Raw genomic sequence first — 72,089 nt, 5'->3', positions numbered from 1 at the left:
CTAAATTTATTATCAACTGCAGTAGTAATTACCTACCTACCTGTCTAATCCTAGCCCCAATTCTCATCCCTATACTAGCAATGTCTCCACATTTCAACCAGACATTTTCTATTCCTGATACCAATTGTTTATTAATGTCATTTTCAATGTGAAAGGCACAACCGTCAACATATACAGTTGGCAAGTCCTTGCATATCTTTTCATCAAAAGCTTTGTGTGGTGATTGTTCAAACTCCTGTAAACTAGATTCTACCTCTACTTCATTTGATACATGTTCAGCTGCACAGTCATGTCAATCTGCCAATCCTTGAGCAACTGGGCTCTTTTTATTTTGTCCATATCTCACTTTTACAGGAAAGCCTTGCAATGCCAATGTCCAAGAAGTAATTCTGGACTGTGCTAGGTTGCCTTACCTAATCCTTTTACTCTCTAAAAATTGCAATGGCTGATGATTTGTTTCAATGATTACCTTTTCTCTCTGAACAATGGGGCGGAAATGCTATAACACCCACACAGTGGTCAAAAGTGCCTTTTCACATTCACTGAATTTAATTTCACCTTGAGAAAATGCGTTACTTGCATAAGCAATGGTTTTATGATTCAAATCATGTTTATGAGATAACACTGCTGACATACAATGTTCAGAGAAACCTATTTCTATAAATAAATCCCTGTTCTTTATGTAGTATGGTAAACATGGTGCCTTTATTAGACATTCTTTTTATTTAGCCACTGCCTCAGATTGCTCTTTTTCCCATTTCCAGGGTGTATTCAGCTTCAGTAGTTTATTCAATGGTTGAGTAATTTCAGCATAATTTTCAACACATTTCCTGTTACATCCCGTCATTCCTAATACACTTTTTAAACCTTTCACACTTCTAGGGTCTTTTAATTTCTATATGGCCTCCACCTTTTTCTTTTGTGGGTTTAGTCCATGTTCAGTCACCTCATGGCCTAGAAAATTCACCTTTTTCTTGCACCATTGTGCTTTCTGTAAAGATACTTTGGCACCCGCCTTTTGCAATTGGCCAAGAACATGTCTAATTTCATCAAAGTGGCTTTTTAAGCTTTCATTTTCTATCAGCGCATCGTCCACATAAACTATAGTTCCTCTTTCCGCTGCATCAGGCATAGCCTTTCTCAAAAATATGCCAAATTCACTCCCACTATTGACGTACCCGAATGGTGTTCTAACCCATGCGTATTGCATTTTATCAAATGAAAAAGAAAAACATTCTGAATATCCTCTGCCAATGGCACACACCAATGTCCAGATGTCAGATCTAATTTAGTAAACACCTTTGAGCCATGCACCTGAGCAAGGCCTTGATCAATGAATGGCAGTGGCCATCTGGACACTGGCACTCTTTTATTTAATTCTCTCAAATCTGCACACAGACGCCATTAACCATTTGGCTTTAACACACCCAAAATAGGAGAGTTGGATGTGCTACGAATGGGCCTGATAATTCCCCGAGATTCCAAGTTTTTAATTATTTCTGCCAGTGACTCTAAACATGCCAGTGGTAATCTATATTGGCACACAAATACTGGATTTCTACTACACCCTTCCGGTAATGTGGCAACATGTAAATTAGTAAGGCCGCTATCATATGCATCTTAAGCAAAGACATCTTTAAATTCCATAAATATTTTTCTGAATTCAGTTTTATCTTCATCGCTATCACATGCATCTGCCAACACAATCTGCTCCTCTACCATTTTTGAGAATTCTGGGAAATCCTCCAGTGGAGGAATATCTGTGTTTTCTTCCAACTGTGTGGCTGTGTCTCTCTGTAAATCTGCCACTCTTAAATATTTTGGCAAATCAGCCTCCATTTGAATGTGCTGATTTTCTATTTCATTTTCATTTAAGTCAAATACTATATAATTCTCTTGGTGACAACACACTGTCTCATTTGAATTATAAGGGTATACAGATTGAATTTTAAAAATCCCTTTGGGCTGAGAATCCAGATATTCTGGCAACACACCCTGTGCATCTACATATCTCTATGGAATATTTCCAATTACAATGTTAATGAAATCTGCAGTATAATGTGATTTTTGTATGGCCATACCTAATGAAGAATTTTCCTCTAAATGAATATCCTGATGTGCTTTATTATTCACCATCATTTTGACAGATCCTTCTCCAATATCTATCAATGGGGTGTATTCATAATCCAGGCCTTATTGCTTCATGGACTCATTTAAACAAACAAATACATCTCAATCTTTCATTTGCTGTCCCTTCTTGCACTTTAGCGTTACTGCAACCTGCTTGGTGAATGCAGGAATAGTAGTATCCTTCCTCACCTGTAATTCAATTGCATATGGGACCAGTTGTGCGCAATGATAAGCCTTTCTTTTGTCTTCAATTTCAGGTGCAGGTCCACCTAGCCGTGACCATATTGTTTGATTAAGGAAATCTAACACCATACACATTCTGTGCATGATATCATTGCCCATGTAAAAATCATTTTGTGTTCCACTCACTATCCACACATTATGGTAAATTGTTTTCTGCCCAATATTAATCTTCAGCATGCATCTCCCTGCAATTTGGTTTTCAAAGTCTGGATTGTCCAAACCAGAGACATATTGGTTTTTAATCCTAAATTTTGGGATCTCCTCCCTCTCCATTATTTTCTGCAGTAATTTCTCATTAATAAAGCTCCTTTCCTGTTCAAGCGCTAAGGTGGCTTTTATCACTTTAGAATGGTCATTTATACCAATGTGAACCCACGGTTGCTCATCTTCCATGTTTATTTCAGCAAGAGTGTAATTGTGTTTTTCTGTGTCTGTTTCAGGAGTAGTATTCTGTTTGCATTTCTCTTTTAAATAGAAGCACAATATGTGCTCATCTATTTCAGTTTGCCATTTTTTCCTAGGATCTAAAAAAATCTTCACAGATTGTTTTTCTTTTATGCTTTGCATTTTATCCTGACACATCAACATGACAGTAACTCTAGGCACACAGCTACTCTGTAGGTTTACCTCCACTGCATCATTCTTTTTGGCAATGGTGTGGAATTATACTGCTGTTTTGTGATTTTATTTTCTTAGGTCTCAATGTTTTTTTTGGTTAAGGACTAGAGTACTCCATTCACCCCATCTATGAGAGGAGACAATCTTTTCAGGCAATCTGTCCCCATCAAAAATGGATTTTCACAAACAGATGTGATCAATACTTCTTGTTTCATTCTGTGTTTTCCAATCTTTAGGTCAACTTCGGTAACACCTATAATAGGCACCTCCTCACCGTTAAACATATGCACTGGACCTTCACTTTGGCTCACTGTGATCTGATTTTGTGGTGATCTCCCTTCATTGATACTTTTTACCAATTCTTTGGACATAATTGTGGCCTGTGCGCTGGTGTCAATCATCGCAAATGTATTGTATTTCTCTTCCACAGTGATGGGAGCATAATAATAATAATAATTTGGCATTTATATAGCGCTACGAACCCTCAGGTATCTGAGCGCTGCTTATTATTACCCACGGTGTGTGGTGCTCATTTATCGACCTCGGAAGGATGAAAGGCTGAGTTTGGCCCCGCCGGGATTCAAACCTGCGTTAGCAGGCTCTGCACAGATGTCAAAGTGAGCACTCTACTCGCTGTGCCACTTGACCAGCATAATACCTGTCTTCAACTTTCTCTAATACACATAAAAGGTGTGAATTCTTACTGATTTGAGGACTCACCTTTCTCAGGCCTTTTTCACTTTTGGCTAAGCACATTGGTAAATGGAATGACATTTTTCCCTCCTTTCTGTCCATTTCTGTGTGAGAGACTTTATTCATTTCGCCATATTCAGAGGTCTTTTGGAGTGTGACCACTGCTCGCCCATCCATCCGGGGATCATCAGAGGTCACACTACAATCCTCCAACTGAACATGTGTAAAAACATAACATGGTAACTTGCCATTTTCTGATTCTGTGCATTTGTGGTTATTTGGTATGGTACCAGTCTTTTTAACTTCTTCAAAAACCTGTGGCTCAAAGAACTCTTCAGGTGTTTGATCTGTACCCTCCTTTTGAGTATCTATTCTTTCTGCCTGTGTTTGGTTAGTGTTTTGATTGTCCAGGGAAAGCGTTCTAGCATCCCCACTTACTCCCTGTTCACTTGTATTCCCCATGCATAAGTTGTCTTTCTTAAATCTGTCCCTTTGTTCTTTTGGAATCTAATGTTTTCCTTTTTCATTTGTGCAAATCTCCAATGTTTGATTTAACTCTAGGTTAAATCAAACTTCTTTTTTATATGTATTTGCAATTTCTATCACATGTTAATTTGTCAGTATTTTCCTTTTTAAATCATTAAGCATCTCAGAATCATTATGCAAAACCAAATCAGGACAATCTGTTTTCTTAGCATTGCAGGTATCATTAACATTTAGTCACTTATTGTCGGAAACCACCCGGTCATTGCCATGGCCTTCTGCCCCCTCCTTTGATGACTGTTTTTGTGCTGTGCAGAGCTTTCCTATTTGCTCAGCCAACATTTTCACTTGGGCCTCGAGACACTGGAATCTTTCCATCTCTCTAGAATCTTTTCTTTGTGGCCTAGTTCGATATTGGTAGTTTTCCACCTGATTGAATCTGTTCTAATGTCTCTCGGGAGAATGATTTCTATAGGGGTTGTTTCTGAACTCTTGATTCATATGTGGAGGAGAGTGAAGTGCAACCTTCTTTTGGTTGTAGTCCCCTGGTGGTGGTGATTCATTGTATTGACATGGAGCATAATTCATATTCTGCCTCATGTCCTGTCTCTCATTTTGTGAGTATTGTCCCCTATGCTGATTCCCATTTTCAGTAAATCAATCCACATATCGGGGTCTATCTTGATTACCATATATCATGGTGTTAGGGTCAAATCTGCTTTGTGTCCCCAATGTCTGGTAGGGACCATTGTTTCTTTGATCCTGACTTTGTCTCTGATTATTATTCATACCTGACATATCAGTCCGATATCCTGCCCGGGGCCTGTCTCCTAAGTACCTAGGGCTGATGTAGCTCTCCCTATTACTAGGATCATGTGATTGAAACATTGGTGCAGGGAATGACGACCTCTGCTGATAACCAGTTTGTTCATGTGCCACATTATTTTTACCTGGACTTTGAACAGAATCAAGGGACATTTTGGCTGACCTGATCTCCATCACTGTTGCTGAGGGTTCTTTAGATGTTGGTCTAGTGTCTTTCATTTTATCATTTTCTCTACCCGGACAATAGAGTACGTCATATAGTTTTGTACTTTGGTGTACAATCCATTCAAGGGACTTGTCACGGTCAAATTCACGGACAAACTGTGATATGATGTCTTTCTGTAGCCCATAGAAGTATGCAGTTTTAAACTCATTGGAATTGGGGTCAAAACATACATCAAAGCGAGAAAAAAATCTTTTTAAGTCTTGCAAAAACTGGCGAGGTGACGTGTTAGGCCCAGCCGTAATCGTGTATGCAACCTTTTTTGCCTCTTGCAATGATTGGAAAGGAGAAAATGACATCTAATCTCTTTTTCAAACTCTGCCCATGTCATGTTCTGCTGTTCATTTAACCCTCTAATGATACTGGCTGTGGGAGCATCTAGAGTTAAGTGAAAGTATTGCCTGTATTGTTCCTCAGGTATATGGAGGGCTTTAAATATATCATGCAACGCTTCTAAGTGGTCCTCTATACAGCACTCCCCTCCTTTTTTAAATGGTTTGATCAGAGCTTTGATTGATTTCATTATTTTTATGGGGCTACTCATTGCTATGCATGGAATTGCACTACTTTTTTGATTCAACCCTGGTTTCAGGTGTATGGGATTGGTGGTGGGCCCCAATGGGTGTATCAAATCCCCCAAGAGCGCTGCAACCAAGTTCAGTCACCTGCCCAGTCACCGGGGCACTAGTTCTCTGTGTAGAAATAGGATTCACCTCAACTCCATTGAATGTGGTGCTCTCTCGTCTATCCTGGGACCTGGAAATGCATATTTGCGGTTCCAAATCCTTGCACTTGTTAAGGAGCCTATCTGCCTCCTTACGCAAATAATTGTTCTCGTCACCCATCTCATTAATTGCCGCCTGCATATCGTCCATTTGCATTTGGCTTTCATTAAATTCTTTGTTTCTCTTGCCTCTTTCTTGAAACATTTTAACCATTTCCTGTTCAGCATTTTGAAGATCAGTTTCTTTCTCAAAATGTTCTTTTTGTAAAAACTGCATTTCCAAAACAACTTCATCTTTGTCTTGTCTAATATGGTCTACCAACGCTTTCAAGTGTTTCAACAATCTCCATAACAGGAGCACTGATCAATGCTAGATCAGTCGTGGCCCACGCCACTGAAATAGCTGACCTCCTTACCTTAGATGACCTTGACCTCCTAGCAGTCACAGAAACCTGGCTACATGACGCAGCAGGTCCAGCCCTCTCCCTAGCAATACCCAAAGAGTACCAACTACTAAGACTAGACCGCCCTAATGCCAGAGGTGGTGGCTTAGCCATCATTGCCAAATCCAACCTGAATGTAAGGTTAACAACACTGCCCACCTTAAAATCCTGTGAACTCCTGGCCGCTAAATTACCAATATCCCCATTCCAAACCCTAACTATTTATCTCATTTACAGGCCACCAGGGCCCTTATGCCCTTTCGAAGAGGAATTATCCAGCCTCTTAGCAGGCAACACAAAAAAAGTCATCCCAGACAATGTTCCTTGGTGACCTTAACCTAGGTCTTAACGACCCAAATGACAAACAAGTGCAAACAATCGCTACCATGCTTGAAGGGCATGGCCTCACCCAAAAAGTCCTCACCCCCACCCACGACAAAGGGAGAATACTAGACTGGGTAGCCACCTTCAACTGCCCTACTACTATCACTAAAATTACACCCCAGCCTTGGACTGACCACTTCCTCATCAATTTCTACTTAACACTTAACAAGATGTCCAGAATTGAAAAAACAATGGCACCATCTATTCCCACTAGATCCAGAAAAAACATCACACCAGACAATATCCTACCCCTCCCAACCATCAATGCCTTGCCATTTGATTCTGACCCAGACACCATGGTTAAAATATACAACGACACCATGGCCATAGCCATGGACACCATCGCCCCACTAAAAAACTGTAAAAAGTAAACAATCCCACCTTAATACTTGGTTCACCCCCATTCTAAAAGAACTGAGACTGGGAAAAAGGAAGCTTGAAACTGTATGGCAACACTCCCCTACAGCTGAAAATAAACTTAAACTGAAATTGTGCACTACACATTATAAGAAAGCAATCATCCAAGCTAAAAAAGAAGCCTAGAACGACCGAATTTCCAAAGCATGCTCCAATACAAAGGAACTATTCACAATCTTGCGAGAACTCGAATCCCCCATATCACCACCTGATAACGTACCCAAAGACAATCAATGGTGTACAAATATCCAAAATGCCCTCGCTAATACGGTAAAAACACTACAAACAAAAATTGCTATAAAAAATGCCTTGCTCCCTCTTAGTGAAATTCCCAGCACGCCCACGCCCATGCTCAAACCTAGCCTAACACCCTTCAAATTCTCTAAAGTTTCCACACATGAAACTGAAAAAATCATTGCCTCACTAAACCATCCAATTGCAAAGGTGATTACTGCCCAGCCCAGATAATCAAGGATGCCGCTAGAGACCTTGCCCCCTTCGTCACTAAACTCATCAATGCCTCCTTCTCATCTAGCACCATCCCAAGTAGCTTAAAAGAGTCCTGGGTACTCCCCCTGCTTAAAAAACAAACCTTAGACCCCTCCATCCCCACCAACTATAGGCCCATCACTACTGTCCCTTTCCTCCTGAAGATAATTGACAGAGTGGCCTATTTCCAAATCCAAAAATACCTAGAGACCAACCAACTCCTCGGCACTTGTCAATTGGGCTTCAGACCGCAACACGGCACTGAGACCGCCCTTATAGATCTCAAAGCCCAAATTGACGAGCTCAACGATAAAGGAAACACAGCTATGCTACTCCTCCTTGATCGGCTTTTGACCTCCTTTTGCACACAGAGACTACACTATAATGTTAAGGGGTTAGAATAAGTAATTAGTCATTGTTAATTAAGTCAGTCAGTTATATAAATAATGTAGTCTTCTATGTATGAGGTATTCAAGAGAAAAACAAATAAATTGCGCACTTACTCTCTGCAGCTTCACATTGGGCTTTTGTTGCATTATGAATGTTATACCTTGCATGCCACCAGCAACATATTCACATGTTATACTGGCAACATAAAATAACTATATGTGTGTGTCACATCATTGCTGGCAACAAAAATGTTTGCCATCACACAGTGAAGCGCTATATACACTAAAGCACCATAAATATTATAAAGCGCTATATATATACTACAGTCATGTCCTTCCTTTAGCACTTCCTTTTTAACTTCTTGCAAATGTGGTTGCCCTGTCTTAAGGATGTACTTTAACACTTAATTTCCTCTCTCCACCTACCCATGGGGTCTTGCTGCTCAAACCCCATATAATCTGAGATTTACAACACAACCGTAACCCGTGCCTCTTTGTCCAAGTATTTCTCTTTGGGGGTCCTCTTATCTGATATTTGTGTGCCATGCAGAATGAGGATGCAGACGAAGGAGAAGTATCTCATTTAGATATTTCCTTTATTTTCCCTTCTTCGCTTATGCCTTTTTAAAAATCTGAGTCACTCTTCTTTCAGAAATAGTTTCCCTCTCTCTTTTCTCCTTTCTGGAGAGTGGGCATGTGTTAGGAAAGATGTCCATTTCATGTGTAATTTTCCCTCCAGTTGTGTACCCCCCAACATTTTGCTACTGTTGAACACCATAGTCTGACTTTACCAGAGGAGCACAGCCTTCTGCTGCACTCCCCTGGGCTTTTTTCACTCACTTTGTTATGGGGAAACTGGCATGCCCTGGCAGAGAGTCAGTACTGGGAGACTTTGGGGGTCATCACGAGTTTGGAGGTAGCCATGGTGCAAATAGCACCATGGCTACCTCCAAACCCGTGTCCGGGTTCACTGAATGGGGACTTACCGGGTAATTCCAACCTTGGAGGACCTGGTAAGTCCCCATTCAGAAAACCACTCCCCATTCCCATTCGAGCCCCCATAGGGCTCAATGGGAATGGGGAAGGAGCTAATAACGGGCCAGCAAATTGCGGGCCCGTTATTAGCCCCATGGTCCCTTAATGGGTCCCGCTAAAACAGGCTGATAAAACCAGCCGGTCCTGGTGGGACCTGCTAAGGGACCTCGTAATAGGGCGGTAGGGGGTTAATGGCACCGGCATCCTTACTGATGCCGTTAACCCCCTACCGCCAGGGTCGTAATGACCCCCTTTGTTTCCCTTAGTCCTTGTCAATGTTACAACTTTTCTGACTAGATACTCTCAAAGGATTCTTCCTTCAAGGTAAATCGCATTTTATAGCAAATAGGTGGCTTGGTTGCAAAATGGCCATGCCAGAATGTTCTTTGTCCTGTCTTTTGGCCATCTTGCCCTTCAACTTCCCCAGGTCGAGCCGACCATGATCAGTCCTTATTTTGGCATGCATTCTCCCACGAAACGCCAAGCATTTGTGGGCTTCTGCATGCCTTGTGTGTGTGTGCTTCCAGGATGTGTGCTGGACTGCCTGGTTCCAATACAGATCCTGGGTGCCAGAGAGTCTGGTGTGCTGGAAATGCCTGGGACCACTGTGGTCCATGATTGGTCCACATATCGTATGCCTGTATGCGAGCAGGTCTCCCATTGGGTCCTCTTCGTTTTGGCGCGAAGGAGATTTTGGATAAGAGAAGGCTCCAAAACCATGTTGATCTCTGGAGTTCTCACTCAATGAAGGATAGGATCCAAGTATCCTGTAACTAAGAAGGCGAGTCGAGGAACTGCTGGTGACCCGCTGGAAGGTTTGGCACTGTCGGCCACTGTACGCTTCAGCATCTGATTGAACTAGAAGGTCTGCAAAGGCTCTTCAACCCATTGGAATATTGGGACCAACTACTCTCAGCACTTCATCAAACCCTGCAAGTAAGCCTTCTCGGAAGTGTCCCTGGGCCAACCAGTGGGCTGACCCACTTATGCAGGACCTTTGCCCTGTTACTGCCGCCGTTTCAAGGAGACCCTTGAAACTTGGAAGGTTGCTAGCTCTCTGTTCATGGCACTATCACGCTGAATTTCATAGACTTGGTGTTCCCAGGTCTGGAGTAAAGAGAGTGAGCCTGATCCAAAGTGAACGCGGTTACCGTGTCCCCCAGCCTTGGTGACAAACTTTGCAGGTGCACTGCAGTGGTGCCATTCTTGCCCCTGAAGCCTTCTACGGTGAAAATGGCCTTATCAATCCACCAGGAGTGGAGAAAACACCACTGTACCATTTGGGAATCAGTGCTGTAACTTTGTCGCTGAAAGCAGCAGATCCGCAGAATTGCCACATTTGAACCTGAAACCTAAATGGACTTGACTGCCAAAGGTTGGTCTGGAGTCCACCAAGGATTGGTGAGTAATTACAGCCCGTACCAGTGGCCCTTAGCACATCCATCCATTTTTACGCAAGAGTGGCCCTTGAGAGCCCCTCTCCTTTTCGCAGATAGCCCGAGCTATTAAACTATTCCCAATTCTTGGAACCTGCTCTGCCCTGTTGGGTAGACCCTCCTCGAATAGCGGGAACCTATTCTGCATCATCTCACCTGCCTTCCTGAGCTGCTATAGACCCTACAAAAGACCCTGTTTCGCCCATCTGCACTACCGCATGCGCCAGCATTGCAAGTTCATTTGAGCAGTAGGCTCCTCTCATCATAGGGATTGGACTGCCTTTCTGTTAGGACTGTGATTTCTGTAGAATTACCTAAACACTATTTGCACTACCTGCTTCCTTCCCTTTCCAGGTTGTAGACCCACTTCGTGCATTAACCCTTTAGGCTCCCTTGGTCTTGTATTTATGCATTCTAGTAGGATTGTGTTGGTTAGAAGAGTCACTGTGAATATTACTGTGTGTTGAACCTCAAAGGCCTTGAATAAATGTATGTTTTTTATATATATATATATCTGACTAGTACTGATTTGTAAGTGTCCTTTACTCGTTGTGCTCTTTGAGGTCTTTCAGTTGCCCTCACCCCTCCTCGGACCGAATCTTGACCGCTGCCAATGCTACCTTGATTGGTCTGGCTTGTCCAGAAGGTTACCCTGTTCCAAAAAACTAGGCTGGCCTTCTGAACCTCTGCCCACCCGGTCATAGTTCAGAAATCCATCTTAACAACATGGGAAAGTAATCATTTGTGTCTAAGTGTGTCCTCTTAACTTTCCATGTTGAGCTCATCACCACCAGAAATACTGCTATCTTGAAATCAGAGCGGAGCTTGTGTCCATAGCTCTCAGGAATTACTGGGGAAATTACGCTCTGGGGCTGCATCAATGGTTCTCCATTCCTGGCGTGTTTCTCATAGCATAATTCTGTCGATATAACATTTTGAAATGATGTTGTTTCCCAAACCAAGATGGCCACCCAATTGGCTCTGTCCCCATTCAGGGCATCCTCGCCCCACCTTACACACAGGCGCAGTGATTCCACGCCACCGCATTTCATGATGCGAGTCGCCACAATCCTTAAAGTTATTGGTGGCCTCTCTTGATGCCATTCAGGGCTCTGTGCTCTAGATGAGCCCTGCATCTTTCTCCAAGCACCGTTTGCAGCAGCGACTCATGGAGCTCTCAGACTGCACTGACACAACTGCAGGAGCCCTTGGAGTAGCTCCGGCCCATATTAAAACCACCAGCACTGCTGTCGCAAGTCGTTGGTGGAGACTGGAAAACTGCCTCACTAAGCCCAGCAGAGAGAGGGTCTTGTACAATAAGTAGCACAGCTACCCACTAGAGGCCCTTCTGCAAGGAATGAACAAAACACATATTGCATGCTGGGACATGGGGAGTTTTATATTCTTAGGTAGATGGGTCGGACATTAACAAGAAGAAATAGAATACGGGTTCCTCCCAGGGGAGAGTGATACACTCACAAGGAAGTACTGTTACGAGGAAGAGGGACATGGAGGTAATGTCCTTTAACTCTTCACAGGACCTTTTCATTGATGATATCACAAGAAGTGACTTAATTGCAGTAAATACGCACACGTAATTCAAAATGGATAAAACAACATAAATATTATAGACGGCAGCTATCTATTTTAGTTTCAGTCCATTTATCATTGAATATGCTAATGTGAAATATATGCGATAAAGACATTTTATGGCACGGAACACCGCACAGAGATATTAAGCCAGAGGTTTTGCTATTAAACTCAATTAGTTTTCAGCACGCCGCGTCCACGGGAAACACTGAACGTGGATTGGCTCGTATCCAAGCCATACCACAGTGTAATCCCATGTATGCACTTGCGTGCATCCCGCGCCGGGTACACTTTTTTTTCGTTTTTTTTCTGATGACCATGGAAAGGGAAAAGGGACCACACATAGTCCCTTCTCCCTTTTCCAAGGTGGCCAATGTCAAAGTACAGAGCAACTTGACCCAAAATGGTGCCCGTTGCTCCATGCTAATGAAACAGTACACGCGTTCTAGTGTTGCTAGAACCCACGTGTACTGTAACAAAACCTTTTCAAATGGCAAAAGAAATGCTGCTTGAAAAGGTTTGATCAGCCATTAGTGTTCTGGGGCTGCAATCTCGGGAAAACTAGTTTCCCAAGCCCGCAGACCCCAGAATACTAATGGCAATAAGCCCCTCGACGGTGGGGCAATACCGCCCGTGGTAATGCCCCCGGGGCCTTCATTACGACCCTCACTACGCTGTGACTAAGGGCCCCAGGGGCATTACCTGTGGTGGTATTGGCCCGCCGTCTTGAGGCTTATTGCCAGAGTGTAACCTCAAATGCCCAGGCACAGGCGTAGAGTCTGGAAGGGCTAGTAAAGAAAATGAGTGTCAGCAAAAGGGTCAAAAAGTGTAAAAGCAGTGTCCGAAATGTGTTGAAAAGAAGTAGTGGAACTATGTTCCCTGCGGCCCGCCCCCCAAAATCCCCAACCCCACAACCGCTCCCCCACACAATACAAACCCCACACTTGGGTCCCGCCTTTCCTCAATTCTACCCCCACCGCTGTGTAAGGGCAGAAAGAAACAGGGAAAGAAAATGCAAAATTAACTTGAAATGACCACACTAACTGTATTCGTTGCCCCGACAGCATGCAGCTTCATGGACCCTCCCCTTTCTGATCACCCACCATTCGCACCTATGAAGGGGCATGCAAAAGATTAAGGCCACCCCCCCAACTACCCCTGATGCAGTGCACTGAAGTAGAAGTTTTTACTTCTTCTTACACTTTTTGAAACCGTTCTGAAAGGTATAGGAACAGTGAAGCTTAATAAAAAAAAGTATAGGAGCACTGCTCCAAACCGCTTTCGCCCACTTCGACCACTGATCATTGTTAAGTATTGAATGCCTACAGAGTACCCAGAGGTTAACTTAAAGCAACACTGCGATCCAGTCGCTTTGACGTACGACTTTGAATACAAAATGTGGTTGTGTTATTATTTTTTAAATGTCCTGTCAAGTAGACATGTATAAATAGCACTGGAAATTAAAGGAAGAAGGAAAATAACATTCATGAATTGATATATGTATGTACTGTGAGTGTAATATTGTGTAGGTTTTGTATAAATGTCATGTCTTCATGGATGTGTTAGTTACTAATGTCTGTTTTAGAGTAAATGTCAGTCACGTGTGCACTTTATTTACTAAAAATCTCAGAACCACTGTAGGTTGTAGATACTCATTTGTTTGAAAGACTAAAACATGCTATTCTTGAAATGTTCCTCCCACTGCGAGTTGTGGTCGAATATTAAAAAGGTATGATATGATATGATATATTTTATTTATATTGCGCTCATAGACAAGTGTTTCAGAACGTGATCAGGCAAAAGGGAGGGGATCAGGGGAGAAGCAAAAACAACTATCTTACTAGGCCCAGTGACATTAATGGTGCGCAAGTGCATGGGAAAGGGAAAAGGGGGAAGTGCATGGAGGGGGAGAGAAGTGGAGAGTGCGGAACAGAGGAGAGAACAGAATAAATATTAATAAGTAAAATAAATAAATAAATAAAAACTATAAACAGTGGTAGTGCAGCCAGCCAGTGGCAAGTGCTAGGATAGTCGGATAGGGTATATATGATAAGTTCAGATGAAAAGTGGGTGGGGGATTGTATGGGTACAGATGCGGACCCTAGTGCAAGTACTGGCCCTGAGGCAGTGCAAGAGGGTGGAAAGGTGAGCAGGTACCTGGGCCCGAAGGTCAGATAGTGGCCAGGTGCACGGTGCCAAGAGAGAGAACAGATCCGCAGGGGATAAGATGGGAAAAGGCAGAGCCAAAGAGGAAGGTCTTGGGGTGCTTCCGGAACCAGAGATGGTTCTCCTAAAATTTCAAGGTGGCAATGAGGCTGTTGCAAAGGGACGACTGGCCCTGAGTGAGTTAGAGGTAGAGAAGCAAAGGGCTCAAGAGGGGAGAGATTTGCAGAGGGATAGTTGAAGGGATTTTGGACCAAGGCCCCAGAAAGCCTTGTGGACAATGCAGAGGGTTTTACATGTAATCCTTGCATCAACTGAGAGACAATGGAGGGATTTCAGAGCTGCAGAAATACAATCCCAGGGTTAGAGGCCAAGGAGAAGCCTCACAGTCCTTTTCTGGATTAGTTGTAAGTGCGGAGAGTGGCGGCAGGTAGATTTAGAAAGAGGATGTTATAGTACTCCAATCTGGAGGGAACCAGAGATTGGGAGACAGTGAGCTTTTGAGGGAAGGAGAGGAAAATCAGAGTACCTCTGTGGAGGTGCAGTAGGAAGTTTGATTTTTTTAGAGACTTCAGAGATGTGTGAGGAGAAGGAAAGTGTAGAGTCAAAGATGACCCTGAGGTTCTTAGCCTCGCAGGTGGGGTTTGGGGGAAGTCCAAGGGAGGCTGGCCAGAGAGTGAGGGGAAAGGATGGTGAAGGTGTACCAATGAGGAGGATCTCAGTCTTGTTGTCATTTAGACAAAGATTGTTGGCGGCACACCAATTTTGAATGGCGATTAGGCAATCAGAGATGATGGATGGAGAGGAGGTGGCTGAAGGAAGCCTGAAAATGAATTGGTTATCATCAGCATAGCACTGGAAGTTAGAGCAGAAAATGGAGATGCAGTAGGCAAGAGTTCCCATGTATTGGTTGAAAAGCCAGGGTGAGCGGTTAGATCGCTGGTGAACACCACAGGTAGAGAGGGAGATGGAAGATGGGAAGTACCCAAGTTGTACCTGGGAGGATCGATCAGAAAGTAAAAAAGTCAGCCAGGGCAGAGCCTTATCAGTGATACCCAGGTTGTCACAGAGACGATTGAGCAGGGTGGTATGGTTGACCGTGTCAAAAGCAGAGGAGAGATCAAGTAGGATGAGGAACGAGGGAATGTTAGAGTCAAGGTTGGAGAGCAGGTCTTCAAGGATGTTCAGGCGAGCAGTTTCCATGATCTTCATGACTATTTTATGAATGAATCCCTCAGGATCATTGCTTCTGTATTCATGTTTGAAAAATCATTTGGCCAGATAAAGCATAACACATCAAGGTCACGTTCTCGTATATCCAGTGGCAGTCTCATTTGCGCCAATGTAACATCCTCTGCACAGATATAGCCATTTAATGACAGGGGAAACCTCCTCTGTTAGGAACAGCTTCATATTTCGAGTTGCTACTTCAAAAGCTAAGCACCATATCTGTATGTTTATAAACAGTGCCACAATTCCAGGCACATATTCAAATGTTCCAAGAAACGGATCCAGGCATCTATAGTCAACCAAATATAGTTTTGTTTTCACAGGTAGAGCAGTGAGCCAAGTGCAGATTCCTTTTTCAAGACATAGGGTAACATAATGAAGTATGGTTTAATATGCATTTCTAAAACACCACAGTGCCAACTGATCTTTCCTCTGTGTATCTAAGGTCACATGACAAAAGGTGCAGCCTGTGAAACTATGGTACAACTTGCATATCTGATGAACAATATCAGAAATAAACAACATCCTTACACATACACAGACACACCCATGTGTCCTAAAAAAAGACTGCACCATATCATATCTGGGCAAAAACACAATTAGATGTCCACCTTCAGCTTTCTAGAACAACGTGCATGCTCACCTGTACGGTGCAGTCACAAAGGAACAGCTACAACCTTGTGTACCCCAGTATATCCTACTTGTATGGTAGTATTTGGCTACAGACATCCTCGAAAGTGCAGTGAGCCTTATTGGACAGTACAGAGTAGCCTGTATGTCTGTCTAGAGCTAGAGATACCATGACAAATACCCATTTTTAGAAGGAAGCTCAAATATGGCTCAGATACATCATGAATAGACAAGGTGATACTGTCACAGTCCTTGCTGTGTCTCTCATTGCTATGTATTGCCAATATGGCAGTATACTCTCATATGCCATGGTTCTGCAAGTTTTTACAATGCAGACTTCAAATGTGCATGGACTGCTATCACATGTTGGTTATGTGCTAGATATAACATATGCATTGCAAGTGCAGACTCATATGCTCAGATTTTGCCACCATGTTATATGCAACTCATATGCCCATGTATTTTCATGTTTAACATTATATGGTATAACACGGCAACGCAATATTAAACCCAAAAACCTACAAAAGAAATGTAGGAGTCTAATTTGTAACACTCGAATTGGAATGCATGCTACACATCTGATGGCCCCTGTGTAAATGTGTATTTTGCATGAATACCGCCTGAAAGTAAACATTGGCCTAAGCACATTCGCATTACAGTGTAAATTGCAATGGAATGAACCTGAAATAGGCTGACCATACCGCCATTTTAAGTTATTTGCCATTTTGATTAACTCCTGCTTTCTGTCCCATGTTAGAATTTGTGTTTTCGGCTCGAGCAGAGAAAAATGAACTTTGTACTGTTTCAACGTAGCTAAGCATGCTAAAGCTGTTAAGGAGGATTGTTTGTCCTGCACTAAGGAAACCTTGGAGCTAAACAAGAGCTGTGCTAGTCAGTAATGTAGATGCCATCTGTACCAACAGTGACTTCCCCGTTCAAATAGTGAAACAGAATGATGACTAGCTGAACATGTGCTTTTGCAGAAACCTTTGTTTTCGCTCCTTGAAACTAAGCTGACTTTAAACTTAAGAACAAATGGTAGACACAAATAAGTAAATGAAATAAGGACTGTTACCTTTGTGTTCAATGTTTGGAAAACATATGAAGTGTTGGATAGAAACAACACACTATTCAAGGATGTTTGAATATGTATTAGTTTTCTGGAAAGGCTATGTACTGAAAGTAAATGTGTTAAACGAAGAGGGGCTCGACGATGTGTCTGGGATTGTGAGAAAACTGTATAAATACTCATGTTTTGGAATGTCCAGCACTCTCTCATCTCACAGTGTCTTCTTGCACACATTGCAGGGTGTTGAGAGCCAGACAGCTGTTCTGTTAAAATAAAGTGTTCTTGTACCTTAGTGCTTGTGACTGGCATATTTCTATTATGTGGTATTAAGCCTCGATATTCTTTTAATCTTTCAGATGGTGCCCCAATAGGGACCCTCAGGAATGATGTCACATAGCTAGATGACAAAGAGGCTACCGGACCGGTATTGGAGAGTGACGGGGCCCCTGCAAAGTGAGACATAATTCCTCTGCAGTACTGCACACCCGATACCTGGACAGTGAGCAGCGTTTAGTAGGACATCACAGCGAGGGTCCCCATATCAAGGCTTGTTTTGCTAAAACGCCAGCCACAACGATTTGTAATCTGATCGGACCCCTTTGAAATTTGAAATCAGGTGAGTCGTGCCCCAATTCTTAAAAGTTTTGATATTAGTTGCAGTTTTATTTTTGCAAATACAAACAATGCCAGGTAAAGACAGTGATTTGATAGCCTGGGCAATTGTCATCCAGTTTCAGGGTATTATTCCGCATTTAATGTATTGTAAGTATGGTCCAGGAAATATCATGTTTAATGAAATTTGGCACACACAGACCAGACATGTTTCCGAACTTCATTGGCCAGTCTATGGTAGTTTTGAAATTGCCCGCCTAGAGCATGTAGAATCTGTATTGTTGAGAAAAAAGGCTAGGTTGCAGCATTTGATGCAGTTAGAGATTGGAGGAAGGAAACTATGCAGCAACTCAGAAGTAGAGAAATGCATGCACATAGACACATGATGAATGCTGAGAAAGGATTGTTGCATGATCAGTAGGTACCGTCTGAATCCATTAGAAGTACGGATGGGGCTTTTCAACTAGATGTGCAAAAGATATATACCTCTGAGGATTTTCATAAATCAATTGAGTTACTTAATAAATTATTGAATGAACATAGAACTGTTTCAAATGCACCACCTCCTTATGTGCCTCCACCCATTGATGTTCCTCCTCTTCCCATTGTTGTTCCTCTTCCTCCCTTTGTTGTTCCCTCTCCTGCACCCGTGCCGACAGTTACCGTCCCCGTAGATCCATCAGCACTGCCAGCGGTATTGCCTCTGCTATCTATTTACTCTTTGCTAGGTGGTTCTGCTCCACCTGTAGTGGTTGAAGGGGCGGGAGCTGATCTAAGAATAGTGACTCGTGGCACAGTATCTAAAGGCAGAAAGAGAGAATTGTATACGTGGGCTAAAAAGTACATAGAAGAGGGTGATGAATCAGCTGTTTTAGTTGCGATTTATGACCGAGGGGGTATTCCTGAACAGAATAATTTGATAGAATGGATGGGAATGTATTTAGTTGATACATGGAGTGATTTAACCGACATGAATGTCCCACAGGGGTTGACGGATTTGAATGTCCTTGTCCACTCAAGGGACACTGCAAAGAAAGTCCCACAGATTTGATGGTTATTTATAAAAGAGCCTTTTCGCCCGATACTGCTTTGACTACTTTGTCACTTGATTTAGCCTTGTTGCTTAATATACATTCAGATTTACCGATGAGGGAGGTTCCTCCGGCATTTGTTCCAAAAGTAAACATTCCAGCTAATGGGGCAGCAGGAACACCTGCCACTACTATTGAAGCACAGTATGCCTCAGAGTTGTCCATGTTCTGTTTTAAAGACAGGAAGTCAATACCATTAGGCAATCAATTCCAGATATTAGGAAGAACCCAACAGGATTTTATAAAGAAATTGAATCTGTCTTGCATTTGTCAGTTTTCACGTTGGGTGCTATAGATTTGTTGTTTCCCGTGATCCTTTGTGCTGATTTGTGGAAGCAGATTAGAACTGTAGATGATCAGGCAGGGATGGGTGATACATGGGATGCCTTAGTACGTGTAGATGGGGAAAGGGATGCTGGTGAGATACTGCCACAGATAATACTGATGTTGTCAGATAGAATAGTGACTACATTGAAAACTCTGGTTCCTGAAAAAAGAATTATATGGGATAAGCATACGGCTTGCATGCAATTGAAGTCAGAGGGTGCAACTGAGTATTTTAACAGATTTGAGCAAGTATTTTCAGATTTTAGTGGTCAAGACTTAAGTACAGAGCCAGCAAAAAGGCTGTTTGTTGATAAGGGTGTGCGTGGATTATTGCCTGAAATCCAATCACAGATCATGACTTCTGAGAGTGCACGGCAAGCAAAATCACAATCTGAAGTGCTGCACATGGCTCAGTACTATGAACATAGGGTTAATACAGAGAAGGAGAAGGTGGAAAAGAAGAAGGGAGATATGAAAACTAGAGTATTATTGCAGAAAATAGCTAGAGGAGCCAGAGTTGGGGATACACAGTTCAGAGGTTCATTTACACCATAGGGTGGCGCACAACTGGGTCCTGTATATATGAACCAGAGTGCATATTGTAGACAGGAGGGTCATTGGCGAGTAAAATTCCCGATCCTTCAGCAGTGATTGAATATCACGTATGGTGCCATGGGTAGACGATCTAGAGGCCGACCTGGGTTAGGGGGTCCTGCTTGAAGTCAGTTTGCACAGAATCAACAGACACCATCAGAAGATAATCAGCAACAGAGTGTTGCTAGTCGGACTATTTTTGATAATCCTTCGAATGTCTATTTTTCTGAGAATTTCCGATCTGACGATATACGTTTCGGTTAGGACAGCCGAAGCAGCGTCAGGAACCGAAATCTATTCTCGTCAATCAGAAAGGGTCCTACGTTGAAATGAAGGTTGGGAATACGGAGCATCTCTTTTTGATAGATACAGGAGCATAGAAGTGTTCTATTGATCATTCAGGGGTACCAGATATTCCACTGTCTGGGCTGAACAACATTTCTGTAGGGTTCTCTGGTACACCAGTGGTAAGTCCTGTCTCTCTGCCGGTACCAGTTTCACTGGGACTATTCACTGATTCATGTCCACCTCTATTGACGACAAATTGCGGCAAAAATTTGTTGGGATTGAATTTATTAAAGGAATTGAATGCTGTGATTTACTGTTCTCCAGAATTCTTTTCTATGCCTTTACCAAATGAATTGAATACGTTTCTGACATGTTTATGGGCAGTTAATGATAATGACTTTGGAATTTTACAAATTGAACCCATAAAAATTGTGTTGAAACCAGGTGTTAAATTGTAGTGTATTACACAGTATAAGATTTCGGTTGAAGGTGAACAGGCTTTGAAGAGTGTTATTTCTGATTTCGTACACCGAGGTGTAATTGAGGAAATTGTGGGAAGCATGTGTAATAGCCCGATTTTACCAGTCTATAAGAAACGGGATAATGCGATTCCTTTTCGTTTTATTATTGATCTGCGTGAAATTGATAAGGTTGTTGCTCCACAGTTTCCGATTGTACCCAATGTCACCACAATTCTGTATATGATTCCTGCCACGGCTACACATTTTAGTGTCATGGATTTCAAAAATGCTTTCTTTAGTATCCCTGTGTTGATAGCAGGTATTTGTTTGCATTCACACTAGGGAGACACTCGTTCACATTCACTCATGTGCCGCAAGGGAACACTGAGAGTCCAAGCATCTATACTAGAGCATTGAAAGAACAGCTTGATATGCTTGAGTTACCTTCCAATTGCACATTGTTGCAGTATGCTGATGATCTACTTCTAGCTGCTAATTCTGAAGTTGCTTGCAAAGAAGGCACTGTGTTGCTGCTTATTCATTTAGCAGAGCATGGGCATAAGGCTTTGTTGAAGAAGTTTCAGTATTGTCGACAGGAGGTCACCTATTTGGGCTATCTCCCGTCAAAGGAGAGAAGAAGATTGAAACCTGAATGGATACAAAGCACCTCTGATATGTCTGTTCCAAATACACAGACAGAGGTCAGAACTTTAATAGGCATGGTCTCAGAATGTAGACAGTGGATCTCAAATTGTTCTTTGTTGATAAAACCTATGTTGGCACTGACAAAGAAGGACATTTCTTTGCCTTTATGTGGAACATGGATTGCCAGAACACTTTATCTGCTTAAGGCTGCGCTGTGTTCTGCACCAGTTTTAGGCACACCAAATTACGAAAAAGGCTTTGTTTTGTATGTGAATGAACGTGATGGATGTGCTTGGGCTGTTTTGACATAGGAACATGGGTGCAAGAATAGGCAGTGTGGCTATTTTTCCTCCATGTTAGACCCTGTTACATGCGCTTTGCCAAGATGTTTGAGAGCTGTAGCTGCTGCTGCATCCATGAAATAAAGTCAGGGTATCGCTTTAGGTCATTCTTTGACCGTGATGGTACCCCACTCCGTAGACGTTCTATTAAACAGAATGCAGACGCAACATCTCAAATCAGCTTGATTAACAAGATGCAAGCTCATTTTATTTGCTCCGCATTTCCAAATTAAGAGATGTTGTTAATTGAATCCGGCTGAGTTTTTGCCTTCTCCAGAAGAGAAAGAGAAGGATTGAAGTGGTGAAATGTCACATGATTGCCTCCTTATTACAGAACAAGATCCTAAGGGCAGAATTGATTTAATTGATACACCCTTAAAGAATCTGCAAGGGGAGCTATTCTGTGATGTCTCCTGTTTCAAACTTCTGTATGGTACATCCACCGCTGCTTATGCAATCACCACGTTAAGCACTATTGTGGAGACTAAACAAATTCTGCATAATTCTGCGCAGGCCACAGAGATTATTGCGTTAACAAGAGCTTGTGAAATTTCTGAAGGACTTAGTGTAAATATATATACAGAAAGTCAGTACGCATTTGGGGTGGTTCATAATTTTAGTCGATTATGGGCTGAGAGAGGATTCTTGAACTCACATGGAACAAAAATTCATCATGGCACTCTGATAGTCCGGTTGCGGTTGCAGTCAGCACTTACGCTTCCTATGCAACTAACAATAATGAAGTGTGCTGCACACCAGAAAGTGACGGACAATATAGGAAAAGGGAACACTTTTGCTGTCAGAATAGCCAAACAGACTGCTATTGATTTGCACTCAAGGATATACGTGCTCGATCCAACAAGATGGGTTACTGACACTTGTATGATAGACGAAGGGATTAGCTATATAAAATAAATTCAGTCTGAAGCTACTCCAGAAGAAATCAAACAGTGGGCAGAGGGTCCAGCGGGTCTATATGATGAGGGTTGTTGGGTGGATAATGAGAAGCAAAGATAGATGCTACCTAATGCCTATGTCACTGCTATGGTCACCATGGCTCATAGCCCAACACACATATGTGCCAAAAAGATTTACCAACAGTTAGAGACTCCGTCTGGTATAACACTAATATCCAGAAAACTGCTGAACATCTGGTCCAGAGTTGCATTATATGTTTGCAACATAACATTGGGAACAGCACACCGACACCGAAGGGCAGTTTTGGTCCCCCGTCCATGCCTTTTGAGGTGATCCATTTTGATTTCATTGAGATGGAACGTTGTCAAAACTATAAATATGTCCTAGTTGTGATCTGTGCCTTTATCAAATGGCTTGAGGCTTTCCCACTGAAAGATGCCACAGCAATGTCAATGGCAAAGACCATGCTTAAGGAATATTTTCCTAGTTTCGGCTTGCCGAGAGTAATTTACCATGTGCAGCAGCATTGCAAGTACATTTAAGCACTAGGCTCCTCTCATCGTAGGGATTGGACTGCCTTTCATTTAGGACTGTGATTTCTGCAGAATTACCTAAAGACTATTTGCAATTCCTGCTTCTTTCCCTTTCTAGGTTGTGGGCCCATTTTTTGCATTAACCCTTTAGGCCACCTTGGTCTTGTATATATGTATTTTAGTAGGATGGTGTTGGTTTCGAAGTGTTACTGTGAATATTACTGTATGTTGAACCCCAAAGGCCTTGAACACATGTATTTTTATTTTTAATATAAATATATACACCTGACTGGGAGTGATTTATAAGTGTCCTTTACTCTGTGTGCTCATTGAGGTTTTTCAGTTACCCTCACCCCTCCTGAGACCTGGTCTTGACCGCCGCCAATGCTACCTTGATTGGTCTGGCTTGTCCAGAAGGTTACCCTGTTCCAAGAAACTAGGCTGGTCTTCTGAACCCCTGCCCACCGGGTCAGAGTTCAAGAATCCACCTTAACAAATTGGTGTACAGTGGTGGGATAGGGCTGAAGGTATCCAGTGTTGCACAATAGTAAAGGCATTTCAGATTACCCCTTCCGAGGACGCATAGTGACTTAGTAGTGATAACTGTAAAGGCCATAGACCTATCTAAAATAATGGAAACAAGTACCCTTATAACCTTAAATGCTTCTAGATCAGAAACATTGAGAAAAATGTGTTTTATTAAGGGCATGGCTGCCTCCAAACTCGTAATGAGGCCCTCTGTCTTTTTGGATGAATGAGGTCTCGGATGGGTGGGAGTCATGATGTGTGTGGCTGGGGAACTGCTAATAGAGAGAACTAGTGGGAAGAGCAGCTGTCCCATTAGAGGTTGAGAGACGTGTGTGAATAGGGAAATGCTGAGAAATGCTATGTTTTTCTATTTGCTAATGCTAGAGATGAGAAGGCTCAGCTGAGAGCTTGAGAAGGAGAGAGGTAGCTTGCACTTATATTTAGAAGTTGCAGATTTGCTTGCTTATGTAGTATTCTGCAATGATTTTATCATGCAATGCAAGGCATGAATAAAGTGTATTTTGTTTGGAATTGAACCACTTTCTGTGTCTTCTTTTTGTGTCTCGTTTCATGGTTTGTTTGTTCCATAGCATAGGAAAATTTTGCTGCAGTTTCTCAAATGCACCTCAGTAACACAGTGCACCATTATTTTTGTAGTTTCACAGTCCTGACAGGATTGAATTCAGTAAGGGCCAATGTGAGTACCCATCTCTGGAAGGCCTAAGGAGACAGGCCTGCTCCCAGCTTGAGGGAGAACCTCCTGGGAAGCATAGGATTTATTGGGAAGGCGGGCTCCTCTACAGTGAGTCTACAGAGTCTACAGAAGGAGACCATAGGAGGTTGGTGGTTCCCCTTGCTGTAAGATCCTTCCTCTTGCAATTGGTCCATGAAGTGCCCCTTGATGATCACCTTGGCATCAAGAGAACCAAGCAAAAGTTATCCATGCATTTCTACTGGCCCAAAATGGGGGTGCAAGTAGAAAGCCACTGCAGCAGTTGTGCCACCTGTTATCTAGAAAAAGTGGCACAACAATCCAAGCTCCATTGGTACCACTCCCAGTTGTGGGGGTACCATTCGAGATGGTAGGGATCAACATTGTTGGTCCCCTTGACCCCCAAATATCCTCAGGTAATAGCTTTATCCTGGTACTGGTCAACCATGCTACCAGATATCTTGAAGCCATCCCATTGAAGACTGTGACTGCCAAGTCATTTGCAAAAGCTTTACTTGGCATATTTACTAGGGTTGGCTTCCCTAAAGAGTTGTGTCTGATAGGGGCAGCAACTTTATGTCAAAGTATATGCATGTCATATGGAAGGAATGTGGTGTCACCTATACGTTTTAACAGAAACTTGAAGAGCATGAATGGGGCTCTGGAAGAGCCCTAAAGAAGATAATGGGATCTTTGATTGTCATGCTTACTGTTTGCTTACAGAGAGGTACCTCAGGAGGGTGTTGGCTTCAGCCTCTTTGAACTTCTGTTTGTTCACCCTTTGAGGGAACCCTTAGCAATAGTCAAAGAGGGATGGGAGATGCCCACTCCACACATCACTACAAAAGTAGTAGACTGTGCTAGGGCTCAGAAAGAGAATGGTACTCCTGATGGGTCTGGCTAGTTAATGTTAAAGTTAATGTAAAAGGATATTTGTACCACGCACTATCACCATCGGAGTGGTCCCCTGGCACTCTGGCGGCTCTGAAAAAAATGGAAAGGGGGGGGTGAGTTGGTGGGAATAAGCTGGAAAAGTGCAAGAGAGCAGCAATGTGCTCTTGGTGGCTTCAGCCCGGTGGGTCAGAAGGCTGGGCTTGGGGTGTTTTACGTTCGGTAGTCATTGTGGCTGTTGTGCGAGTCTATGGGCCTCATTAAGACCCAGGCGGTAGAGGGTTAACAGCCCCGGTAGAGCTGCCCACGCCGTTAACCCTCTACCGCCTCATTAGGTGCTCTGCTCGCGGACCCGTTAAGGACATCTGGTAAAACCAGGCGTCCTTAGTGGGACCCTCAAGCAGACCAGGATGCTGACAACGGGCCCGTCATTAACAGGCCCGTTGTTAGAATCCTCCCCATTCCCATTGAGCTCTATGGTGCTCAAATGGGAATGGGGATGTACCGGGTCCGGGTCCCAGGAAATAGAATTACCAGGCCCTCCAAGGTCAAAATGGCCCGGTAATTGCCCATTCAAGGAACCCAGAACCGGTACTGTATGGGGTTAGCCATTCCACTAAAAGCGGCATTGCTATCTCCATACTCATAATGAGGCCTTATTTGTGGTTTGTTTTGTTGTTGCAGTGTAGTGAGGTTTGTGTGGATTGTTGTGTTGTAGGCTTGTGGTTGTGTTTGATTAGAGTATGAGAGGTGTATGCAGAGGGGTGAATTTGTTAGTGGTTTGGTTAATTGGCATTGCTGGGAGTACGGGGCTAAATTCCTGTGTTCTCTCCAGGTGGGGTACGGGAGCCTCTCTGCGTCTCTGTCCTTATATGGGCCATCCGATACTCACAGTCCCTTTCACACATGGAATCCACTCACATTCATAACTTTACCCAAGTTCGGCCTCAGCCACCTGAGTGTCACTTGTTTGTATGCGGGACAGGCAAGTGATTGTGCGTTCAAGTTCAAGTGTGGCAAGTGCTAACATTCACACAACCCCATAGAAGTATGGGAAGTGCTAACATTCACACAACTGCAACAAGTATGATACCTGGTAGCAATTATGAAATGGGTGAGGTTGTTGGCTGGAGTTGGCTATGGATGCTGATTTCTTTCCTCATGGGTGTTGCTTGTGTATTATTCGATTTAGCGTCATCTCTTGTGTTGTAGTAAGAGTTTCTTTGGTCGGTTCTGGGTGTTGTCAATGTCATTCTAAATTTATTCATCCTTTCTTTGTGTTTCACGTTCATTTGTTTCAGTTTTTCAGTTTGAATCTGTGGTATTGAAGAGCCAGGTTTTTAGTAATCTCTGAATTGTAGGTGGTCTTTGGTGTTTCTTATTTCTTTCAGGATGTTGTTCCAGGTTTTTGCTGCTAAGTGGGAGAAGGAGGAACCCCCACATTTTTTCTTAAGGTATGGTTTTGTTCCAGGTGGATTTCGTTGCTTGATCTGAGGAGTCTCATTGGTTCGTAGATTGTTATTTTCTTCTGTAGGAATTCAGCTCCTTGTCCGCTGATTGCCCTGTGTGTTATGCACATGTTTTGAAGGTGATGCGATGTTTGACTGGGAGAAACTAGTGAGAAACTAAAGGCAGGGCAAGCACTGGTGAAACATTAGTATGACCAGAAAGCTGACCTCATCAACTTCTCACCATGTTAGCAAGTCCTGCTCATGAATCCTAGAGCTTTAAAGGACAAATGGTCAGGCCCTTACACAGTGGTGAAGTCACTGGGTGAGATCAACTATTTAGTAGACCTTGGAAGGTCTGGACAGGCTCCAAAAGTGTTTCATGTGAATAGACTGGAGGATTTCATCCAAAGGGTTGAGATCGCTGCACTGCTGCTGACTTCAGATGTTGAGGAGGAGGAGTCAGAACATATCCCTGACCTGTTCCAGGGCATTCCTTCAGATAGCTCCATTGAGGGTGTCAAAATGGCCCCTGACCTGACTTCTAATCAACAAGCTGAGGTGAGAAGTTTGCAGAGGAAATGTTCCCCCTTGTTCTCACAAACTCCTGGTTTGACACCTTGGTGCAAACATGACATTGACACAGGAGATACTGCACCTTCTAAAAGTAGGGGATACATGATGTCAGACAAAGTATTGTCTTACATTAAGACAGAGGTCAACAACATGTTGGATCTTGGGGTGATTGAATCCTCTAGTAGTCCTTGGTCCAGCCCTGAAGTTCTGGTTCCAATCCAAACAGAACCTCTGAGTTGAGGATCTTTGTGGATTACAGGGCTCTGAATGCTGTCACCAAGACGGATGCACACCCGTTGCCTAGAACAGATGTGCTGGTGGATACTTTGGCTGCTTCCAGATACCTCAGCACATTTGACCTCACTGCAGGCTATTGGCAAATCGCTCTTGCAGAATTTGCCAAGGAGAAGACAATTTTCTCAACACCAGAGGGTCTTTACCAGTTCAGGGTAATGCCTTTTGGGTTGAAGAATGCACCTGCCACTTTCCACAGGCTTGTGAATCATGTCCTTAATGGGTTGGATTAATTCTGTCTGGCATATCTGCATGGTATAGCAGTTTTCAGTGCCACCTGGGAGGATCATGTGAAACACCGTAGGATTGTGTTACAGGCTCTTCACAAGGCCCACTTGACAATAAAGGCCATTAAGTGCCAGATTGGACAAGGTTCATTGGTCTACCTCAGACATGAATTAGGTGTAAGTGTGATACAGCCTATACACAGTAAAGTACAAGGAGTACAAGACTGGCCTACCCCCACTACACAAACCCAAGTGAGAGCCTTTTTAGGACTCACTGGGTACTACAAAAACTTCATGTCAGACTATGACACCATAGCTGCCGCAACTCCTAAGAAACACAAGAAGGTAACTTGGTCTGAATAGTGAGGAAAGACCTTCAATGGCTTAAAAGACTCCTTGTTCTAGGCCCCCGTTCTCAGGTCCCCTGATTAGCAAAGACATTTATTGTGCAGACAGATGCCTCTGACACTGGGATAGGAGCTGTACTATCACAAGTAGATGAGAAGGATAAGGAACACCCTATTGTCTTCATTAGTCGCCAGCTTAAGGACAGAGAGCTCAGATGGTCCACAGTGGAGAAATAATGTTTCTCTGTTTCTCTGTTGTGAGGGCCCTAAGGAAGCTGAGACTCCACCTCTATGGCACCCTCATCACTGTGCAAACTGACCATAAGCCCTTAAAGTGGGTAATGAACATGACGGGAGAGAATCCAAAGCTACACAGGTGCTCCATAAGCCTTAAAGGCTTTGACTTCACTATTGAGCATAAGCCAGGTGTCCAACTGACCTGAAAATGAGATTCATCCAGGGGTGGATTAATTCCCACTGTACTTGGTCTGGGAGGGGTGAGTGTAGGGAAAGATTTCCATTTCATGTGTAATTATCCATCCAGTTGTGTACCTCCCAACCTTTTGCTACTGTTAAACACCATAGTCTGACTTTACCAGAAGAGCACAGCATTCTGCCGCACTCCTCTGGGCTTTTCGCTTACTTTGTTATGGGGAAACTGACATGCCCTTACAGACATTCAGTACTGGGAGACTTTGTTTCCCTTAGTCTTTGTCAATGTTGCAACTTTTCTGCAACATATGCAAAGTGCACAATGTACCTTACACCACTGTACCATTTGGGAATCAGTGCTGTAACTTCATCGCTGAAAGCAGCAGAGCCGCAGAATTGCCGCATTTGAACCTTGTTAGGGAGAATTCTCTGTTTAGGCTGAATTTCCTAACCTAGTGAGTCCCCCAGCAGCTTTGCTGGATTTCTGGAGTTTGTTTTTTCCATCCTGCCAAGAGTGAGACTCTTTTTCTCCCACTCTTGGACGTGAATGTGTGTAATTCCTTTGAATATCAATGTGTTCTATGGGGTATGGGGTCTTTTACTCCATAGGGTCTCATATGTTTTTCTATGTGTGTTACACCGCACCCTATGTGCCGTAACACTGGGGCGTCCTAGCGGACCTCCACCATAGACTCCATATCCGGGGACCGACTACTGTCTCCCCGGGCATGTAAAGTCACCATTGGCTTTACTAGACCTAAATTTACTAACAGAACTAGTACAAGCCATCTTATTGTGGATGTACTAGTAGGGGTAATTCGATTACTCCTGGGTATCTTATTCGAGGGGGCACTGTCCCGTCCCCCCTCGTCGAGTTTTGGCTGGTGGCAGTGGAAACTGCTTGTTATGTTCAACCCCGAACATAACCCTATGGGATTCGGCCCATTGTTAGAGATTGATACTTTTCCTCGTTAATCTCTAACGTACCATCGGTCTACTTATCTTAGATAAGTTTATCGGATGGTATTTTCTGCCAGAACTCGTTTTTTAAAATGGCGTCTGTGTTCGTCTCTGTGACTCCTAAACCAAAGGTTGAGCCCTTTGTTCCACTTTTGGCGGGCCTCTGTACAGAGACCCTCCAAAGTGGTGCCATTCTGTCTGGGTTACCACAGGGGTGTGGGAGGGGGTTTAGGCACCCTGGACCGAGTTGCCTTGCCAACTCCGGTCGAACTCTGGTGTGATTGGCCCAAGTGGTGAGCCTCCCGCTCACCCCTTAGCGTGTGTTGATTGACAGCTAGGCTGAATGAATGGGGGTTTTCTGCATAAAAGCAGGGCTTTTGGGACTGGATCTTTAGAAGTCGCCACAGGACCTAAGCATCCGACGAGGGTAACGCTGAGCCGACCTGCATGACGACACCTCCGGTGGAGCCCTGCAGAACGAATCACCACTTCCCGACGACAGAGGAGATCTCCCTGCCGGAGAGTCTCTTCCCCTGGCTGGTGGGAACAACCAGTCCCCTTTACTTTTTCTTCGCCCAGGACGCAGTGGTCGAATTGCCCGTGCAGAGCACCTCGGCAACCGGATAGCCACTACCCCTGTACCGCGACCAAAAGGTGGTGCCTTGTGACGGAGCACTCCGCGGCTGGTCTCTTCCCTGGTGGTGCACCGGACTTCACTTTTCTTCAACGACAAGATCATCTCTACTCTTGGCAAAGACCCGACGTGCATCCACCAACAGGAACATCTGCCCTCGCCGGAGCTGCCCTCCACAAACAAGGTACTGTGTCCGCCTGGCTTCCCTTTCGATCGGATCGAGTGAGGTGTCTTAATCCTCTCCTTTCCGTTGGGTCGCCTCCAAGCTTTCTCACGTATTGTTCTGAACTGGTTCAATATGCCGATAACACTTTGCTACAGAGACTCGAACGCATTTCCACTAAGAGACTTTTGGGACTTATCGCCTTGCCTCTCTCCGAGTGGGCCTGGCCTCTGAACTTTACGATCTATTGTGGTTCTTGTCTTCTTGCCTTGCATTTTTCCTGTGAAGTATTGAACTGTGTTGATTTCGTAACCTACTATTTTTCTCTCCCGTCCTAACTAATATTAGAGTGCCATCTAGGTTGGGGCATACACCTCTGTCTGTAAATAAGTGGTGCCGGTAGAACCTAGACTTGTCGAAATATTGTTAGGGGATTGATCGTTTCTTCTTCGTAGAGTAATTGTGATTGAAGTGTTTGCCGTGATAGTGCCATAGTGTTTTCCATAGATGTTCCGTTATAAATAAATACCTTAATATCTTTCCACTGAGCCTCGTTGCATGTTTGCTTGTCTTACTGTGAAGAATTGCCCTATATTGTATACTCCATATACTGCTTAACTCTTCTTGAGAGAAGTCTGACTGTTCAGCCACAGCTACCAAGTGAATCTGTGTGGTACAGACTGCTACCAAGTTGGTTAACTGCCAAACACCTGTAGTCCTAAATCTTTTGCAGTGGTCCCAGAGGGAACTGCACAGGTTTCCGCCTAACACTGGTGGCAGCGGTGGGATTTGTATCGAGTATACAGTTTAGAGTGCTTTTCGACACTTTAGGATAACTAACCACAAAGCTTAGCACTAAAAAGCAACTTTCAAAAACATGTCTACGATGGAAACTTACAGTCAAGAGTCCTTGTCGGGTGAAAATACTGAGAGTATGCAAGCTCTCTGTAGACAAGAGAATCTTTCTGTGAGGGGCAAGAAGTTGGAACTAACAGAGAGATTGCTGGCGAACCAAAGTCTGGGTACTGGTTCAGAGGAACCAATTTCTCCAGCAAATGTAGATAACAGTGATGGTGTTGATCTAAATCTTAATTCTGATGATAGCGATGAAGAGGCTGACGAGGACGGAGAGGCTAACAAACCTGTCTCCCCTGCTCCTCTGCCTGCCTTACCAGCTGTGCCTACGGGGCCCATACCAGGTCCCACAAGTAACCCTGCTTATTTTGAACTTGAAAAAATGAAGCTCGAATTAGAATACAAACGGTTCTTGGCTCAATCTGAACGAAACCAAGAGCTCGAGTTCAGACGGATGAATGCCCAGGCTGAGCAGAAGCAAGCTGAGTTAGGACTCAGGGAATTAGAACTTAATCACGAGTTAGAGATGAAAAAGTTGTCTATAGAAAATGCTTCTCTCTCCTCTGGTTCCTCAAGGAGCTCCAGTCCCAAAAGACCCCGGATGCCGAAGGAATTAGTGGGTATGTATGAACCGAGATTGGATGTGTTGGCTAGTTAAAACTGTTTGAGTACAATCATGGGCTCCAGGACATCACCGGGAATGATTTACTTCCCTGGATGTTCTCTAGGCTCCCTCCTGTTGCGACTGATGTGGTATTGGAATTGGGGGAGGCGGATAAGACGGATTACGAAAGTGTGAAACTAGCTTTGATAGCTAGATTCGGGAAGACCCCTTCCCAGTATCTTAAGAGGTTTAGAACCCTCAAAAAGCATGATGGTACCCCTTGGGCTACCTGGGTGAGTGAAGGGTTGAAAAACTTAGAGGGATGGATTAAGGGTTACAAAGTGAACACTTATGAGGGTATGAAGAATCTTTTTATGTTGGAGTCGATTTATGATGCCTGTTCTCCTGAGCTCAGACAGCACTTGGCTGATTCGAAGGAATTGGATTCCCGAACGCTAACTAAGGCTGCTGATTTGTGGGTTGCCAACACGGCTACTCATAAGCATTTTGGGGCAACTCAGAAAAAAGGTGAGGGAAAACAGCCTAAAAAAGACTCAAAAGAGAATTCGAATAACTCAAATTCCAAAGAGGGCCCCAAAGAAAACCAGAAGGGTAAGCCACCGGGAAAACCACAGCAGAATAGTCTCTCTTCTGGTGCCAAACCGGAAGGAGGTCAGAACAAGCCACCATTCCAAAAAGCATTCAGTAAATGCTTTGTTTGTGGCACGACTGACCACGTGAAAGGAGATCCCAAATGTAAGGGTAAACCTTCAGGGGTCCAGCTTGTCTCCTTAGCCTTCGCTCCAGAGGAGGAAGTCCAAATGGCAAGTGGAAACTTTCTACTGCTAGCTGACGAACCCATTGGAGTCTCAGCCAGTGTTTCTTTAGTACCTCTGGGGTTGTGGGAACAACAGAATTTAGATGTCTATAATTCTATCCCCGATAATACTAAAGAGTATTATAAGGACAGTGTCCAGGTGAATGGTCAGGAGACTCCTGCCATTAGGGACACTGGGGCCAGCATAACTGTGGTGGATACATCGTTTTTTCAGGCTGAGGATGTTGCTAAGGCACCCAAACGCCTCACCAAGTTAGCTGGAGGGCCTGTGCAGATGCTTCCCCAATTACCAGTTCTCATCCAGTGTAACGACATGACTGTGAAGATACCTGTCAGCATACGGTGTGAGGTACCAGGACTCGTGATGTTGGGTAACGATTTGAAAACTCTCGGAGTTGTATCGCATACTCCCAGACCTCCTAGTAAACGGTTACAGGAGCTCACCAGACCCGCAAGAGAGAGGACCATGCGCGGTACTCTCCAGGAGATGATGAAGAAAGAAATCACTCCTGCTCCACTGGAATTGTCGGCAGCTGTCTCCAAGAAATCAGAAGCGAAAGGGAAACCTAAGACTTCTATCCCGAAACCAGCAGCCAGCATTTCAGTGCAGCCAACACGGACTTCCCCGCGGTTGTCCAAAGTTACACCCGTAACTCCACCTCCAGCTGAAGCTGAGAGGGAGGTACAACCCTGTGCGGTAGAATTAGACTCTGAGGAAGAGCTGATGGAAGGCCATGAACTCATTGGAGATCTGGATCCTGTTGACCATCCTGAGCTGCAGTCTTTACTGGCAGAAGGTGGACCCAGCAGGTCAGACTTCAGTCAGGGACAGAGAGAATGTCCAACTCTGGAAGGTCTTCGCCACCAGGCAGAAGCTCAGGCTGAAGGGCAAGAGCCTGGCAAATACAGGTTGCACTGGGAAGATGGCCTCTTCTACAGTGAACCGACCGAGTCTGCACCTGGAGACTACAAACGACTTGTAGTACCCCAAGAGAACAGACCTGTAACGCTCACCTGATTCCCACGGAGGCGCAGGTCTGGCTTCGAGTGCTGATGCTTCTTCAATGGTGAAGCGCAGGACTCTGAAGATGGACAAGAAGGGCCCTCTACTCTGGCTTCTCCGGCTTGCAGGAATATTCCCCTGTGCGTGAAAAGGGAGTATTACCTTCTGACTGAGTTTTGCTCAAGCCTCCCACTCTCTTCCAACCCTCCACGATACCCTTCCACGATTCCCCGTGAAGTCTCACCTTAGGGTCAGGAAGGATGAGCTCTCCATCCTGCTTCTGATGCAGGGGGGCATTGAAACCCAGTTACTTCACTGGATTGAGGATTGATGGGAGTTCAGGTAAGCTTGACTATTCAGGTAAGGCTCTGTAAAAGTTCAGTTGCAAGTTCAAAAGTCCAAGCTTAATAATAATGTTCATTGTCTTTTTGCAGCAAGCGCTAATGCTTATGTCTTTTTTCCCCTTAGGGGCCGGGTTTCGGAATGCCGGAGATATGGCGCCGACCCGAAGTGAAACGTGCAGTTCCAGTTCCAGTAAATGTCAGGTTAGTTCTGGATGAGCGCTCGGGAACTGTCTTTGCATATGCTCATTCAATGTCTTTGTCTTTTTTCCCCATAGGGGCCGGGGTCCGGAAAATGCCTGGAAGCGGCAAGACCCGAAATGAAATGGGAATGACCCAACAGGTAAGTCTTATTCCCTTCCTTCTCTCACCTCTTATTCTTGTCTTTTTCTCTAGGCTCTGGGAAGTGTCTGTGTATCCGGATGATCGCTGCTGAAGATGGAGGAACCCAGGAAAGGTGAGTGAAATGCAGCGCTGCAGCGATCGTAACGAAATGCTTTTAAAAATAATGTCTTCCCTTTCAGGATCGTCGGTGATGTTTCCGTGGTGCAGATTTAGCTGGTAAGGTCTCTTGTCTCCCTTTGCAGGTGACCCAGGATGCTGACAGGCGTGGCTGAAGTCCAGATGCAGGAGCTGACACAGTGAGCGTCCAGCTGCGAGGAGCAGAACAACGCGAAGCGTGAGTTGCTGATCGGGTGTGGTTTAAATAGCTTTGGAAGAAGTTCCAAAAGTGTATCCTTCCTCCGATCAGGTATGTATCCTTCCCCGACCACACCCGGGTGGAAAGTAATCCCACAGGTAAAGTAGTTCCATTCAGGCCTCAAGAGGGCCTGGATGTGGCAGCATGGTCTGCCTCAGGTAAGTGCACATTAAAACACTTGAACACATGTCTAGCTTTATGAGCCTGGCGCCTAAGGCGCCAGGACAGGGGTCCAACATGAGCCTGGCACCTAAGACGCCAGGACTGCGTCCAAAGGGCCCCAGCTTGGGCCCGCTGGCGCTCCCCTGGGGGAAATGATGCCTGCCTCTGGGGTTGCTGGGTCGGACCTGGCTCCTTGGAGGTAGGCATCATGACAGTACCCCCCTCAAGGCCCCTCCCAAGGTTCTTCCCTCCGGGGGTTTTGGCTTGTTTTGAAATCTCCGGTGAAACCTTTGTACTAATCGAGGTGCGTGGACATGGTTACTAGGCTCCCACGATCTCTCCTGAGGTCCATATCCCTTCCAGTCATCAAGATAGAAGAGTTTCGACTTAACTACCATGGAGTCTAAAATGTCTTTAACTTTGAATTCTAATTCCCCTTCAATTTGAACTGGATCTGGAGGCTTGGACAATCGGGTTCCTGGTTGTACGGGCTTCAAAAGTGATGCATGAAAAACTGGATGTATATGCATGTTGGACGGTAGATCCAGTTTAAAGGCCACTGGGTTGATTAAAGCCTTGATGGGATAAGGTCCTATGAATCTGGGATTAAACGTTCACGGGCCCTTGAGGGATAAGTGTTTAGTTGCTAGCCATACCTGGTCTCCTACTTGGTAAGGCAGAGTTTTACTCCGGTGCAAATCTGCGTTTTCTTTATACTTTTTCTTGGCTTGCTGTAAATGAGTTGCAGCTTCTTTGAAGGCTCGGGTTATTGTGGAATGCAGATGATTTACTGCGGGCATTTCCAGGGTCAGAGGTGGCTCTAGGTCAGAGGTCCGAGGATGGTGACCATACAAAGTATAAAAGGGGGTTTGTCCGGTTCCAGAATGCACTGAATTGTTGTATGCATATTCTGCGATCCAAAGGATGTCTTTCCAATTTAACTCGGATTGGTGTAACATGCACCGAAGATATTGCTCGAGAGTCTGATTGGTTCTCTCGGTTTGTCCATCAGTCTGGGGGTGGTGGCTGGTGGATAACCGCACATCTATTTGTGCTAGTTGGCAACACTTCTTCCAAAAATGGGAGATAAATTGACTTCCACGATCCGAGACTAATATGGAAGGGAAACCATGTATGCGAACTACATTCTCCAGGAATTCCTTGACCAAGGTGGAAGCAGAAGGCAAACCATTTAAAGGGATAAAGTGGGCCATTTTGGTGAATAGGTCCACAATTACAAGGATTGTGTTGTAACCAGCACAAGGAGGCAGTTCGGTTATAAAGTCCATTGACAGGGTGTGCCATGGCGCCGGTGGAATATCCAAGGGTTGAAGTAGGCCGGCTGGCCTTTTCTTTTGAGCCTTGTTTTGGGCGCAAATTCCGCAAGACAGAACAAAAGACTTTATGTCTTTTGTCCAAGAAGGCCACCAGAAGTGACGTTTAATTTTTTCCTCCGTTTTAGCGATACCAGGATGTCCTTCCATTAAAGATTTATGATGATGGGCAATAACAAGTTCTTGCAATTCTTTACTTGGCAGAAACAACCGCTCCTGGAAGTAGGGTAAGTCATCCTTAACGGTGTAATGAGGACCCTTCTGACTCCATTCCAGTAAGGTTGAAGAGTCTAGAAGCTGTTTTACTTGCGTTTGGATGTCCTCAATAGTGTGCAATGAGGTTAAGCCTAAGATTCTTTGCTCAGGTATGATAGGCACAGGTTCTAAGCTCGAATTAGGTTCTTCCATGCCAATCCGGGATAAGGCGTCCGCTTTTCCATTCTTGGAGCCAGGGCGATAGGTAATTACAAAATCAAATTCCGCAAGGAATAGAGCCCAGCGGAGTTGTCGTGAAGATTGAGCTTTGGCCGTTTTTAAATACTGTAAGTTTCTGTGGTCCGTAATTACGGTGATGGTGTGTCTTGCCCCGAGAAGGTAGTGACGAAAAGCCTTGAAAGCAGATTTGATGGCCAGTAACTCTTTATCGGTAATTGCGTAGTTGATTTCAGGAGGAGAAAATTTTCTGGCCCAAAAGGCCACTGGGTGTAGTTGGTTAGTTTTTGGGTCTCTTTGCGACAGGACAGCTCCCATGGCCGAACTGGATGCATCGGTTTCCACTATGTACGGGAGATCTGGGTGCGGGTGCTTCAGTACAGGTGCAGAGGTGAATTTGGTTTTCAGGTCCTGGAAGGCTTGTTCGGCCTCAAGAGTCCATTCGAAGCGTTTGTTTTTCTTTAGGAGAGCGGTGATGGGTTGGACTGTTCGGGAAAATTCTGGGATGAATCTTCGATAGAAATTGGCAAAGCCGAGCATGCTCTGAACTCCCTTCACCGAGCTTGGAGAAGGCCATTTGAGGATGGCGTCCACCTTTCGCGAGTCCATTCGGACTCCTTGAGGTGTCAGGATGAATCCGAGAAACTCAACTTCTGTGGTATGAAAAACGCATTTTTCGAGTTTTGCAAATAGTCTGTGCTGGCGCAGTTTCTCAAGAACTGCCCTAACATGTTTTCTGTGATCAGATTCTGAAGAAGAGTACACCAGGATGTCGTCAATGTAAACAATGACACAGACATCGATAAGTTCCCGAAGAACATCATTCATAAAGTACTGAAAGGCGGCAGGTGCATTGCACAAACCGAAGGGCATCACCTGATATTCGAAGAGCCCAAACTTGGTGCGGAATGCATTCTTCCATTCGTCGCCTTCTTTTATGCGCACCAGGTGATAAGCTCCTCGGAGATCTAACTTGGTGTACACACAAGCGTCTTTCACCTGGTCGATAAACTCAGGGATCAAGGGCAGAGGATAACGATTCTTAATCGTTATTTGATTTAGGGCGCGATAGTCTATACACGTTCTAAGGTCACCTTCTTTTTTCGGCACGAAGAACAGAGCTGAAGAGACAAGAGACTTGGACGGGCGAATAAAACCATTGGCTAGGTACTGATCTAAATACTGACGCAAATGCAGGTTCTCAGGTTCCGTAAGAGCATAAATCCTACTACAAGGTAGTTGAGCATTGGGTACCAGATCGATTTGGCAATCATAAGACCGATGGGGAGGTAACGTGTTAGCCTATTCTTTCTGAAAAACGTCTTGGAATTCTTGATATTCTGACGGTAGCTGTACAGGGGTGGAAGTTGCTGAGGCTAGACCCATAGCTGGATTTCTTGGATAACAAGTTGGTTCACAATCAGGAAAACTTATCTTCTTTGCTCGCCAGTCAATTCTGGGATTATGTGTTTCTAACAAAGGAATTCCAAGAATTACTTGAAATTGTGGGGCCTTGATCACATCAAACACGATTGCTTCCCGATGTCCATCCTGACCCACTAGTGTCACTTCAACAGTGGAATGCGTTACAGGCCCTGAGGCTATTTCGGTTCCATCTACTGTAGTAATGACATCTTGGGTTACTTTCGGGCGGAGAGGAAGCTTAATCCTGGAAGCCAATTCACGGTCTATGTAATTTCCAATAGCTCCACTGTCGATGTATGCTTTTCCGCCTAACAAACCTGAAACCTAATTGGACTTGACTGCCAAAGGTTAGTCTGGAGTCCACCAGGGATTGGTGAGTTATTACAGCCCGTACCAGTGGCCCTTAGCTCATCCATCCATTTTTACGCATGAGTGGCCCTTGAGAGCCCCTCTCCTTTTCGCAGATAGCCCGAGCTATTAAACTATTCCCAATTCTTGGACCCTGCTCTGTCCTGTGGGGGAGACCCTCTTCGAATAGCGGGAACCTATTCTGCATCATCTCACCTGCCTTCCTGAGCTGCTATAGACCCTACAAAAGACCCTGTTTCGCCCATATGCACTACCGCATGCGCCAGAATTGCAAGTTCATTTGAGCAATAGGCTCCTCTCATCGTAGGGATTGGACTGCCTTTCTGTTAGGACTGTGATTTCGGTAGAATTACCTAAAGACTATTAGCACTACCTGCTTCCTTCCCTTTCCAGGTTGTGGACCCACTTCGTGCATTAACCCTTTAGGCTCCCTTGGTCTTGTATTTATGCATTCTAGTAGGATTGTGTTGGTTAGAAGAGTCACTGTGAATATTACTGTGTGTTGAACCTCAAAGGCCTTGAATAAATGTATGTTTTATATATATATATATATATATATATATATATATATATATATACATGACTAGTAGTGATTTGTAAGTGTCCTTTACTCGTTGTGCTCATTGAGGTCTTTCAGTTGCCCTCACCCCTCCTGAGACCTAGTCTTGACCACCACCAATGCTACCTTGATTGGTCTGGCTTGTCCAGAAGGTTACCCTGTTCCAAGAAATTAGGCTGGCCTTCTGAACCTCTGCCCACCCGGTCATAGTTCAGAAATCCATTTGAACAACATGGGAAAGTAATCATTCGTGTCAAAGTGTATCCTTTTAACTTTTCGTGTTGAGCTCATCACCACCAGAAATACTGCTATCCTCAGATCAGAGCCGAGCTTGTGTCCATAGCTCTCAGGAATTACTGGGGAATTGACCCTCTTGGACTGCATCAATGGTTCTCCATTCCTGGTGTGTTTCTAATAGCATAATTCTGTTGACATAACATTTTGAAATTATGTTGTTTCCCCAAACTAAGATGGCCACCCAATTGGCTCTGTCCCCATTCAGGGCATCGTTGTTCCACCTTACACACAGGGACAGTGATTCCACGCCACCGCCATTTCATGATGTGAGCCGCAACAGCCCTTAAAGTTATCGGCGGCCTCTCTTGATGCCTTTCAGGGCTCTGTGCTCTACATGAGCCATGCATCTTTCTCCAAGCACCGTTTGCAGCAGCGACACATGGAGCTCTGAGACTGCACTGACACAACTGCGGCCCCTCACCTTGCAGGTGCCCCTGCAGTAGCTACGGCCCATATTAAAGCCACCAGCACTGCTGTCGCCCGTTGTTGGGGGAGCCTACAAAATTGCCTTACTAAGCCCAGAAGAGAGAGGATCATGCACAATAAGTAGCACAGCTACCAGTGGCCCTGCTGCAGGGAATGAACTAAATACATATTGCATGCTGGGACATGGGGAGTTTTATATTCTTAGGTAGATGGGCCGGACATTAAGAAAAAGAAATAGAATACGGGTTCCTGCCAGGGGAGAGTGATACACTCATAAGTAAGTTCTGTTACGAGGAAGAGGGACATGGAGGTAATGTCCTTCAACTCTTCACAGGACCTTTTCATTGATGATATCACAAGAAGTGACTTAATTGCAGTAAATATGCACAATACATTCAAAATGGATAAAACAACATAAATATAATAGATGGCAGCTGATTATTTTAGTTACAGTCCATTTATCAATGAATATGCTGCCGTGAAATATTTGTGATAAAGACATTTTATGGCAGGGAACACCGCACAGAGATATTAGGCCAGAGGTTTTGCTATTAAACTCAATTAGTACCCGGCACGCCGCGTCCACGGGAAACACTGAATCTGGATTGGCGTGTTTCCGAGCCATACCACAGTGTAATCCGGTGGACGCACTAGCATGCATCCCGCGGCGGGTACACTTTTTTTTCCTTTTTTTTTCTGACGACAATGGAAAGGGAGAAGGGCCACACGTAGTCCCTTCTCCCTTTTCCAAGGCGGCCAGTGTCATTAGTACGGAGCAACTTGGCCCAAAATGGCACCCTGTTGCTCCATGCTAATAAAGCAGTACGCGCGTTCTAGTGTTCCTAGAACCAAAGTGTACTGCGACAAAACCTTTTCAAATAGCAAAAGAAATGCTGCTTCAAAAGATTTTGTCAACCATTAGTGTTCTGGAACTGCAAACACGGGAAAACTAGTTTCTCAAGCCTGCAGACTCCAGAATACTAATGGCAATAAGCCCCTCGAGGGCGGGCCAATACCTCCCGCGGTAATGCTCACGGGGCCTTCATTAAGGCTCTCACTACCTGTGACCTGGGGCGGTACTGGCCCGCCGTCTCAGGGCTTGTTACCACAGTGTAACCTTGAATGCCCAGGCACAGGCATAAACTCAGGCTTATATTTCCTTCATTGTTCTCAGAGGAAGGGATAGTAAACAAAATTAATGGCAGCAAAAGGGTCAAAAGGAGAAAAAGCAGTGGTCGAAGTGTGTTGAAAATAAGTAGCGGAACTATGTTCCCTGCTGGCCCGGCCCCCACAAACCCCATCCCTACACCCCCTCCCACACCCAATACAAACCCCACAACTGGGTCCAGCCTTTCCTCAATTCTACCCCCAGCACTGTGTAAGGGTGGAAATAAACAGGTAAAGAAAATGCAAAATTCTATTTTAAACAGCATGCAGCTTTACAAACCCTCCCCTTTCTGATCACCCACCATCCGCACCTCTGAAGGGGCATGCAAAAGATTAAGGCCACCCTCGTACCCCAAATTACCCCTGAAGCAGTGCACTGAAGTGGATGTTTTAAATTCTTCTTTTCTTCTTACACTTTATGAAACTGTTCCTAAAAGTATAGGAACAGTGAAGCTTAATAAAAAAAGTCGGGGAGCACCGCTCCCAATCGCTATCGCCCACTTCGAACACTTAACAGTGTTAAGCATTGAATGCCTACAGAGCACCCAGAGATTAACTTAAACCAACACTGCGATCCAGTCGGTTCAAAATACGACTTTGTATAAAAAATGTAGTTGTGTTATGTTTTTTTAAATGTCCTGTCCAGTCGAAATGTATAAATAGCACTGGAAATTAAAGGAAGAAGGAAAATAACATTCATGAATTGCTACATATGAACTGTGAGTGCAACATGGTGTTGGCTTTGTATAAATGTCATGTCTTCATGGATGTGTTAGTTACTAATGTCTGTTTTAGAGTAAATGTCAGTCACGTGTGCACTTTATTTGCTAAAAATCTCAGAACCACGGTAGGTTGTAGATACTAATTTGTTTAAAAAACGAAAACATGCTATTCTTGAAAGGTCCTCCCACTGCGAGTTGTGGTCGAATATTACAAAGGAATGATATAATATGTTATTTTATTTATATAGCGCTCATACACAAGTGTTTCATAGAGCGACCAGGAAAAAGGGAGGGGAACAGGGGCGTAGCAAAAGCAACAATCTTATTAGGCCCAGTGACATTAAGAGCACGCAAGTGTATGGCAAAGGGAAAAGGGGGAACGTGCATGGAGGGGGAGAAGTGTAGAGTGCGGAACAGAGGAGAGAACAGAATAAATATTAATAAGTAAAATAAATAAATAAGCAAATAAATGTTATAAAAAGTGGTAGTGCAGCAAGCCAGTGGCAAGTGCTAGGATAGTCAGATAGCATATATCTGATAAGTGCAGATGAAATGTTTGTAGGGGATTGTATGGGTGCAGATGCAAACCCTAGTGCAAGTGGTGGCCCTGAGGCAGTGCAGGAGGGTGGCAGGGTGAGCAGGTACCTAGGCCCAAAGGTCAGAGGGTGGCCAGGTGCACGGTGCCGAGAGAGAGAACAGATCAGCAGTGGAGAAAAGGGGAAAAGGAAGAGCCAAAGAGGAAGGTCTTGGGGTGCTTCCGGAACCGGAAATGGTTTTCCTTAAATTTCAAGGTGGCATGGAGGCTGTTCCAAAGGGACGACAGACCCTGTGGGAGTTAGAGGTAGAGGAGCAAAGGGCTCTAGAGGGGAGGTATTTACGGAAGGGGTAGTTGAAGGTATTTTGGACCCAGGCCCCAGAAAGCCTTGTGGACAATGCAGTGTTTCAATGTAATCCTTGCATCCACTGAGAGCCAATGGAGGGATTTCCGAGCTGTAGAGATACGATCCCAGGGCTTGAGGCCAAGGACAAGTATTGCAGTCCTGTTCTGGATTAGTCGTAAAGGACGGAGAGTGGAGGCAGGTAGATTTAGAAAGAGTCTGTTACAGTAGTTCAATCTGGAGAGAACCAGAGATTGGGAGACAGTGAGCTTTTGAGGGAAGGAAAGGAAAGGCAGAGTACCTCTGAGGAGGTGCAGTAGGAAGTTTGATTTTTTAGAGATGTCAGAGATGTGTGAGAAGGAAAGTGCAGAGTCAAAGATGACCCTACGGTCCTTAGCCTCGCAGGTGGGTGTGGGGGGAAAGCCAAGGGAGGCTGGCCAGAGAGTGAGGGGAAAGGATGGTGAAGGTGTACCAATGAGGAGGATGTCAGTCTTGTTGGCATTTATACAAAGATCGTTGACGGAACACCAATTTTGAATGGCGATTAGGCAATCAGAGATGATGGACAGAGAGCAGGTGGCTGAAGGATGCCTGAAAATGAGATGGGTGTCATCAGCATAGCACTGGAACTTTGAGCAGAAAATGGAGATACAGTCGCAAGAGTTGCCAGGTATTGGTTGAAAAGCCAGGGCGAGAGGTTAGACGCCTGGTGAACACCACAGGTAGAGAGGGAGATGGAACATAGGATGGACCCAAGTTGTACCTGGGAGGGTCGATCAGAAAGTAAAGAGGTCAGCCAGGTCAGAGCCTGATCAGTGATAGCCAGGTTGGAACGGAGACGATGGAGAAGGGTGGTATGGCTGACTGTGTCAAAAGCAGAGGAGATATCAAGTAGGATGAGGGAATGTTATAGTCAAGGTTGGATAGCAGGTCTTTACGGATGTTTAGGAGAGCAGTTTCCATGATCTTTATGACTATTTTATGAATGAATCCCTCAGGATAATTTCTTCCGTAATTATGTTTGAAAAATCATTTGGCCTAACATACCAAGGTCACGTTCTCGTATATCCAGTTGCATCTTCATTTGCGCCAACCTAGTATCCTCTGCCCAGAAATAGCCATTCAATGACAGGGGAAACCTCCTCTTTTAGGAACAGCTTCGTATTTCGAGTTGCTACTTCAAATGCAAAGCAACATATCTGTATGTTTATAAACAGTTTCACAATTCCAGGCACACATTCAAATGTTCCAAGAAACAGATACAGCCTTGTATAGTCAAACACCTGTAGTTTTGTTTTCACAGGTGGAGCAGTGAGTCAAGTGCGGATTCCTTTTTCAAGACATATGGTAACATAATGAAGTATGGTTTAATATGCATTGCTAAAACACCACAGAGCGAACTGATATTTCCTCTGCTTATCTAAGGTCACATGATGAAAGGTGCATACTGTGAGACTATGGCACAACTCACATATCTGATGAACAATCTCAGAAATAAACAACATCCTCACACATACAGAGACACACACCCATTTGTCCTAAAAAAAAAAAAAGACTGCACCCTATTATATCCGGGAACACAATTATACGTCCACCTTCAATTTTCTAGAACAAGGTGCATTCTCACTTGTATGGTGCAGTCACAAAGGAACAGCTACAACCTCTTCTACCCCAGTATATCCTACTTTAGATTGTATGGTAGCATTTGCCTACGGACAACCTCGAAAGTGCAGTGAGCCTTATTTGACAGTACAGAGTAGCCTGTATGTCTGACTAGAGTTATAGATACCAAGACAAATACCAATTTTTAGGAAGCTCAAAATCAGCTCATTTAAATCATGAATAGACAAGGTGATACTGCCCCAGTCCTCGCAGTGCCTCTCATTGCCATGTATTGCCAACATGGCAGTGTACTCTCATATGCCATGGTTCTGCAAGTTTTTACAATGCTGACTTCAAATGTGCATGAGCTGATATCATATGTTGGTTATATGCTAGATAAAACATATGCATTGCAAAGTGCAGGCTCGTATGCTCAGATTTTGCCAGCATGTTATATGCAACTCATATGCCCATGGATTTTCATGTTTAACATTATGTAGCATAACAGGGCCAAGCAATATCAAACCCGAAAACCTACAAAATAAATGTAGGAGTCAATTTGGTAACTCTCGAATTGGAATGCATGCTACACATCTGATCACCCTTTTGTAAAAGTATATTTTGCATGAATACCGCCTGATATTAAACATTGGTCTAAGCACATTCACATTGCATTGTAAATCGCATTGGAAAGAACCTGAAATAGGCTGACCACACTGCCATTTTAAGCTATCCGCCATTTTGATTAACTCCTGGTTTCTGTCCCATGTTAGAATTTGTGTTTTCTGCTTCAGCAGAGCAAACTGAACTTTGTACTGTGTCAACATAGATAGGTATGCTGAAGCTGCTAAGGTGGATTGTCCAGCACTAGGAAACCTTGGAGCTAAACAAGAGCCGTGCTATTCAGTAATTTAGATGCCATCTGTACCAACAGTGTCTTCCCAGTTCAAATAGCGAAACAGAATGATGAATAGCTGAACATGTGCTTTTGCAGAAATTTTTGTTTTCGCTCCTTGAAACTAAGCTGACTTTAAACTTAAGAATAAATGGTAGACAAATATATTTAAATGAAATAAGAACTGTTACCTTTGTGTCCAATGTTTGGAAAACAAGGAAGTGTTTGACAGAAAACAACAAACTATTCAAAGATGTTTGAACATGTATTAGTTTTGTGGAAAGGCTATGTACCCCATGTAAATGTGGTTCACAAAGAGGGGCTGGACGATGTGTCTGGGATTGTGAGAAAACTGTATAAATACTCATGTTTGTGGAATGTCCAGCACTCTCTCATCTCAAGGTGTCTGCTTGCACACATTGCAGGTTGTTGAGAGCCAGACAGCTGTTATGTTAAAATAAAGTGTACTTTTACCTTAGTACTCGTGACTGGCATATTTCTATTATGTGGGTTTTAAGCCTCGATATTCTTTTAATCTTTCAGATGGTGCCTGAATAGGGACCCTCAAGATTGATGTCACATCGCTAGTCGAAGACGAGGCTGCCGGACTGGGATTGGAGAGTGACGGGGGACCCTGCAAAGTGAGACATGATTCCTCCGCAGAATTGCACGCCCGATCCCAGGACGGTGAGCAGCGTTTAGTAGGACATCACAATGAGGGTCCCCGTATCGAGGCCTGTTTTGCGAAAGTGCCAGCCACAATGATTTGTAATCTGATCAGACCCCTTTGAAATTTGAAATCAGGTGAGTCGTGCCCCGATTCGTAAAAGTCCTGGTATTGGTTGCAGTTTTGTTTTTGCAAATACAAACAACGCCAGGTAAAGACAGTGATTTGATATGCCTGGGAAATTGTCATCCTGTTTTAGGGTATTATTCCGCAGAGAGAGACAATCTTTGAAACAAGGCCAACCGGCGCCACCCGATGGGTCGCCGTCCTATTTAATGTACTGTAAGTGTGGCCTAGGAACTATCGTATTTAATGAAATTTGGCACAGACATACCAGACATGTTTCCGAACTTCCGTGGCCAGTCTATGGTAGTTTTGAAATTACCCGCCTAGAGCATTTAGAATCAGTATTGTTAAGAAAAAAGTCTAGGACTACAGCATTTGATGCAGTTAGAGATTGGAGGAAGGAAACTATGCAGCAACTCAGAAGTAGAGAAAAGCATGCACATAGACACATGACGAATGCTGAGAAAGGATTGTTGCATGATGAGTAGGTACCGTCAGGATCCATTAGAAGTACGTATAGGGCTTTTCAACTAGATGTGCAAAAGATATATAACTCTCAGGATTTTCATACATCAGATGAGTTACTTAATAAATTATTGAATGAACGTAGAACTGTTTCAAATGCAGCACCTCCTTATGTGCCTCCAACCGTTGATGTTCCTCCTCTTCCCATTGTTGTTCCTTTTCCTCCCGTTGTTGTTCCCCCTCCTGCACCTGTACCTGTTCCGACAGTTGCCGTCCCCATAGTTCCGTCTGCACCGCCATCGGTATTGCCTCCGCTATCTATTGACTCTTTGCCAGGTGGTTTTGCTCCACCTCTAGTGGTTGAAGGGGCGGGAGCTGAATCAAGAATACTGACCCATGTCACAGCATCTAAAGGCAGAAAGAGAAAATTGTATACGTGGGCTAAAAAGTACATAGAAGAGGGTGATGAATCAGCTGTTTTAGTTGCGATTTATGACTGAGGGGGTATTCTTGAACAGAATATTTTGATAGAATGGATGGGAATGTATTTAGTTGATATATGGAGTGATTTAACCGACATGAATGTCCCACAGGGGTTGACGGATTTGAATGTCCTTGTCCACTCAAGGGACACTGCAAAGAAAGTCCCACAGATTTGATGGTTATTTATAAAAGAGCATTTTCGCCCGATACGGCTTTGACTACTTTGTCACTTGATTTAGCCTTGTTGCTTAATAGACATTCAGATTTGCCGATGAGGGAGGTTCCTCCGACATTTGTTCCAAAAGTAAACATTCCAGCTAATGCGGCAGCAGGAACACCTGCCACTACTATTGAAGCACAGTATGCCTCAGAGTTGTCCATGTTCTGTTTTAAAGACAGGAAGTCAATACCATTAGGCAATCAATTCCAGATATTAGGAAGAACCCAACAGGATTTTATAAAGAAATTGAATCTGTCTTGCATTTGTCAGTTTTCACGTTGGGTGCTATAGATTTGTTGTTTCCCGTGATCCTTTGTGCTGATTTGTGGAAGCAGATTAGAACTGTAGATGATCAGGCAGGGATGGGTGATACATGGGATGCCTTAGTACGTGTAGATGGGGAAAGGGATGCCGGTGAGATACTGCCACAGATAATACTGATGTTGTCAGATAGAATAGTGACTAAATGGAAAACTCTGGTTCCTGAAAAAAGAATTATATGGGATAAGCATACGGCTTGCATGCAATTGAAGTCAGAGGGTGCAACTGAGTATTTTAACAGATTTGAGCAAGTATTTTCAGATTTTAGTGGTCAAGACTTAAGTACAGAGCCAGCAAAAAGGCTGTTTGTTGATAAGTGTGTGCGTGGATTATTGCCTGAAATCCAATCACAGATCATGACTGCTGAGAGTGCACGGCAAGCAAAATCACAATCTGAAGTGCTGCACATGGCTCAGTACTATGAAAATAGGGTTAATACAGAGAAGGAGAAGGTGGAAAAGAAGAAGGGAGATATGAAAACTAGAGTATTATTGCAGCAAATAGCTAGAGGAGCCAGAGTTGGGGATACACAGTTCAGAGGTTCATTTACACCATAGGGTGGCGCACAACTAGGTCCTGTATATATGAACCAGAGTGCATATTGTAGACAGGAGGGTCATTGGCGAGTAAAATGCCCGATCCTTCAGCAGAGATCGAATATCACGTATGGTGCCATGGTTAGTCGATCTAGAGGCCGTCCTGGGTTAGGGGGTCCTGCTTGAAGTCAGTTTGCACAGAATCAACAGACACCATCAGAAGATAATCAGCAACAGAGTGTTGCTAGTGGGACTATTTTTGATAATCCTTCGAATGTCTATTTTTCTGAGAATTTCCGATCTGACGATATACTGTTCGGTTAGGACAGCCCGAAGCAGCGTCAGGAACCGAAACCTATTCTCGTCGATCAGAAAGGGACCTACGTTGAAATGAAGGTTGGGAATACGGAGCATCTCTTTTTGATAGATACAGGAGCATAGAATGTTCTTGATCATTCAGGCGTTCCAGATATTCCACTGTCTGGGCTGAACAACATTTCTGTAGGGTTCTCTGGTACACCAGTGGTAAGTCCTGTCTCTCTGCCGGTGCCAGTTTCACTGGGACTATTCACTGATTCATGTCCATCTCTATTGATGACAAATTGCGGCAAAAATTTGTTGGGATTGAATTTATTAAAGGAATTGAATGCTGTGATTCACTGTTCTCCAGAATTTTTGTCTATGCCTTTACCAAATGAATTGAATATGTTTCTGACATGTTTATGGGCAGTTAATGATAATGACTTTGGAATTTTACAAATTGAACCCGTTAAAATTGTGTTGAAACCAGGTGTTAAATTGTAGTGTATTACACAGTATAAGATTTCGGTTGAAGATGAACAGGCTTTGAAGAGTGTTATTTCTGATTTCGTACACCGAGGTGTAATTGAGGAAATTGTGGAAAGCATGTGTAATAGCCCGATTTTACCAGTCTATAAGACACAGGATAATGCGATTCCTTTTCGTTTTATCATTGATCTGCATGAAATTGATAAGGTTGTTGCTCCACAGTTTCCGATTGTACCCAATGTCACCACAATTCTGAATATGATTCCTGCCACGGCTACACATTTTAGTGTCATGGATTTCAAAAATGCTTTCTTTAGTATCCCTGTGTTGATAGCAGGTATTTGTTTGCATTCACACTAGGGAGACACTCGTTCACATTCACTCATGTGCCGCAAGGGAACACTGAGAGTCCAAGCATCTATACTAGAGCATTGAAAGAACATCTTGATATGCTTGAGTTACCTTCCAATTGCACATTGTTGCAGTATGCTGATGATCTACTTCTAGCTGCTAATTCTGAAGTTGCTTGCAAAGAAGGCACTGTGTTGCTGCTTATTCATTTAGCAGAGCATGGGCATAAGGCTTTGTTGAAGAAGTTTCAGTATTGTCGACAGGAGGTCACCTATTTGGGCTATCTCCCGTCAAAGGAGAGAAGAAGATTGAAACCTGAATGGATACAAAGCACCTCTGATATGTCTGTTCCAAATACACAGACAGAGGTCAGAACTTTAATAGGCATGGTCTCAGAATGTAGACAGTGGATCTCAAATTGTTCTTTGTTGATAAAACCTATGTTGGCACTGACAAAGAAGGACATTTCTTTGCCTTTATGTGGAACATGGATTGCCAGAACACTTTATCTGCTTAAGGCTGCGCTGTGTTCTGCACCAGTTTTAGGCACACCAAATTACGAAAAAGGCTTTGTTTTGTATGTGAATGAACGTGATGGATGTGCTTGGGCTGTTTTGACACAGGAACATGGGTGCAAGAATAGGCCGTGTGGCTATTTTTCCTCCACGTTAGACCCTGTTACATGCGCTTTGCCAAGATGTTTGAGAGCTGTAGCTGCTGCTGCACTCATGAAACAAAGTCAGGGTATCGATTTAGGTCATTCTTTAACCGTGATGGTACCCCACTCCATAGACGTTCTATTAAACAGAATGCAGACGCAACATCTCAAATCAGCTTGATTAACAAGATACAAGCTCATTTTATTTGCTCCGCATATCCAAATTAAGAGATGAATTATTGCCTTCTCCAGAAGAGAAAGAGAAGGATTGAAGTGGTGAAACGTCACATGATTGCCTCCTTATTACAGAACAAGATCCTAAGGGCAGAATTGATTTAATTGATACACCCTTAAAGAATCTGCAAGGGGATCTATTCTGTGATGTCTCCTGTTTCAAACTTCTGTATGGTATATCCACCGCTGCTTATGCAATTACCACGTTAAGCACTATTGTGGAGACTATACAAATTCTGCATAATTCTGCGCAGGCCACAGACATTATTGCGTTAACAAGAGCTTGAGAAATTTCTGAAGGGCTTAGTGTAAATATATATACAGATAGTCAGTACGCATTTGGGGTGGTTCATAATTTTAGTCGATTATGGGCTGAGAGAGGATTCTTGAACTCACATGGAACAAAAATTCATCATGGCACTCTGATAGTCCGGTTGCGGTTGCAGTCAGCACTTACGCTTCCTATGCAACTAACAATAATGAAGTGTGCTGCACACCAGAAAGTGACGGACAATATAGGAAAAGGGAACACTTTTGCTGTCAGAATAGCCAAACAGACTGCTATTGATTTGCACTCAAGGATGTACGTGCTCGATCCAACAAGATGGGTTACTGACACTTGTATGATGGACGAAGGGATTAGCTATATAAAATAAATTCAGTCTGAAGCTACTCCAGAAGAAATCAAACAGTGGGCAGAGGGTCCAGCGGGTCTATATGATGAAGGTTGTTGGGTGGATAATGAGAAGCAAAGATGGATGCTACCTAATGCCTATATCACTGCTATGGTCACCATGGCTCATAGCCCAACACACATATGTGCCAAAAAGATTTACCAACAGTTAGAGACTCTGTCTGGTATAACACTAATATCCAGAAAACTGCTGAACATCTGGTCCAGAGTTGCATGATATGTTTGCAACATAACATTGGGAACGGCACACCGACACCGAAGGGCAGTTTTGGTCCCCCGTCCATGCCTTTTGAGGTGATCCATTTTGATTTCATTGAGATGGAACGTTGTCAAAACTATAAATATGTCCTAGTTGTGATCTGTGCCTTTATCAAATGGCTTGAGGCTTTCCCACTGAATGATGCCACAGCAATGTCAATGGCAAAGACCATGCTTAAGAAATATTTTCCTAGTTTTGGCTTGCCGAGAGTAATTTGGTCTGATAATGGTCCACATTTTATCACTGCTGTCATCCTGCAAGTATGTGCGGGATTACAGATTGATAAATGGTTCCACTCGGCCAGACATGCTGAGAGTGCCGGCCTTGTGGAACGCCATAACGGAATTCTAAAGAACAAAATTGCCAAGGTGTGTGCGCACAGCAATCTGAAATGGCCTGACACTTTAACAATAGCCTTATTACCAATGTGGATGACCACACAATCCAAGACAGTGCTCTCCCCCTATGAGCCTGCTTTGATCGACACCGAGGGTATCACCAAAGTCCTTCCTGAACCGTCGGGCCTGGGGAGATTGTTGCTTCTCTGTCGAAAGTCCTTCCTGAGCCCGATAGTGCCTGGGGAGATTGCTTTTTCATTTTCTTCTTCACTGTCGATCGATCTTGTTTGATTTTCTTCAGGAAACGATGAGGTTTTGTTCACCAATCATTCCGTTCTTGGAGTTGTAAGGTACGATCTGCGACCACGGAACAGGATTTAGATTTGGGGCCTACTGACATTACATTAATGTAATAGAATAGGAAAGCACAACAAGGATTCTGTGCCCACAAGAAACCCACAAGAAACCACTGTTGAGCCAGTCCCTCGTCATTCCTCTACTGCATGTAATAAGAGGCAGGGACTGGCAAAGTTACCCTCAATCAAGATAGGCCACGTGGGCAAGTGCCACCCACGGATGAACTAAAAAAGACTAACAGTGTGGCTTCTTAATGGACGCTGAGAAACTATGCCTATTTTAGAGGCCACTCGTACTAAAAAGGATCTTGACTGTTTCGCTAATAATGAGTCTGCCCATCAAGGGTAATGGTCCTCGAAGGACCAAATTGATGCTGATCACAATAACAGCTTGTACTATAATTGCATTGACATTCAGTTTTTGGTATCTGGAGAGTGTACATCTGCTTGATGTTTTATTGTCAACTGCAAGTGTCTCCACTGTGTCTCCACCATACGTGCATTTGCACACTTTTCGTCTTCGAGACTTCCAATATAGAAGAGGATATCATAACAACACCCTCTTGATGACCGTGAACGTAACCCATGCCATTCTGAATAAGACCAATTGTTGGATATGTTCACATCTGCCACAACATGGGGAAACCGGATTGGGCTGATATATACATCCGCTCCCTCTAACTACTGCATGTTATGCATCGCTTAGGGCATTATTCTTTGGCCAATGAAACGATAGTGTCACTGGGAATTTTGATGGAACTAATCTCGATGAGTTTGAAAAACAAGTTTTAGCACCTTTAGGATGTTCTCTGTTTGTGAATAGGAGCAAGCTAAATGTTGCTTCTATTAGGCCTTCTGATAGACTTTCCAGACCTTTCCAATCAATGATTACCTTTAAAATGGCTCCCATAGGTAATAGGGATGCCATGCCTCCTTCCTATACTGTTAACCATAGTCCAGACTCTGTTCCATTTTGCATACGAAGAGAGGCTTTCCAACCAATGGGTACATTTGAGGAATGTACAAATGTTGCTGTACTAACTAGTGAAGATAAAGTTATATATGTAGGAGATCCTGTTTACTTTGTTGGTGGTAATGAGGCATATCCTTGGTTGCCAAGAGAGTGGGAGGGTACTTGTTATTTAGGTATACTATTACCAGGCGCATATGTTGCCACCAACGCTGAAGTTTATAGAACTCGTCCCAGGCTGGATGAGGATGGTGACACTCCCTCACAGATTCTGGGTTACGTTGCTAAATCCTTGGTGCCATTTTGGGGACAGATAATAAACTCCCAAGATATTAGAAAATTGGCAAGGGTTTTAGCGAAAACCATCAATGAAACCACTGACATCCTATACAACATGACTCTAGAGCAAAAGCCTAATAGATTAGTGGCTCTTCAAAATCGGATGGTGCTAGACATCATTCTAGCTGAACGTGGTGGGGTGTGCCAAATGGTGGGATCTGCGTGTTGTGTTTTTGTACCCAATTCCTCCCCCACCATATTTAAGGCAATTAAGAAATTGTACACCTTAAGTACTAAAGTCCATGTTCCAGAAGGAAACTGGGATACTGACACATGGTTCCCGGACTTGTCACGATCTTGGGGCTGGCCAATCTTTGCATTTCTAGTGGTTATCCTTGCCATTTTACTGTTTTGCTGCTGTTGCATACAGTGTCTTCCTGTCATTTGTTCTATGATAGGAGGAAGTTGTGCACACGCGATTGGTAAGCTAGAACCTAAGAAACATATTCCTGGAAAGATTACTAATGTCTTGGTAATGCAGGATATCGCTATTAAGGAGTTAATGCCGATCAATGTTTTTGAAGATAGCGATTCAAAATGTTCTGACAATGATACATGGTTTTCAGATGATGCTAATGTTTGAGTAATGCTCTTGGCTTAGGCCAAAAGGAGGGTTTGTAAAATTATATTTTGCATGAATACTGCCTGATAGTAAACATTGGCTTAAGCACATTTGAATCACACTGTAAATCACATTGGAATGAACCTGAAATAAGATGACCACACCGCCATTTTAAGTTATCCACCATGTTGAATAACTCCTGCTTTCTGTCCCATGTTAGAATTTATGTTTTCAGCTCTAGCAGAGCAAAATGAACTTTGTACTGTGTCAACGTAAATAAGCATGCTGTAGCTGCTAAGGTAGAATGTTTGTCCTGCACTATGGAAACCTTGGAGCTAAACAAGAGCCATGCTAATCAGTAATTTAGATGTCATCTGGACCAACAGTGTCTTCCCCGTTCAAATAGCAAAACAGAATGATGAATAGCTGAACATGTGCTTTTGCAGAAATCTTTGTTTTCACTACTTGAAACTAAGCTGACTTTAAACTTAAGAACAAATGGTAGACAAATATAAGTAAATGAAATAAGGGCTGTTCACTTTGTGTCCAATGTTTGGAAACATATGAAGTGTTTCACAGAAAACAACAAACTATTAAAGGATGTTTTAACATGTATTAGTTTTTTGGAAAGGCGTTGTACCCTAGGTAAATGTGTTACACTAAGGGGGGCTGTACGATGTGTCCGGGATTGTGAGAAAACTGTATAAATACTCATGTTTTTGGAATGACTAACATTCTCTCATCTCACATTGTCTTCTTGCACACATTGAGGGTGTTGAGAGCCAGACAGCAGTTCTATTAAAATAAAGTGTACTTGTAACTTAGTACTTGTGACTAGCGTATTTCTATTATGTGGTATTAAGCCTCAATATTCTTTTAATCTTTCACTTGCGTTGCCTTTAACATCAAGTAGTAACCTCCAAATGGTTAAATGCAAGTCTCAGAACCCAATGAAACAATATATATATATATATCATTCATCTAGATAGGCCCGATATAAGCCCACAGATCAAAGAGCCACACAAACAGACCACAACCAAATTAACCATACTCTGGAAAAGTAACCAATAGGGTAAACTAAGGGGACCCCATGCATACTTGCAGAGCAACCCTTGTGTCTGTTCTCATACCCGATCACTTCCCTCTAGAGAAATTATAGAACTGTTTGTCAGAAAACTCCCATTGTTGGCCAGTGGAACAGGCTGAATGATTAAGCAATATAACCCTCTGCAGGGGGGCTTTAACGTTAAGTAATGCCCCAGCGATGGCTTTAATGTTAGCCCCGGGGCATTAACTGACCGGTAATCCACCCTGGCAATGGTTATATTGCTTTTAGTATCACAGCACGTTGTACCAGGGTACTAATATTGTTTTCTTCTCAAGTTGACAAATGGCCTGTTCACCGTTTCTCTACTTAAGAAAAAAAGTACAAAACATGATGGCCACCATGGATCTGTGCGAAGGGAACTACATGTAGTCCCTTCTCCCTATCGAAGTCAGCCATTTGAGGGAAGAAGTTACGTTGGTAACATTGAGTGCTCCTGATACTGGCAAGGGACAGAGAAATACAAGATAAGTGGGGTGGGGGTGGTGGTTAGAAATTGGTGCTGGGGGTGGGGGAAGGAGTGAAATGGGGCACAGGGAGCATACTTCCCTGATTCCTGGTAATGATGGCGGCCTCCCACTCCGAGGGTGTTCAGAGCAGGGGCTACACTATGGTAAAGACCATGTTCTGAGCCTCCTGATTGGCTGATGGCAGCCGGATACCCCTTTCTGGGTACTCATTTTTGGTAATCATCCAGTTGATCAGCACTGATGGATGAAATTGAATGATTGTCAGCATCACTGCAGTGCAGGCAATGAAGGCAAGAAATAGTCAGACATATTCAGCAACATTACATTGTGTTGCATCACTGGAAAGATGAGGTGCAACCTCCGGGAACATTTCCTTAAGAGTATGAGAGAGCCCATACATATGCCTTTGTTTTGCCACACCCACTCCACCTAGAAACAAAGGCACATTACATTGGAGTTCAGTACATTTTTAAATAAAGAGCTTGAAACACCAGAATATTAAGACACATGTGTGCAACTCAAGCAACAAGAGAAGTATCGAGGCATTCACACTGGTACTGAGATTCTTCAGCAAGCAATGTCAACATTATCCAGTTCCACAAATTGCAGAATACACCATAGCACCCCTCACATGCACATTTGTATTTGTATCAGAGACATTCTTAAATCTTCAGTTACTGGTACCTAACCTGCTGATAGTGCTAGACAAGTGATACTCCTGTATACTGCCTGGCAAACATACTCATTGTATATCTGAATTGCAGAGTCAGCTTTAGTCAAATATCTTTATTTGTGAGGTCCTCAGAGGATAATGTGCAAAGCAGACATGTTCATTTGTCAGCACAGCAACAAAAGATAAATCAGAATTGACCAGCTAGATAGAGTCATGCAGAGCTACAGTACATGCACGCAATCCCACAATCAGTACACTCGCATCATATGAACCAGGGCTTTCAGGGATCTACATGTCCTGCACCAACCATGCCACGCCTTCTTCCAGTCCTCTCCATAAAAATGGAGCCAAGTCTCAGAATGCAGAAAACATTCATGCAGAGAAACTCAAGTGTCTACCCAAACATAGTAACTGTCCCTTCTGTAGTAGAAGAATTCCACAGGATTAGTAGCACCGATATATGGGCAGCGACAGAATAGTCAAATGTGCCCACATTTATTTATTTGCATTTTAAAGCACTCACACAGCCCGGGGGCATCGAGGCACTGTTACAGGAATATGTCTTAGTTGCATATTTATAGCATGCTTAATACCCAGGGGTTTATAAGCGCAAACCCAGGGATCGAACCTGTATTGCTTTGTATCGTCTTATTTCCAAGGCAAGCACGTTGCTGCTGCGCTATCCTCCCGGGACATGCATGCATACTTGTGTCAGAGACATCCTGGAGCACCAAGCTGCTGGTCAATCCCAAAACCTTTCTGTGGTGGCCTCAAGGAGAACAGTACACTGGATTGAGGTAGAGGCCTTTATTAAGACACCTTACATACATAGGTCATGGTTCCAGTACTCACATTTCAGTCTCAGTGGATAAGTGCAGTTGACTTCACTGCACTGGTAACCCAGTAACTGATCCCACAATTCCTCACTTGCCAGAGCCCCCACAAGGCTTACTTTCAGCCATGGCATTACACTCTGCAAGTGATGTAAGCTGCTTGACTTCGCAGGCTGCCCTTCAGGAGCTGGCTCTCTGGTCTCTACATGCTTTTCGCACATAATCTATGAGATCTCGAGTTCCCAAGATCTCTATCGGCAGGTTCTCACACACCTCCTTTTGTTGGAAAGGCTTCATTCTAGTCCATGACAAAGTCTGTGAATTTGGTTGGCTTCCTTCTTTCTCATTGGATTCGGTTCAAATCAATGGCTCACTTGGCGGAGGGAGTGTTCATTTAAGATGTTTTCGCTTGGGGTTTGTTCCGTTGGGGTTGCCTCTTGGTGTAGTTCTCTCACTCAGGGTGAAGGACTCATGAGGATACTCTCACTTTGGTTTACTTCTTCCCTAACTTCTGACTCCTGCTGCTGAGGACTGTCGGTTGAACCCCATGGGTTATTGCCTTTTGCCGTTCCAATGGAGGGGTGTCACTAGTGTAGATGTGACTGGTGCCTTTCCAGGTGACTTCTATGGCTTGGAACCTGTTAGGGTGTCTTTGTGGGGCAGGTGTATCTTCTCCAGGTCCCCTTCATTTATCTCCATGCAATATGCTGCTCTGTGCTTGTCACTCTGATTTCATGACCTCTTTGCTCTTCTTTAGTCTGAACATGATTTCACTAATGTCAATGTTGTCATCCTGTCTGACTTTGTGTAGCCACAGGGGTACTATAATGGATGCAGCCCTTCTCCCTCTCAACATCTGAAATGGCGACATGCCCATGATGGCATTGGGGATCAAGTGGTGAGCTGCTACTGCCTCTTTGACTGTTTTATAGGGATTCATGCCCGCTGCACACGCCAGTTGGAGAGCTCCTTTGGTGAATCAGTTTGCCCTTTCTACCAGCCTGTTGGCATGTGGGTAATACAGGCTTGCTCTCAATTGCTGAATGTTATGCTTTTTGAGAAAATGTTCCATGTCTCTTGAAACTAATTGCACCCCATTGTCTCTCACAATCTCTTTGGGCAGTCCTTCTCTTTGGACGATGGAGTTAAGTACTTCAATGGGCCTCATTCTAAGTTTGCCGGTCTGGAAACAAGGGTGCTAGTAAGCCTGGGGCAGCGGCCACGGTAGGCACACTGGTCACGGAAGTACTGCCACCGTTGCTAATGTTGCTGGTGCTTCTTTGTCCCCACTCCCATAGAGTCCCATAGGACTCTATGGGAATGGGGCTTACAATTTGCCGGCACCTGACTTCCCGGGACTCCCGGACTTGTGATGAGCCAGTGGCACTGGGAAATCAGGAGCTGGTAAAGTATGACGGGTCTGGCTGCAACCCACCGGTAGCACCGCCAGGTGGGTTGTCTTTAAACTCGAGCTTAGCATTGATGTAGCCCAAAAGGTCCATGGTGGCTCCCCCGAAGCCTCTGAGCTTGTGCCTGGTGCTTCTAACCTCAACCAAGTCACGTCCTACCATGTTCGTGCATGTCTGAATGGGGCAGATGGTAAGGTGCAGTGGGGCTTCTCTCTTCCGGAGCGGGAGAATTTAACCATGATCACCCCTTGCCTATCAGCAGGTTCCTCCTCATCACTGGTTCCTCTGTCCACTTTGATGTAGGTAGCTTGCTTTTCCTGCCACGTGCAGGCTACAGCAACATGACTATAACGCCTGCACTCGGAGCACTCTTTCTTCCTAGTGGGACCGTCCTTATCAATGGCCATATGCATGGGGCTAGCACACCTGTACATTTTTGGGAATCCCTCCACCCGGGTACCCTCTCTTTGGTAAATTCTCATGACTGCCTGTTCCTGCACCCTTTCCATTGCACAGCTGCCATTTTGGGTGCCGGCGAGGGCCCGACGACCTCTTTGCATCTGCTCGACGTCTCCCCCTCTGCTCTCGCTATTTGAATATACTTGTACAGTTCCAGTTCCTTCTCCTCAATGAACTTATCCTGCACTTTGCGGGAATTGGTGTGAACCACCAACATGTCACATATGACCTGCTCCACTTTGTCCCCAAATCCACACAGGGCCACCAGCTCTCTCATGCGGGTGATGTAATCACCAACTGGCTCTGTACCTTCTTGTTTCCTTGTGTAAAACTTGAGTATGTGTAGGACAACGTTTTCCTTGTTGGAGAACCTGTTGATAAGCGATGAATCACCTCCTTGTAGACATTGTCGCCTTCGCCATTAGGGGGGACAGCCTTGAGGCCTGCGAATAAGCGTTGCCCTTCAACTGCCATTGTGTTAAGGAGCATGGCCTTTGTATGGGAGGACAGGTCTGTGGGACCCCCTCCCCGACATGCCCCACCTCTGTGAGGTTCATGGCTCGTCAGCGGCCCCCCATGAACCTGTGCTCGGGTGGCAGGGTGGCTGCTGCTCGACACACAGGGCCAATCGGCTTGTACTGTAATATACCATGGACGCCATTTTGAAAACTTCAAGACTCCATTTTAGATCAAAATGACCAAGAACCCCAATGAAACAGCCTGCCTGCGAAAGCTGCAGCTGGCCCCCGCTCACTGCGCGCAAGGAGCCATGCACTCCCCCTGCGCCTCCACCCCATGGTAGATCCGCTGAAGGCCCGTTCTCACGAACAACCAGACACGAACGAGTATCAGAACAAACACTGTATCATTTACCTTCCACAGTACATCACTGTCCCCGAAGTGACCTGACTCGTGGTTCAAGTCTGGAAAACAACAGGAACCATCCCGATTGAACAGGCCTCGACCTGGCATCTAACCCCTAACATTTGAAAATATATGGTGTCAATGAACCCCTGCCCACTTTCCCCAGATGAGGTGTTGACTACATACCAAAACCCACCGATTCACAGAGTTGTTTGTAAATTATAATACGGGTGTTGGGAAGGGATGAAGCTTATAACGTTAATGAAGCAAGAGTGACCTCAGTCCATTGCAAAATACCATGTGCCTTGAAGACTTAATTAAAGGGTTTGATAGAGCCCCACCTAATGCTAACTAATAATTGCTGCTAGTGTACAAAGGAAGGCAAAAAAGCATTACTAAGAATACTTGTGTGTAATATAGTGAAACACGTTTAAGTTGGTATAACCGGAAATGCAAATGCACGATTGTATATGAACGTATTGCTTCAATGCTCCTGAGTAAACGGACCAACCTGATGCTACCTCACATGTTATCTATCTGTTGCCTTATGAATTACCAATATGCGTTCAACTTATGTAATGTACTGTATGTTATGTAATGTATGTGCCACTGCCAAACTTTTATAGCTACGTATGAAGAAGTGAACGAATGTATAAACAATAGAAATGTGTAATCATCTTAATGCTACTAACTTTACTAACTGTTCCCTCGTATGGTATATTGTGCAGCCCAGGCACAGAGAACCGCGTAAAGCCACAAGGCCATCTCGCACCTCCTCCCGCCAAGGCCTGCCAGGGCTTGCTGGTGCACGAGCAGCACATCCTCACCTCCCCTCATTCTGCTGGACCCGCTTCAAGAATTCACCTCCTCCATGTCCGAGGCCACCATAGCCGGCCAAATGAATTATTTACAGCCTTGTCCTAAACCCCACCGCCTCAAGGGGCCAGAGGTGTGCCCTCGCTGATCCAGTACTAGTCCAGTTCACCCCAAGTTAATGGGCCATGGAGATAGGTATTCAACCCTGTACTAACATATCATAAAGTAATTCCTCACCACATCTAACAGAACAGAACGACAAGGCAGCTCACCTTGTGCCCTCTTATTTCTTAGAGTAACATATTGTAGGATTTACAGGACAACTGGTATCGTCTAAAGGATGAGTGTTTGTGTGTGTGTGGCCACAAGGGCAAAATGTTAGTGCAACCATCAATCATCGACACAGACCACGCCTGGCCTGGCAGCTCCACCCCGACAAGCCCAGCTGACCCATCCACCCCACGTTGGTACCACGCAGATGTCCACCAATCCTGGAGCGGCTCATCATTGTATCACCTATAGCTTAGTCGACCCCACCCAATCCTTGAGTCAATGTGCCCCCTATAGCTTTCTGGATTTGTGACATGGTTTTGTAATAAATATGACTGTCTTTGCTATTGTCAGACAGAGCGCTCTCGGAGCTTGCAGAGTCCTTTGCATGCCCGATTTTGATTATATAAAAACCCCTTTTACATCACCCGCACTTGGTCTTGGTCTCATTCCCTCCTGTGGTGTGTCCTCATTGCCTCTCATTGTGGAGAGTGTACTGCCTTTTGGGGCCGCTTGCTTTCACCTTCTTCCTGGCTGGTGAATACTCTGTGCCTCCTGACACCTCCAAATTCGTAGAAAATAACGGCTCCCATTGTTGCAAGGGAATGACAGGCATGCCAGGGGATTGGAGGAAAGCAGGAGGCGGCGTGGCACCTTGCATGGCTTCAATGCAGGTTTCTTCTGGTCCTTGTCACCAATTATGTTGTGGCCTCAAGGAGCACAGGACACTGGATTGAGGTTAAGGCATACATTAAGACACCTTACATAGATACGTAGGGCATGGGACCAGTACTCACAGTTCAGTCTCAGTGGATCAGTGCAGTTGACTTCACTGCACTGGTAACCCAGTAACTGATCCTTCAATTGCTCACTTGCCAGAGCCCCCACATGGCTCATTTTCAGCCGAGGCCTTACACTCTGCAAGTGAGGGTACCTGCTTGACTTTGCAGGCTGCCCTTCAGGAGCTGGCTCTCTGCTCTAGGGAGGAGCGCTGGGACCTGACTGGCCTCCTGGTCCCCTGCTCTGCATCTGCCTCACTTCCCACCTCCCGGCATGCTTCTTGCACGTAATCTCAAGAGATCTCTGGTTCCCGAGATCTTGCTCAGCAAGTCCTCACATTTTCCTATTGGAAATAAGTTACTTTGTCAGCGGTCACAGTAACTTAGATGTTTAGAGTAGGTCCATGCCAGGCTTAATGGTATTATTTGATTGGGGGGTGAAGTAACAGCACATACCATTGAGTCTTGCCCCCTGAATAAGGTTTTGCATACCATTTGCAAGGATGGGGTGTGAAGATAACATTCAATCCAACAGATGACCTTTGCATTATGTCAATTACTGGGGCTAAACCATAGAGTGGAAACTAATCTCCAGAAGATAGATGTGGGTGATAGAAATGTACATCAGTTAAGCCCATGATGAATTAATCAGAAATGACAGCCAAATCTGTCAATAAGAAGAGCATGAACATTGGGGACAGGTCCATGAATGAGACATTAAAGCATGTTGAAGATTGGCAAGAGACCAGGGTTTGATTCCCAGTGACTTTGGGTCAATTGCAGTACTTTATAACCATCTTTAAACATACCACCCAAAAATCAGAAACAGAGTTCCCGTGCAGAGGTCAGCAAAACATGCAAATAAGAAGTAGGAAAGCAGCAAGTCTCCATTTCTCAATTTGTGTCCCAGGGAACATTGTATTACTTATAGAATTTAACTAGAAAACAAGACCCTATGTACAGCAAGGAAAGGTTGAGAGAAGACTTAGTGGTGGTGCCAGTTGGGGAGGGAATACCAGATCAGCGGAAATAGACAGCACACAGTAGTGTGCATATAATGTTGTTTGATTGAATAAATATGGTCAGCTTCTAGTGGAAGGCATGTGCATCAGTACATAACACAGGAACTGAAAGGTGGCAGATGTGTAAGGCCAACAGAAAACGGCATGATAAACATACTGTGGGGTGAGTGTGGATAGTAGAAGCGCTTAGGTAGTTAGCTATTGTGTGATATCATCATATAGATTATATCATCATAATCTGAAAGGGAACCTCAGGCACTTTTGTTCATTGCCTATCTTAACGACAATCTTTTTGGATTGGAATTCACAGGGCGCAGTGATAAAACAAACATAGATTTTCTTGATCTACATATATCTATTCATGATGGCAACATTGAAAGCAAGACATTCAGGAAAACAACAGAAGTCAACTCCACCATTTTTGCCTCCAGCTGTCATGAAAAATCCACTATTCGCTTTATACCCGCTGGATAATTTGTTTGTGCTTGCACAGATTGCAGTTTAACTAAAGGCTTTGAGTTAGAATGTGACTTTCTAAGCACGAGATTCAACAAAAGAGGATATAACAAGGAATGCAATTCAGAAGCATGCAATAAGATCAAAAATATGAATAGAAATGACATGTTAAAACCAAAACCACCAAAAAAGGCCAAAGATTATGATCAGATGAGTCTAGTTACTACATTTTCTGAAGATAGCTATCAATTATTCAGAATTGTGAACAGAAATTGGCATCTTTTATGGATGGATGAAGACTTAATTGACTATATAGATAAAAAACCAATGTTTGTATATTTTTGGGCGTACACCATTAAAAACAAATGAAGTCCCTCCTTCCTTAAACCAGCAGTTTCCGAAATGTTGGGGTCTTGCTGGTAGATGATTCCACATACACATGGCTTTTACAAATGTGGCAACAGTAGCAGGTGCAAGTATGCACACACAGATACCAAGAAATACAAACATACTGATGGCACAGAAATAGAAATTCTAGATCTCATCAATTTTAGAACCAAATGTATGGTGTATGTGATTTTCTGTCTATGTGGTAACATGTATGTGCGAAGTACTATCCGAGAATTACGGATTTGCATATGTGAACACTTATCAAGTTTGAGCTCACAAGACATTTGATTATCTTTGCCAAATCACTGGCAAGAACATCATCAAATGAGTAACAAGGACTATATTTGTTTCATTGGTTTAAGCAAAATACTGTCACAACCTTGTGTAAGACTTGAAGTTACCGTAGGGGTATTGTCCAAATTCTCCTCTTTCCCACCCGATGCACCACTCTCGTCACCTGAGTCTTCAGGGTCTGACACTCCGACGCCGTGTCGGTGGGCAAAGTAATCCTTTTTACTCTTCGTTGTTAGAGGTCTGACACGGGACGAAGCCGTGGTGGAACTCTGAATTGGTTACCACCTCGGCTCCGGTCCCGTATGCAGGCGGGTAAGGGGAAAAAGCCTGAAGGCAGAAAAAACCCCTGTGTCGCGGTATAACTGCTGGCCGTGGATTGCGATGAGATATGTAGCCCTAGTTGTCGTAGAATTCAATTGCATCGGGAATCCTCGAGGAAAACAAGGCGAAGATTCATCCAGAGAAAAAATGGGAAGGAGGAAAAGAACACAGGCAGAAAGCAGGTAAACGCAGAGAAGCATAAGCAGAGAGAAACCGGCGGAAGGGGGGAGCCGCCAGGGAGGCAGAGAGGATGGAGAAAAAGGGGAGGAGAACTCCCGAAAGGGGAGGAAAGAAGCGAGCGAGAGAAAAAGCACTGGAAGCGTCTCACCGTGAAAACGAAAGGAGACGGTTGCAACGCAACGAACCAAGGGTAGCAGGAAGTAAATAGGCGAGAGGAAAGAACAGAGGGAAACACTAGACCGTAAACAGAGAAACGTGAACAACGTGGTGGCAGTGTTTAATGGCAGTGAAGCCGTAGCAACGGCATCCATCGCCAACCGAGAGGGTTCATGACAGCATGCCCCCTCTTACTGCCGACCCCGCCCGGCTTGCCAGGATGCATCCGATGAAATTTAGCTACTAGACGGGGCGCCTTGACAAAATGCACAGGTTCCCAGGAATCTTCAGACCTGGGATCCCCTTTCCAGGAAATAAGATATTGTAAACGTCCCCGGTAGTAGCGGGAGTCTCGGATTTTAGAAACTTCATAATCCTCTTGGGAGTCTCTGGGTGAAATGTCCTGCAAGGATCTTGACCTAAAGTGTGGCTCAGTTCGTGACTCCTTGAGAAGAGAGGTATGAAACACCGGGTGCACCCGACGAAGGAAGGAGGGTAGTTGAATCTTGTAGGCTACCGGATTGATTCTTTCTAGGATGGGAAACGGACCCAGGAATCGAGGAGACAACTTGGAGGAACGAATCCACCTTGGTAGGTATTTGGTCAAAAGCCATACCTTCGTCCCTTTAGCCCAAGTGGGGGCAGCTTGGCGATGTTGATCAGCAAGAGTCTTGTAGGTCCTAAGGCTCCTCGATAGACTGTCTCTGGCTGTCCGGTGAGCCTCAGCAATTTCAGATAAGACGGCTTCAGCAGCAGGAGAGTTACTGGTATGGGAGGCAATGGGCCAAATGGACTTGGGATGAAGTCCGTAGTTGCAGTAGAAAGGAGAGATACCCGTGGCGGTGTGTTTAGAGTTGTTGTAAGTGAATTCTGCCGTGGGGAGGAGTTGTACCCAATTATCCTGGAGTCTATTAATGTAGCACCTGAGATATTGTTCCAGAGTGGAATTGAGTCTTTCCGTCTGACCATTAGTCTGGTGATGGTACCCAGAGGAAAGAGCACGGTCAATACCTAAATGAGAACACAAAGCCTTCCAGAACTTAGAAATATATTGGCTACCACGGTCCGAAGTAATTTTATCGGGCAAGCCATGAAGACGAAATATATCTCGGGCAAAAACTTCGGCCATGCGACTAGCCGTAGGTAAGCCCTTCAGTAGAGAGAAATGGGCCATCTTGGTAAATGAATCTACCGTTACCATAATGCAAGAACAGGACTTGGATAAGGCTAAATCCACAATGAAGTCGGTAGACAGTTTTCCCCACGGCCTTTGTGGTAAGTCGGGCTGAGTAAGGAGACCCAACGGTTTGCCTGTTGGATTCTTAGCCATGGCGCACACCGGGCATGCCTTTATGTAGGACTGGACTTCTTGTTGAGGGTTGGGCCAGTAAAACGAGCGTTTAATGAGTTCAATGGTGTTTGCCTGGCCTTGATGTCCTGCAACTCGGCAGTCGTGGCACCAGTAGAGAATCCTCTTGCGTAGATGTCCTGAAGGTATGTAAAGTCGGTTCTTGTAGAACCAGAGACCATCTTTGATGCGAAACTGAGATGCCAAGCGTTTATCTCTAATGCAGGGTTCATAGTCCGAAGCCTCTTTGACCTCCTGTATGTAGATGTGCCACTATGCAAGTAGATGGAAACATAAGTTCGGGTGAGAGGCGACCCGAGTCAGTAACCAACTCCTTGCGAGACAAGGCATCGGCTAGGACATTCCGAGAGCCTGGTAGATAGGTAATGGTGAAATCGTATTGGGAAAAAAAGTAAGCCCATCGCGCTTGGCGAGAGTTGGCACATTCGAGGGACTGCAGGACCTTTAGATTCTTATGGTCCGTACGTATGAGGAAGGGAATACTGGCACCCAACAGCAGATGTCGCCATTCCTCACAAGCCAGTTTCATAGCTAGTAACTCCTTTTCAAGGATGGTATAGTGAAGTTGACTGATGGTCAGAGAGAGCGAGAGAGGTAGGCCACTGGGTGTTCTATCCCTTCGAACTCCTGGAGCAAGGCAGCACCAATGGCGGCGGAAGAGGCGTCAGTTTCCACGATAAACTGTTTCGTTTGATCGGCCTGGAGCAATATGGGCGCTGAGCAAAACAGAGTCTTGAGATGTCTGAAACTAGACTCTGCCGCCGAGGACCATACAAAGGTTCCAGAAGATTTCTTGAGAAGTGTTGTTATGGGTAACACCATCTCGGAGAACCGGGGTATAAATCTTCTGTAAAAGTTTGTTAAACCCAAGAATCTCTGAACCTCCTTGACAGAGGTGGGAGAAGACCACTCCAAAATGGCAGACACCTTGCTAGGGTCCATTGAGATACCCCGGTCAGACCAAATAAACCCCAAGTAGGGAATGCTGGAGACCCCGAACTGGCATTTCTCAGGCTTGGCCAGTAAACTGTTCTCTTTAAGTCGAGTAAGTACTGTCCGTACATGCTGTTCGTGTTCTTCCTTGTTGATGGAAAATACAAGAATATCATCTAGATAGATGATCACTGAAACAAATAAGAGATCCGAAAACATGCGGTCCATAAATCTTTGGAAAACTGCAGGAGCGTTAACTAGCCCAAAGGGCATAACTCTGTATTCAAACAATCCGAAGGGTGTTCGAAAAGCAGTCTTCCATTCATCACCCTTAGCAATGCGTAATAGGTGGTACGCATTGCGCAGATCCAACTTAGTGAAAATGTGAGCACCTTGAACCGCCTCAAGAATGTCTGTGATGAGTGGCATGGGATAGCGGTCTCTGACTGTGACCTTGTTGAGACCTCTATAATCTATGTAAGGTCGTAATTCTTTGGAATCCCTCTTGGAGATGAAGAATAAGGGAGCCCCGGCAGGAGATTTTGATGGTTGGATGAGGCCATTGTGCAGATTCACGTGCAGGTAAGTTCGTAAGACCTCCTTCTCGGATCTGGACAAGGAAAACATACGACCGAACGGAACCAGAGCATTAGGCTCAAGATCGATAGAACAGTCCTCAGGACGATGGGGTGGCAAAGGTGCTGGCTTGACTTCTGTGAAAACCTCTCTGAAAATCTCACCAAGATGTGCCATATTATGGACAGTTGAGGATTCTTGACAAGAAGCTGGGGTGACCTGTAGTTGTAAATAAGATCGTTGGGGAATACAATGCTTCTTGCAAAACTCAGACTCGAAACGTAGCATATTAGATACCCAGTCTATTTGTGGGTTATGTCTCCTGAGCCAAGTGATCCCCAAAATAACAGGAAAATGGGCAGCTCTAATGATGTCGAATTTTAGACTCTCCACATGTTGGGAAATCCGGACTTCTAAATCCTCGGTAGTCTGCGTTATAGGTCCTGAAGACAAGGGAGTACCATCTACACCCTCCACCTTCTGATCTTCGAGTCTTGCTAGCCTTTTGAGGCCCACCTTGTCAACCCATAAGGTATCAACAAAGTTACCGGCTGCACCGCAGTCTAAGAGTGCCAAAGTCTCTACGAGCTGGTCTTGGATCATCACGCTGATATTGATAACCATGAGTCTGGAATCTTTTGGTGTCTTCTTTGTGGATACAGCCAATGAAACGTAGGGACTGGAAGATTTAGATAACCACCGGTTTTCTGTCCCTTTTAAAAAATGGGGTGATTCGTTTCCCGAACGCTGTTGAGGTAGTTCGGAACAGTCTTTGAGCAGATGTTTGTCAGACCCACAGTAGGCGCAAAGACCTCTTTCTCTCCGTCTCCTTCTTTCTTCCGCGGTGAGTGGTGCTCGGGTGGTTCCGATCTGCATAGGTTCTTCACTCTGTTTAGAAGATGGAGGAAGAGTGTTGGATGATGTACCGATGCTAGAGGGATTTTCTCTGTAACGTCTTTTTTCATTACGCCTCTCCTGGAGTCGATGTTCAATCTGTAGGACAGAGGATAAAAGATCCGAAAAAGAGGCAGGTCGGGGAGACCGGGCTAATTCGTCCTTTATCTCTTCTTTAAGACCTCTGCGAAAAATGGCAAATTGTGCCTGTTCGGGCCAGCCAGCCCCTGCAGCCAGGGTCTTAAACTTAGTGATGTAAGTGAGGAGGTCTGAGGATCCCTGTTTCACGTCCAGGAGATCCTCACAAGCAGTGTAGGTGAGCTCATGTCTTTCAAAGGACTCTCTGAGAAGAGCCTTAAAATTCCCGTAATTCTGTAAAACGGGATCCTCTCCTGTCACAAGGGGAGTAGCCCATGCAAGGGCATTGCCCACCATATTCGAAATGAGGAAGCCAACCTTAGCCTGATCAGAAGAAAACATGCGAGGGCGGAAAGTGAAGTATATAGTGGCAGCTTCCAAAAACTCTTTAAGCTTCTTGGGAGAACCGTCGAACTTCCCCGAAGGTAGGGCCACCGGTGGCAATTATGGGGGAGGGGGAGGTTCTCTACCTGAAACCAATTGTTTTAATACTACATTTTCTGCTTTGACAGTCTGAAGCTCTTGAGAAAGAGTCTGCACAGCTTTCCATAGCTCTTGTATCTGATCCTGCAGCTGCTCTGGAGTAGGCATTGGTATCTTCTGGCGTTGCAAACTGTCACAACCTTGTGTAAGACTTGAAGTTACCGTAGGGGTATTGTCCAAATGCTCCGCTTTCCCACCCGATGCACCACTCTCCTCACCTGAGTCTTCAGGGTCTGACGCTCCGACGCCGTGTCGGTGGGCAAGGTAATCCTTTTTACTCTTCGTTGTTAGAGCTCTGACACGGGACGAAGCTGTGGTGGAACTCTGAATTGGTTACGACCTCGGCTCCGGTCCCGTATGCAGGCGGGTAAGAGGAAAAAGCCCAAAGGCGGAAAAAACCCCTGTGTCGCGGTAGAACTGCTGGCCGTGGATTGCGATGAGATATGTAACCGTAGTTGTCGTAGAATTCAATTGCATCGGGAATCCTTGAGGAAAACAAGGCGAAGATTCATCCAGAGAAAAAATGGCAAGGAGGAAAAGAACACAGGCAGAAAGCAGGTAAACGCTGAGAAGCATAAGCAGAGAGAAACTGGCGGAAGGGGGGAGCCGCCAGGGAGGCACAGAGGATGGAGAAAAAGAGGAGGAGAACTCCCGAAAGGGGAGGAAAGAAGCGAGCGAGAGAAAAAGCACTGGAAGCGTCTCACCGTGAAAACGAAAGGAGACGGTTGCAACGCAAGGAACCATGGGTAGCAGGAAGTAAATAGGCGAGAGGAAAGAACAGAGGGAAACACTAGACCGTAAACAGAGAAACGTGAACAACGTGGTGGCAGTGTTTAATGGCGGCGAAGCCGTAGCAACGGCATCCATCGCCAACTGAGAGGGTTCATGACAAATACAAATTGGTATTTGAGGGGGAGATCAGAAACCTATGTTGAGGCGGGCAGAATCTACAATGATTTGCAAATTGAAATGTTACAAATGGTTTAAACTGTGAACATGAGATTAATGTTTTCTCATAAAAAGCAAAATTTTGTTTTATTGGTATTATTGCAACTGGTTTAGAGAAAGATCATATTTAAAAAATCTGTAACATCATCTTTGTGAACTATGTAACATAAACTTGGCTGCACAGAATTTGGATTACGATCAATTGCTCACCCAGATCCTGGTTTAACTAATTGTGAGTTTTAACTAAGGATTGACATACTTGAAGAATTGAGACTAAACATCCTGTGACTAAATTTGCAAATACAAATAACCTTTAAGTTACAGATAAATTCCAATATTTTTTAGGGTCGACAGGACTGGAGACACGGACGTCATACCAGGCCATGATGATGACAATCTATTTTGATTCCCACTCTAATGAGAGATTCAACAAGATTAACCCAATTATGAAAAAGCATTTGTGCTATTATTTAAAGGAATGCTGCATCTACTTTGCAAACTTCCAACTGCAAGTGAAGACAGACTGTGAGCCATAGATGTCATGCTGTGACATTTTCTGTAATCTTCATCCACAATCTTAGGACCAATATCCAGGCCAACTTGGAAGAATTAGACCCAATAGCCCAAGAATTGAAACACATTTGAAGTGAAGACCCAATTGGATTTACGGTAACAACGCAGCATTATGATAATGAGAATTTAACTTGATTCCCATCCCATTGTAAGATTCAGAAAATGTTCATTAATATAAGTTCTAACAATAAAAGAAATTCCACATCTACCTTTTGATCCTTTAATTGCAAGTGAGGACAGACTTGCGGCAAGAAATGGGGAGGTGTGACATATTTTTGATTCTCAATCGTACAATATTAATTAAAGGCTAGTGAGATTAAGCCACATTTCTATTTGAGAAAGAATAAAAACAATATACCGACAATCTTGTCATCGCTGTCACTACTACAAATCTGAAGTAAAGACAGACCTACGGTGCATTTGTGGACATTTTCTTTAGTCCAAAACATCTTCTTAAATTATGGAGAGTTACAATATATCATGCATAATTCAAGATAAGGAATAGTTTTACATTTAAGACAATTTAAAATGTTGTTTACATAACTGAAAGTGAAGACAGACTTTGGGCATCAGATGTCAAGCTGTGTCATGAGTATTTGAATACATAATGGCTGTCACAATGGCAATCGCGGGAGATTCTGTAATCAGGACAGGATGACTCTCCATCTCAGAAGGATTCCAATGTTATTTAGGTAAGACGCACATTTGTTTTTAGTGACCTGGGCCATAAGGCACTAGACATTGATCATATGAATTGTTATTTTATCAATGCTTATTTACATGGGGCATCTCATTTTGGTCTAGATGTTGAAAAAAATGTTGCAACAAGTAATTTAACCATTTGACGTATCAAGATCCAACTTTATGACATCACATGAATTGATCAATGGGTGAGAATTATTTAATTAATATTTACCACAATGGAACCAACTCATTATTTAATTCATCAATTCATACATTGATTATATATATTTAATATTTATTTTTTATATAATGACATTCGAGTCAGACACAATTGGTGAGTTATAATTAGATATATTTTTTGACATTGCAATCCAAGGTGTTGCTGGTTATTAACACAGTGTGGGATACATCACAGGCAAGAGGATTTATTTGTGTCCTAACAAATCTTACTAATGGAAGATATTACCTTTATTAGAAGTGCCTATTTTGGCACATGCACATATTTAGGTGAGCAGATTTTCATCACTCCAACTATTTGGTGAATTGAAATCTTTCACTTATCCATTTTTGGGATTTTTAATTATGTATTATGACCAATTGACTTCAATTCATCAACTGCAATAACTGAACAGTAGATATGGAAGGATAAAACGACTAACAGAGCTCTTCAACATCTTTTTTTTTTTTTAAATTTTTAAATGTATATTGATTTGCTCTTATTTCCCAAGCTCTTCTCACGTTTGTCAAATGATGACATTTGAAAACAAAATAGTAATGTAAATGAACTTTTATTTCATTTTTGTTATCACTGTATTTGACACTATTTCATTTTTAATAATTTATCATGTGAATTGACTGTATATAGCAAAGCCTTGATAATGACGAGAAGGTCGAAACATATGTAAGCAACTGTGAAACAATCAAGCAATTAATAAATTGCATTATTATTTATTTTTTTGGATATGATAGTCATTATAATGTGGTGTTTTTGAGCTATTGAAGGGAGAAGCGCTCAACAATGAAAATGTATTTATATTTACTAGAAAAGGGTATGATCCAACATGATGAGATCCATACTCTAACCCATCAAGCATTGCAAAGCGATACATATGATATATTTAACATTTGCAGGACACTCAGTGAGCATGAGCAAAAAAGGATGACTGAAAAAAGGGCAAATCAAAGGGGGATTTTAACTGATAACTTACACATGCTGTATGCAGGTGCAACATTTGAGACAACTTATATAGTAAAATATAGAAGGATGATGTGGATGAACACATTGAGAATATGTGCCATACTTTATAGTGTGTGTTAATCTGCACTGTGGAAGAAATGCGACAGAGTCATTTAAACAACACAGCTGCAGGTATAAGGACTAGCAAAATACTTCATAATGTAATCCTTGATTAACAGGGGACGCACAGATCCTGACCCACCAAATAAATGGAGGGTCCTTTCATCTAGCAGGTTTTACGAACCTGTGACATGCCTATTCAGTCTCAGTTGTGTTTTCATTGAGGCACGGTGCAGTGTCCGTCAGAGGATGGGTATCAGAACGAAATCCAATAACACAGTGAAAACCAGACTGCACAGGCCGAGGAGGATGAAACCAGGTGAATAGCTCCTGAAATGGAGACCAGAGGGCTTATGCTTAGACAGTCCTCTATTAAATTGGCCTTAGGGAGCCAGAGGACTCTTCAATTTCCAAATGATGCTTTGTAATTAGCCCCGATATTCTCGAGCATCCCATGATCAACCAATTAATACGAGTTTATCTG

Source organism: Ambystoma mexicanum, chromosome 7q (genome assembly GCF_040938575.1).
Source record: "Ambystoma mexicanum isolate Mex_15411 chromosome 7q, UKY_AmexF1_1, whole genome shotgun sequence".
In the NCBI taxonomy this organism is placed as follows: Eukaryota; Metazoa; Chordata; class Amphibia; order Caudata; family Ambystomatidae; genus Ambystoma; species Ambystoma mexicanum.
Note: the sequence above shows the minus strand (reverse complement) of the source record.